Below are 72,089 nucleotides of genomic sequence, written 5' to 3' on the forward strand. Positions count from 1 at the left end.
GAAGAAAAATATTCTAGTGATCTTCTTTTCTATGCATTTGTTTTTCCTAACAATTAGTGTCAAGAGCCTTGGTTTGGTTGCGTGTAAATTTTTAGTATTTTTTGTGGTTACAGTTTTGTCTAATCTTGCACATCAGAAAAAAACTTGTATACTCGTGTTGGTTGGGAAACATTTTTGCTGCAGGAAAGGTTTTGGCTGCAATTTCATGTTTTTAAGGTGCAATGAAGATTAACTTAGAAAATTTCGATGGAAGAATCAATTTTGACTAGTTGAAAATTTAAGTCAGACATGTTTCGATACATTTAGGATTACAGAAGACGTTAAAAGGAAATATTTTCAACTTCAACAACGAAAAGTGGGAGGAATTAGATTTGAAAGCTTCGAGTACATTCCACATATCTTTTGCTAAGAATATTATTTGATATGATATGCAAATTGTATTTTATTTTGTATCATTTTGATTTTGACGTAATATATAGTTTTTGAATTTTAATGTATTTTTTGGGTTTGATGTATTTTCTGTTTGTTTATTATTAGAAATTAGGTAATTATTTATGTGGTCCTCTTATAATGTTTGTTTTGACTTTTTTATTAGAAATCAAGTAATTATTTATGTTACCTTGATATTGGCTAATCTTCAAAACAAGTCATTAAAGTGGCGAGCAAAAACTTATGTCACTATACCCTTTTGGATAGGAATACATTCTTAAAAACACTTGTGACGCGCAAGAATTTATGTCGGTGTTCCTTTTTTGATGGAAATACAATCTTAAAAACGCGTGTGATTATTTGGATTTTTTATGAAAGATCTATTGTTTTTAGTTTAGTACTAGAAAGTCATAGGTGTCTAAGACAAATGGTATGAATGTTTGACTTTACTCGCCCTCATAGAACTAATTGTATGTGAGGGAGTTCTTAATATAATTTGTTTCAAAACTATATCTCCGATTAATATCAAATTTTAGATCTTCTCAATAGACCCCTCCACGCCTATCACTATTTAAGGTTTGGTGCAAGAATATTAACAGTGGACATCTATGATTTGATTGACGGATTCTGATACCATATTAATATATATATATATATATATATATATATATATATATATATATATATATATATATATATATATATATATATATATATATATATATATATAGCCAAACTCTGCAAAACCTTCACAAAACCTTCGCCTCAATACTCTATTTAAACAATTTAAAATATTTTGGTGATACCGGACCGGTGCATGATCAATATTTAAGAAATTCATGATTTGGATCTCACAAATATTAGAGAAAGTATCATTAATGTAACAACCATATCTTCTCTATGCAAGAGAAACCTCTTGATAAAATCTTCATCTTAACTAATATCTCTTTCAAACAAATTCATTGTCAACATCAACCTCCTGTTGTTGGAAGGGAACTACCCCATTCAAATCTTAGTTCCATCAAAATTATATAACATAAAATGTGTCACCAGTTTCAAAATTAAAATTAATTGTGGTCCTTCATTGATGTCCATCACCTTTATCGCGCCTACCTTAAACCCCATCACCTTGTAACTATCATTCGCTACCCTCTGATTATTCCCTCAATTTGTTTCCTTTCCTTGCTGATGTCTTTAACAAGTTTCTGGAATCTTGGCAGATTTGCAAACAATTTCCTACCTTCAAGAACAATGCTATCGAGCTTGATAGCCAGTAGCTTCTCATCCACCACATTGGTAAAACGGGAAAAACCATATCTCCTCCCTCTTCTATCCCTTATGAGAGAATAACCATCTCGACAAACTCTCCAAACTCCTTCAACTCAAAGAACAGATCCTTCGCCTTCCAAATGTCGCCAAACTCAGTGATGAAGATAGAAGTAACATCCACGCTGATTGCTCTCTTCCTACCTCCGTCCGCTATATCTCAAACCCCCGCTACCCTCTTGTCTCCAAACTTCTTTGCAACCTTACTCCATCCATCAACCGTAATGTGAGAAGGAGGAGCTTCTCCCTCTAACATTTTGAAATTAGTACCGATATTGTTGGTGTTACGAAGTTAATGGTTTCACAGAGGAGACATAATAATAATAATAATAATAATAATAATAATAATAATAATAATAATAAATAATAATAATAATAATAATAATAATAATAATAATAAATAAATAATAATAATAATAATAATAATAATAATATAATTTCCTACAATTTTAATTTTATATAGAATTAAAAATCCAAATTATGCCATACAAAATTGGATTGCAGTATGTTTATTAAAATCCGTCATCCTAATCATATTAAACCACCTATAACTTTAAATCTATTTTGAATTTATTTTGATCTAAAAGTCCTTCTAAATTAGAGAACACCTTAGTTCCACGTTATTTGTTTATTTATTGCTGGTAGCAACCACAACTATTCTTTCAAGATCCCATGATTATACGTGTTAAGATTAAATAACTTGTGGTCCTCTTATAATTTTTGTTTTGACTTTTTTGTACTACAAATCAAGTAATTATTTATGTTACCTTTTTATTGGTTAATCTTAAAAATACGCCATTTAATTAGCGAGCAAGAATTTATGCCGCTATACCCTTTTGGAAAGGAATACCAATCTAAAATACAAGCTGTGTGTTTATTTGGACTCTATATGAAAGATCTATTGCCTTTGGTTTGGTGCTAGGAAGTCACACATGTGTCTAATGTAAATGGTATCAAAGTGTGTTAATTTAGAGTTTGATATTACTCATTCTTATAAAAGCACTAATGTGAGATTTTAAATCTTTTAAGATTCTATTTCCAATATCTACAAAACGAGTCAAGAACCAACATAACACAGGAAAATAACCTTAAAAAAAACATGTGCAAATCGAGTCAATTATATGGTGCGATTCAATGTGATCAATCTCGTGACTCAATCTTCGTAGACTTTTTAGACAAAGGCACATCGAGAAAAACCCTTACCTTTCCACCTTCCTCCCCTTCTGAGAAACCCTCCGCCGGAGATGAAAGAAAGTTCGTTCCCTCCTCCTCCCTGGAAGAACACACCGCATCTGGAACCTTCAAATTGGAGGGATCTTCTTTCACAAATAATCTGAAAGAAACACCGTCCACGAACACACATATAGCCTCATTAATCAAAACCTGTTGATTTGATTTAATAAGGATCCTCGCAGCATCCATCCGAACACGAGATAGGGTTTGTTCATCGCATTTAATGTACGAGCCATAAGAATCAGAGATAACCTTTAACAACTTGAAACCCCATGCGTGACATGGAATGCCCGAAATCAAAAGCCAAACATATTTTTCTGAATCGACATTGTTGGGTTCCCACGCTTTGATGCTATTGAACCATTGCTCCCACCAACTTCTACGTTCCTCAATGAAAATCTCCACCTCACCTAAAACGAGATCTTCAAGAATGCAAAGGTTAGGACCCAGCATTGTGACTCTGATGGTGAATATACCCTCCTCAAGGAAGAGTTTCTTTATCTCAGAAGCCATACCCGAATCTTTCAAAACACCTGTAAATGCCCTCCCATATTTGATAAGATCCTCATCATCCGAAGACATCTTGAAAGTTTTAGCCGTTGAGGATTCTCCTTTCTCAAAGGACATTATCTTCCTATTCGAAATAACCTCAGCGAAGGATCGGTTATCAAACCAACCTTTATCGCGCCTACCTTGAACCCCATCACCCTTGTAACTATCATTCGCTACCCTCCGATTATCCCCTCAGTTTGTTTCCTTGCTGATATCCTTAACAGGTCTCTGGAATCTTGGCAGATTTGCAAACAATTTCCTACCTTCAAGAACAATGCTATCGAGCTTGATAGCCAGGAGCTTCTCATCCACCACATTGGCAAAACGGGCAAAATCATATCTCCTCCCTCTTCTATCCCTTCTGGGGGAATAACCACCTCGACAAACTCCCCAAACTCCTTCGACTCGAAGAACAGATTCTTCGCCTTCTAAATGTTGCCAAACTCAGTGATGAAAAAAGAAGTAACATCCACGCCGATTGCTCTCTTACTATCTTCGTCCGCTATACCCCAAACCCCTGCAAGCCTCTTGCCTCCAAACTTCTTTGCAACCTTACTCCATCCATCAGTCGTAACGTGAGAAGGAGGAGCTTCTCTCTCTAACATTTTGAAATCAAAACTGATATTGTTGGTGTTACAAAGTTAATGGTTTCACAAAGGAGACATAATAATAATAATAATAATAATAATAATAATAATAATAATAATAATAATAATAATAATATAATTTCCTACAATTTTTAATTTTATATAGAATTAAAAATCCAAATTATGCAATACAATGGAGTATGTTTATTAAAATCAGTCATCATAATCATATTAAACCACCTATAACTTTAACTCTATTTTGAATTTATTTTGATCTAAAAGTCCTTCCAAATTAGAGAACACCTTAGTTCCACGTTATTTGTTTATTTATTGCAGGTAGCAACCACAACTATTCTTTCAAGATCCCATGATTATACTTGTAAAAATTAAATAACTTGTGGTCCTCTTATAATTTTTGTTTTGACTTTTTTGTACTACAAATCAAGTAATTATTTATGTTACCTTTTAATTGGTTAATCTTAAAAATACGCCATTTAATTAGCAAGCAAGAATTTAAGCCGCTATACCCTTTTGGAAAGGAATACCAATCTAAAATACACGCTGGGTGTGTTTATTGATCTATTGCCTTTGGTTTGGTGCTAGGAAGTCACACATGTGTCTAATGTAAATGGTATCAAAGTGTATTAATTTAGAGTTTGATATTACTCATTCTTATAAAATCCGCTAATGTAAGATTTTAAATCTTTTCAATACACTCATTACTTTTTAGACTTGGTTCATGGTTATTAAGAATAGGCGTTTATGATTTGATCGATAAGCTCTGATTTCATATTAAAATTTAACCTAAATCATTTTTACTAAACCTACTTATAATGTTAGGGGGTGCTCTTTTATATAAACTATTTCAAAGCTATTTTAAAATAATTTAGTGATACCCGTGCATGATCAAAATAATTATAAGAGAAGAACATTGATTCAAAAACCATAGCTTCTCAATGTAGGAGAAATTCTTTGATAAAATCTTCATCTCAACTAACTTTCCTTTCATTAAATTCATCCTCAAAATTAATTGTGGTCCTTCATTGATATTTTGTTGGACATTTTAAATTACTTAACTTGTCATATACTTCATCGATCCTTTTTTAGTTAAATGTTTTGACAATTTTGGCAGCAAATAACCTATATATACACCCTCCTTCTTGTTTTCTTATATCATAACTATTTGCATACCTAGTGAAATGGCATTTGAAACTAAATTCTGGTTTGTTTACCATCTTTGTCTCTTGATTGCATGCTTCATGCAACACTGTGTCAATGGAAATTCATCTCAAGTGCCTTGTCTTTTTATATTTGGAGACTCGTTCTCTGACAGTGGAAATAACAACTATATCCCAACAACTGCAAAAGCTGATTACAAGCCATATGGCATTGACTTTCCCAAAGGCCCAACTGGAAGATTTACCAATGGGAAAACACAAATTGACATAATTGGTAATAATTATTTGCATCATTAAGAACCTTTTGTTTTTAAGAGATATGAATTGTTGGCTTAATACTTCATGTGCAATTAATATTCCAGGTCAGGTTTAAAAAATATTTTCATTATTATATTTAAAATAGTTTAAATTTGTATTTCATCCCAACTGATATATTTCGTTTTTTTTTTTTGGTTTCAATCTCAATAATTTTACTTGTTTGATTTTGGTCCGTACTAGTATATATATTTTTTTTTCCTTTTTTTTTAAGTTCATACAAAGTAGTTTACTGTACATTTAAATGCACATTATGATTGATAAAATATTTAATTTGTATTTCTAAAATTAATGATATGAATATGTATACTGTAACTAAATCAATTTAATATTTTAAAATTTCAAACATAATATACCTGTAAATAATTGACAGTGAGGCCTATAAATATTGGAAGACTTATATGAATCTTTTAAACTCATCACAGATGCTAATAGTTAAATGTTGCAGGTGAACTACTTGGATTTGACAGTTTCATCCCACCGTTTGCAAATACTACTGGCTTTGATATAATGAAAGGTGTTAATTATGCATCAGCTTCTTCTGGAATTCGTAATGAAACTGGAAAACGTACAACGGTATTGCATCTATTTATCCATCTTTATTCCCTCAGCTCCATACAAATAATTAATGTCTTTAATTTATTTAAAGTTTGAATTATTAATAATATTAAACCTAACAAAATTAGTTTAACTTAATATGTGCAGGTTACTAATATTGACTTTGGACAGCAGATTGAAAATCACAAAACTATTGTTACTCAAATTGCTGTAAAGCTTGGAAGTAAAGAAAATGCCAAACAATATCTAAAAAAGTGCCTGTATTATATTTATATAGGCACCAATGATTATGCATTAAATTATTTTCAACCCGATCTCTATAATACAAGTCGCATGTACAACCCCGAAGAGTATGTCAAAGTTCTTATTGACCAATATTCTGTTTATGGAAAGGTACACACAAATATATAAATTAGTTTTAATAGCTAGTTATAAAATACTATATGAAGTGTTTTATATTAGATAGGAGTATTTTGAAGTTAAAATTTATTTTTCATAGAATATAAATTTGTTGTTTTTGGTTGACAGGCTTTGTATAATTATGGGGCAAAAAAATTTGTGGCAGTTGGGCTTGGAAAGATCGGTTGCACTCCAATGATCCTCGCTAATAGTTCTGTGAATGGATCATGTGTTGAAAAGTTAAATGATATTGAAGCAATATTTAGTCGCAAGCTTAGATCTCTAGTAAATCGACTCAATACCGAACATCCTGATTCCAAAACTATTTTTATAAATACTACTGCTATCAGAGTAGACCGTTCACATGGTAAATATTTCAGCTAAATTAAACTTATATTCTAAATTAATATTGTTTATGGTTCACGTTCTTAATTATCATCTGTTAATGCCATATGTTCTTCTGGATTTTAGGTTTTACCAATTTGAATACATCTTGTTGTCCAATGAATTCTGATGGTCTTTGTATTCGTGGCTCAACACCATGCCCGAATAGAACAGAGTACATTTATTATGATGGTATTCATCCAACAGAAGCTGCTAACAAGATCACTGCAACAGCTTCGTACGATAGTAATAATAATCCAAAGATAGCTTTTCCATTGGATATTAAACGTCTCACTCAACTCCAACTTTATAAATAGTACAAGATACAACAGAATCCTAAAATAAACTCAATTTGTTTGCGTTACCAAAATATAAGCTCACTTTATTAAGTGTAAGCAATAAGCAATCAAATATTGAGTATAATAAATTACGATTGATGTTCTGATCCTTCGTGTTGCCTTTGTGGCTTAGTTTGATCCATCTAAAAATTGGTTCTTGCTAAATGTTATAATTAATGTTAAATAATTTGAGCTATTCGTATTCTATTTAGTTTCTTTTATGCCTATAAACCAGAAGAAGGAGTGCCTAGCATAGACAAAAAAAAAAACAAAAGAACTTCAACCCCTCAAAACTAATAAACTCAAACAAGACCTTTAAAAGTTCTCCATTGCACAATTTTCTATATTTATTGCAATGTCTGTAGTGTAAAAATTAGTTCTTGCTAAATATTATAATGAATATTAAAAAGATTTGAGTTTATTCGTACTCCATTTATTTTCTTTTATTTTGTTAGAAAGGAAGAAATCATTAAAGCAGAATAGACATATCAGTCCGACAAAACCAAATAAGAGCCTATTAACAAGAACGACGTAGACAAAAAAAAGAAGTTAAACAGGAAAAAAAATGTACAAATAAAATTTATTAAACAATGTCAACAATTTGAACAAATAAAACTCCTAGAGAGATAAAACCATAAAAGCCAACTCCACTCTACAAAGAAAATTCCGGCTAGAGATCATAGGATCTAGAATTACCGTATCAAAGCCCTCCATTACAGTATCTAGAACTATTTTTTTATGTACTTATTGCAATATTTATTGTGCAAAAAGTAGGACGAGGTTGATTGGAAATATACATATAGAGAAAGTCTCACATCGCTTAATTAAATATTTATTTTAAAGAGTGTGGATGTATTGGAACTTTCGGATAATTGAAGGTGGTCTATACGTGGTATCAATTTTTATAGTTGTATTTTTAAGTTATCATTTGACAATAGTCGTGGTTTTTCTTCAAATTTTGGAATTTCAACTTTACATCGTTGTGTAGTTATTGTGTTCATCCACTACAACATTTATTGTTTTTGGCAATAAATTATTATATAACATGTGTAAATTGTTGCTTATGAAAAGATTAAGCAACCATTTTTGTGTGTTGTCAATACAAATTTCGCCACACCTCACAAATGTTCCATAAATTACTTGTGAGATCTATCTTTAGCGTTCATGTTATTTATCTTTAAGTGATTGATAAATGTCCCCTAAACACTTATGAGAATAATTTTATATTATTGCATCATTCCAAAAAAACCCTACATTTCTTAAATGCTGCATACAAATTTCATAAAAAAATATATTTAATTTACACAACACCTTATACTTTACCTTCAAACATCATAACATTTTATTTAACATTTCCTTCAAATATTATAAAATTTATTTAATTTAATAATAAAAATATATTCTCAATTTGGCCATTATAACATTCCCTTCAAATACATTATCAAATTTGGCTATTATTTACTTTAATGAAACTATTGAATACATTCTCAATTTTCACTTAGTATAGATTTGCTTTACAATCAAAGACAATTTATTTAGTTGTTCGATTTCCTTGGGATAAATTTGCATATAATTCTTCCCTGTTTGCCCAATGATGATTTCCCCTGCTAGACATGTTACTCTGAATATCATTCACAGCTTTTTCCATCCACATTGCCTTTCCTCCCACTGTCTTCACTTCTAACTATGCTAATGCTGCTTCTGTTGTTGTTGTCGTTTATGAAGGTTCTTGTTATATCTTATCAGCGTCATTTACATTATGTAGGTTGAATTAACAGCTGCGGAAGTAGAACCTGTTGCAACATTTCCTGCCTTACAATATATTACAAGTTATAATCAAATAGTAGTCAGCCTTGGTTGGGTTACCTTTCTTGGGGTTAAATATTTATCTCGATCAAATTTACAAAGACATTGAATATTGCAAAGCTAGGAATTTTTATTCTAGACATAACTTTGCTCTTTTTCTTTGACACAGGTTGGAAAATATTGATGAAATTTTATGGTCAGCTCGTCTATCTGGATATTTATTCATCTATTGTACTTACTGTCCAAACCTCCATTAGTTTACTTTGCATCTATCTGCAGCAGCCATGGTGAAGCACTACAGACCCGCCGTGAGTACTGAACATCTCTTATTCTCCCTTTCTAATAACTATGCTTTTGGAGAATGTTCTTACTGGTAACATCTTCTTGTGTTGTATTTTTGTATGACAGGGGAAGAAAAAGTAGGGAAATGCTGCCAAATTTCTCACTAGGACTCAGGCACTTAAGCAACTTCAAGTCAGTTTACCCCTTTTCAGGTCTTGTATAGTATTCTCACAATCACTTTGAATAGGTTAATTGTGAAAACTTTGTTTTTTTTCTTGGGTTTTTTAAATTTTAGGAAATTATGCATTTTGAAAGGTGTAACTCCTAGGGAACCTAAGAAAAAGTTCAAAGGAAATGATAAGACTTACTACCATTCTAAAGATATTAACTTTCTGCATCACGAGCCTTTGCTGGAAATTCATAGAGCAATAAGAGTACATGAAAGGAAAATCAAGAAAGCTGAGGCAAAGAAAAACATTGAACGTGCAAATCGGTTGCGGGAGAAAACACCAAAACCCAAAATTGATAGGATCATTCGACAGAGGTACCCGAGATTCGTGGATGCCCTTGGAGAGTTGGATGACTGCCTTACTATGGTACATCTTTTTTCAGCGTTACTTGCGACCGAGAGCAAAAAATTGATGTGGAGCGGGTCCATAAATGCCGAAGACATAAACATTGAACTATAATAGCTTTAGATTAATATGTTGTAATAATATTATCTTATTTATTTATTTTCTGCTCCTGTTATATAGATTGGCACATGAATGGCAAGCATTCGTATCCTGTACTCACAAATTGAGAAAAACATTTGTGTCTGTCTGTTAAAGGCATATACTACCAGGTACCAATTATGGCCATTTGTTATGTTAATTGATCGTAATTATATGTTTTATGTACTTATTATGTTATTTGTGCAGGTGGAAGTTGAGGGCCAGACAATTTCTTGGTTAACTCCTCATTCACTGCAGCAAGTTGTGTCTATTGATGTTGACATTCCTACTATGCTAAACTTTCTGCAAATATATGAGGTGAGTTTAATTTCATATTTTAAAAATGTATGTTCATTTTTTGCTTACTCATTGATATACTTTTCATTTGAAGTAATAGGGCTATAAATCTTATTCATGGAAACACATAATTTTAATAAGTTCAGTTGTGTTAGGATCATCATGTGATTCACGTGTAAACCAAATATAATTATACGATTCCAGATGACATCTATATACTTATTGTTATGAACAACTTCTAATTTCTTAAATCTATATAAAAATCGTTGCAGCCTCTTCTTGGTTTTAACAATTTCCACCTCTACCATTCCATAAAGTTGAAGTATCCTCCAATACTTGATCCTCGCTTGGAGGCTTTGGTAGCAGGTACTATTTTCTCAAAACTGTAGCAAACTATAGAAACTTGAATTAAACAGTCTTGTAGAGATTTAGTTTATGCGCTAATCAATTTTTTTACTTCAAGTTTTGAAGATCTATATGAACTGTCACGATATGCCAATGCCAACACCAGACCTGCCATACTGAATTTTGAAGCTTCTCAATCAGTTGAATCTGAACAACGGGAGTCCAATCCATTTAGGGCAGAGACCGATAATGAAAATTCTGAACTAAGACTTTCTCAACTTCAACATCAACTGCCTTCTAATGAACCTGGTGCACTAATGAACCTTGTTGAGAAAGCTGCTGGTGAAGATGAAGAGGAATATGATGAAGAGACACGACAATGCAAAAATCTCTTTCAAAATGTCAAAATCTTCCTGAGCAGGGAGGTATGACCTTATATAGCATTTGTTGAGTTAATGTTTGTGTTAGTTTTTTCAATATAAGGTTTACGATCTTGTAAAATGAATTCATGTATGGGTTTGTGATGTTAAGAACAGGCATCATCTCTTAAAGGATTATACTTAAAGTACTAACATTTATAAAAATAACCGGTTGATGAGATAGTTGAGTGGTTTACATATTTACTAGTTATTAATTAATGTGTTTGTGTTAGAACTTGAGGGCTACCATTTTTTAACTTAAGGGCTACACTTTTAGATTCTTGCAAGTGCTATTTGTTAATCGGTAATGAATCTCTTAAAGATGGTAATGAATCTCTTAAAGATGCCAATCAAGGTTGGGTCAAACACTTCAACTATTACAACAAAATATGGTCCAATACAAGGTCTTGTTTTTCATTTTTTTTATTTGTGTTGTTTCATTGGTAAGTTATATTGAAAAGGGAGAAGAATAGATGTTCAGTACTCAGGACGAGTATGTAGTGCTTCACCACGGCTGCTGCAGATGGCACATCTAAGAATGAATGAAACTTTCTATGTTGAAGTATTTGAATTTAATATAAAATGGGATAATTTTTTAATTTTAGTGATTTAACTTTGTCATGGTTCTTAATGTATTTTAAAATATTTATAATTAGTCATTTAATTTTAATATTAATAATATTTGTCATTGTAAAATTATAAATTTATTATATTTTCATATAATAAAAATTTTGTTTATTGAAGTTTCAGTGGCAGCAAAAACAAAATTTATATTTAAAAAAAATTAAAATTTATATATGTTTTAGTGACATCTAAAAAGTCGTAGGTATAAGTTTTACTAATTATAATACTAGAATAACCTGTCGTGACTGTCGTATAGCTTTGTCTGTAGCTAAAAGTTACAATGACATCCAGCGTCACACCACACCCCCTTAAAGTTGATTCCAAAGGAGGGTGTCACTAAAAGATTTGCAGACATTTAGCAACAGATTATTGACTTTTAGCGACAACTTTTGAGTGTAACAGAAAGTCAATTTTCTCGTAGTGTTATAGACACTGTTTGTAAAATAACAAAATTAACAACATTGTTTACAGGGTTAAGTATGTTTTTGATCCTTATAGATATTTCAAATTTTATTTTTAGTCCCTATTAACAAAATGACATATTTTAGTCCCTATAAAATTTTGAGGGTTAATAGTAGTTGACCCCCTGTAATGTGAGCGTGTTTTGGTTTACCCCCCACCGTTGCCAAAGGCAGGTTTTGGCAACGGTTTTTTTGAAAAAACCGTTGCCAAAAGGTAGGGAGGGGGAAAAGGAAAATTTGCTAACATTACAGGGGTGAATTACTATTAACCCAAATTTTCATGGACGCAATTTCAGTACCTACTATTTTTTTAAATTTTAAAAACTATTTAATTACATTTAAATTTTTAAGTATTTGAATAATTTTTTCATCAGTGTTTAGAATACTATAAACTATTTCTTTACGAAATTACAAGCATTTTTAAAATAAGAAGAATTAAATATCAATTTTTTAAATTTCAAAAGATGAGGATAAAAGTAATGCAAATCTCGACTTAGAAATTAAATTCTGAGTTCTTTTTTTTGAAGAACTTTTTATAACCTTCTAAACACCAAGTCTAAGTTCCAGTATTCATAACCGATTATGATTAATTATATACATTCTTTTTCTTGTATATTTTATTTCATGTACGTAAAAATTTTAAAAAGATTAAAAAACATTCATAAAAATAATTCAACAAGGCCAAGTCTAAGTTCCAGGATTCATAACTGGTTCCCACGTACAGTGAAAGACGAAAACAAATATGAACTAATGCAAAGGTAAAACAAAGGGAGGGAAAGAAACTATGCCCAACTTAATCACGAACGACAAAACTAATTCGCGAAGATATTGTCGCCGATCATGTTCTTGTGCACTGTGAACCATGTTGCAATGGTGGCATGGTTGTGTTACTACGATTTAGGCATGTCAACTTGTCCCCATTAGCGGAGATCCCCATGGGGATTCCCCGTTTGGGGCCCCAAAGACGGGAAATTTTCCCCCCACGGGAACGGGGATGGGGAAAAAAGTCTCCCCGAAGGCACTTCGAGGACGGGGGTGGCGTAAATATCCCCCGCCCCGCCTAAAATAACATAATGTCCTTAATTTATGCATAATGTTAAATTATTATGTATTTCCAAAGCCTTTTCATATTCTTTCATGAAAAACTGAACTGCACCCTTCCTGGTATAACCCTTGGTGAAGGTTGGATCAAGCTCAATGCACTTCTCTGCATCCTTTAAACCTTCAGGCATTGCCTCCAGTTTGGTGTGTAGCATGCAGCTCTATTACTATAAGCCTGAAAGAAATGAAGAATTCAACATATTAGGAACCACGTTAACACAACCACCAGGATCGCCAATTGTATTAAAAAAATATGAGTACCCTAGGATCTTTTGGGTTTCTTCTTAAAGACTTGGTGTAATGCTTAATAGCTTCAGGATACTTCTGCTGCTTAAAGAATTCATTCCCTGCAAGTCAATGATAACAAAGTCAACAAAACAGATAAAGTCAAAAGATATTAAGGGTTAGAGGTTTAGAAAAAGAATGTTTGCAGGAAATGAAGAACCTGGAAGATCACTATATGAATTACACATATGAAACTATTATAGAGTTGGAAGATATTGAAATGTGATTTGGACTTTTCAAGGAAGAATTTGAAGTATAAGTTAGAGTATCATTTACCATAAAGAGAACCATTATTATAAAGAAAAATGACAATGAGCAGGTCGAGATCCTTTCCTTGCAGAAGGTGTATATGAAGAAGTCCTTCAAAGTTCAAACAGACATTTTTACAAACACTTTCCATGCATCCATCTCTCACATTTGAAAGTTCAAATTTACCTATTAATTTTACATTTAGCATAAACAAATTGTTGAGAAATTACAAGAAAAAAGAATCATAAAATTTGGAGTTAAATATCTAAGAGGAACGGTGAGAACTTACTTGGGTGTGATACAAGCACACAAGAAAAATAAAACTTGATTAGTAATTAGATAGAATCTCAACCTCGTTTTGAGGGTGAGAATTAGGGTGGCTTTGGTTTTGGTTAAAGATGAGCAAAAATATCGTCAGAAAAGCGTCCTGAATCGTTATTGTAGATTGAATCAGATAAGGATGATCAATGACGTTGCTGCATTGAGCTCACCTGTGTTCTCGAATCGTTACAATTGTGTGTGTCAGTTTTCGTTTTCGCCGATGACGATGATGTGGTCTGTGAGGTGAAGCTCGCGTTGGTGTTTGCGATTGCGTTGAAGATTGGAGGAAATCTGTGCTGAAAGTTGATATTAAAGATGGAGGATCTGTAGGTTGTGCTTCTGTTGTTGATGCACCATGGTTGCTGTTGAATCTGCTTGAAGGATAAGGTTGTGTCGATGTGCTGCAGATGGATGATGGGTTGTGTGTTGCGTTGTTGCGATCTGAATAGTGAGGCAAGTGAAGTTGTATGTTGGAAACTCTTTTGCAGGTTTAGATGCGTCAATGAAACGAATGTTTGAAGATTGTGGATATGTTTATTTGCGGTGTCGAGTTGAAGTGTCGAGTTGAGTTATAAAATTAAATAATTTTTTTAAGCAATTTAAATTTACACCCGTTTTAAATTTAATGAGAGTAATTGAGATCTGATTATAATAATATTTTTAATTTACATCCGATTTTTAATAAATAGAGTATAATTTATCACATGTTAATCATTAAAATGAAACTTTATTTACAAAATTGCCATCACGTTTCTAATTTACACCCGTTTTTAGAATATCGGGTGTAAATTTTTAAATTATATTTTTCTTTTTGTACTAGTGATAATTTTATGTTCAAAGATGTGTTTATTGAAAGTTCACTGGTTCTAGCTTAATTTAAATTTCGTGCTTACTATCTAAGAATTTGTGGAAAGCCAATTGGTTGGGGCTAAATTGTTTGGTTTTAGCAGATTCTTTGTTAGCACATTTTGAATCATTTTGTCAGCTTCTTAAAGGAGATGTATCTATAAGTGTTAGTGGTCTTTTATGGGTTGCTGCTACATGGGCAATTTGGGTTAGCAGCAACAATGTTTTGTTTGTAGGTGATACATGTGATTAGAGGAAATTACTATTACGATGAGCTCGACAAACTAAAATGAGTTGGATGGTGTTGTTTTAGGCTTGGACTAAAGTGTCAAAAGTGCCTTGGTTTAGTTGGGTGTAAATTTTTAGTTTGCTTTGTGGTTGCAGTTTTGTCTGATCTTGCACATCAAAAAAAAATTATATACATTGTGTTGGTTGGAAAACTATTTTGTTGTAGGAAAGGTTTTGCCTACAATGTCATGTTTTTCAAGTGCAATAAAGATTAGTGGAAAATTCAAGTCAATCATGTTTTGATGCATTTTGGATTACAGAAGGCGTTTAAAGGAAACATTTCCAACTTCAACAACGAAAAGTGAGAGGAATTAGATTTGAAAGCTTCGAGTACATTCCACAAGTCTTTTGCTAACAAAATTATTTAATATGATATGCAAATGGCATGTTATTTTGTATCATTTTGATTTTAATGTAATATATAATTTTTGGATTTCAATGTATTTTTTGGTTTTGATGTATTTTCTTTTTGTTTATTATTAGAATTAAGGTAATTATTTATGTGGTCCTCTTATAATGTTTGTTTTGACTTTTTTGTATTTGAAATCAAGTAATTATTTATGTTACCTTTATATTGGTTAATCTTCAATGTATGTCATTAAAGTGGCGGGCAAAAATTTATGTCACTAAACCCTTTTGGATGGGAATACATTCTTAAAAACACATGTGACAAGCAAGAATTTATGTCGCTGTACCCTTTTGGATGGGAATGCAATCTTAAAAACATGTGTGATTATTTGGATTCTTTATGAAAGATGTGTTGTCTTTGGTTTAGTGCTAGCAAGTCATAAGTGTCTAACACGTGGTATGAATGTTTGTCAAATGTTATAAAACCGATTGTATGCGAGGGAGTTCTTCTATGTAAACTCTTTCAAAACTCTATCTCTAATTATTATGAAACTTTATATTTTTTCAATAGACCCCTCCAAGCCCACCACTCTTTTAAATTTAGTATAAAAATATTAAAAGTGGACATCTATGATCTGATTGACGGACTCTGATATTATATTAATATATAACCTAACTTATCTTTTCAAAATGTTGTCTCAACACTCCCTATAAACAATTTAAAAATATTTTAGTGATACCAATGCATGATCAATATTTAGGAAATTCATCATTTGGATCTCATAATTATTGGAGAAAGTATCATTAATGCAACTAATTTCCCTTTCAAACAAATTCATTTTCAACATTGACCTCTTATTGTTCGAAGGGAATTAACCCATTCAAATTTTAGTTCCATCAAAATTATATAACTTATAAAATCTGTCATCAGTTTCAAAATTAAAAGTAATTGTGGTCCTTCATTGATATTTTTTTGACAAATTTTTAATTACTTAACTTGTCATATACTTCACGATGCCTTTTTAATTAAATGTTTTTAAATGTTTTGAAAATTTTGGCAGCAAATAACCTATATAAACACCCTCCTTCTTGTTATATATGCATATCAAAAGCACTTGTTTCCTATATCATAATTATTTGCATACAAAAAAATGGCATTTGAAACTAAGTTCTGGTTTGTTTACCATCTTTGTCTCTTGGTTGCATGCTTCATGCAACACTGTGTCAATGGAAATTCATCTCAAGTGCCTTGTCTTTTTATATTTGGAGACTCATTCTCTGACAGTGGAAATAACAACTATATCCCAACAAATGCAAAAGCTGATTACAAGCCATATGGCATCGACTTTCCCGAAGGCCCAACTGGAAGAGTTACCAATGGAAAAACACAAATTGACATTATTGGTAATACCGTAATAGTTATTTGCATCATTAAGAACCTTTTGTTTTTAAGAGATATGAATTGTTGGCTTAATACCTCATGTGCAATTAATATTCCAGGTCATGTTTAAAAAATATGTTCATTATTATATTTAAAATAGTTTAAATTTGTATTTCATCCCTACTGATATATTTCTTTTTTTTTGTTCAATCTCAAATTTTTTTTTTGTTTGATTTTGGTCAGTACTGATATATATTATTTTTCTTTATTTCCTTTTTTTTTTTAGTTCATACAATAGTAGTTTACATTGAAATGGTCATTATGATTGATAAAATATTTAATTTGTATCTCTAAAGTTAATGATATGAATATGTATACACTAACAATATTCACAGTGAAGCCTTTAAATATGGGAAGACTTATATGAATTTTTTTACAAATCACATAAGCTAATATTTAAATGCTGTAGGTCAACTCCTTGGATTTGGGAAATTCATCCCACCATTTGCAAATACTACTGGATTTGATATATTAAAAGGTGTGAATTATGCATCAGCTTCTGCTGGAATTCGTAATGAAACTGGAAAACGTACAGCGGTATTGTATCTATTTATCCATATTTATTCCCTCACCTCCATGCAATTAATTAATGTCTTTAATTTATTTAAGTTTTGAAGTGTTAATAATATTAACTCTCACTAAATTAGATTAACTTAATATGTGCAGGGTACTAATATCGACTATGGACAACAGATTAACAATCACAAAATTATTGTTGCTCGAATTGCTACAAAGCTTGGAGGTTTTAGAAATGCCAGACAATATTTAAATAAGTGTTTGTATTACATTTATATAGGCACCAACGATTATGCATTAAATTATTTTCAACCCAATCTCTATAATACAAGTCGCATGTACAACCCCGAAGAATATGCCAAAGTTCTTATTGACCAATATTCGGTTTATGGAAAGGTACACACAAATATATATTAATTATTTTTATGGCTACTTATAAAATACTATATGAAGTGTTTTATGTTAGATAGGAGTATTTTGAAGTTAAAATTTATTTTTCATAAAGATATCTAAATTGTTGTTTTTGGTTGACAGACTTTGTATAATGATGGGGCAAGAAAATTTGTGGCAGTTGGGCTTGGTAAAATCGGTTGCACTCCAATGATCCTCGCTAATAGTTCTGTGAATGGATCATGTGTTGAAAAGCTAAATGATATTGAAGCAATATTTAGTCACAAGCTTAGATCTCTAGTAAATCAACTCAATATCGAACATCCTGATTCCAAAACTATTTTTATAAATACTACTGCTATCAGATTAGACGATTCACTTGGTAATTATTTCAGCCAAATTAAATTTATATTCTAAATTAATAACTAAATTGTTTATAATGTTAATGCCATATGTTCTTTTGGATTTCAGGTTTTACCAATTTTAATGCATCTTGTTGTCGAATGAAATCTGATGGATTTTGTATCCGTGGCTCGACACCTTGCCCAAATAGAAGAGAGTACATTTTTTACGATGGAATCCATCCTACAGAAGATGCAAACAATTACACTGCATCAGTTTCGTACGACAATAATAATAATCCAGATATAGCTTCTCCAATGGATATTAAACATCTCGCTCAACTCCAACTTTAAATATAGTACAGCATCCTAAAATAAACTCAATTTGTTTGCAATACCAAAATATAAGCTCACTTTATTAAGTGTAAACAATAAGCAATGACATATTGAGTAGAATAAATTACGATTGCCTTTGTGGCTTAGTTTGATCCATGTAAGAATTGGTTCTGTCTAAATTTAATAATTAATGTTAAATAATTTGAACAATTCGTATTCTATTTATTTTATTTTTTTTTAGGGTTAAATATGTTTTTGGTCCCTATAAATATTTTAATTTTGGCTTTTAGTCCCTATAAAAAATATATTGACTTTTAGTCCCTATAAAATTACTTTTGCACTCACTTTTGGTCCCTCTATAGGGACTAAAACTGATTGCAAAAATAATTTTATTGGGACTAAAAGTCAATATTTTTTTTGTAGGGACTAAAGGCCATTTTGAACAATTTTATAGGGATTAAAAACATATTTAACCATTTCTTTTATGCCTATAAACCAGATGAAGGAGTGCCTAGCATAGAAAAAAAAAGAACTTCAACAGCCAAAAAAAGTACAAAGAAAAAACTCATAGACCAAACCCCTCAAAACTAATAACTCGAACAAGAAGGAGATAAAACCATAAAAGTTCTCAATTGCACATTTTTCTATATTCATTGTAATGTCTGTAGTCTAAAAATTAGTTATTGCTAAATATAATAATTAATGTTAAATAGATTTGAATTTATTCGTACTTAATATATTTTCTTTTATTTTGTTAGAAAGAAAGAAATTATTAAAGTGAATAGACATATCAGTCAGACAAAACCAAACAAGAGCATAAAAATCGTTGCCTAATCATTTTACATTTGAAAGGTTTCGGCCCCCAATTTGCTCGATCCACCACTAACCAAACGGGGTAATGATCCGAAATATCTCTATCTCCTATGAATTTTCTCACCACTCCCCAATCTCTAATGATGTTCTCCGCCACCAAAAATCTATCAATCCTACTCTTAGTCTTCCCATCTCCACAAAACCAAGAGAAATTCTTTCCTTTTGAAGGAATAACGATTAACTCACTATCTTCAATGAACTTTAAAAACTTCCCCCACTCCAAATTATTGCTGAAGAAAGATCTCCCAATACGCTCTTCATAATTCTTCACCGCATTAAAGTCACCACCGATCAACCAACCTCCCGTCCAAGAACAAATATTTTAACTTCAATAAGATCCTCCATAACTCCCTCTTTAACACCAAGGAGCACGGCGAACAAACGTTGACAACATAATAAATAGAGTTATGCCATCTAACTTTTATTCTCAAATAACCCATACCTTGAAAACTACTAATCACCTCGATACCATAAGTATTCCAAATAATCACCAAACCTCCCGACATTCCTTCCGATCTAGAGAAAGAAAAGTCGATCTTTTCGGGCCTCCAAAAACTCCTCCCTGAAGCTTATAATACTGTGGTTAACTTTGTCTTTTAAATAAGAAAAATATCCTCCCTTCCCTTTTTAATGATATGACTAACCCTTCTCCTTTTGATTCTACTACCTCCCCCTCTAATGTTTAAATATCCAACAATCATCGACACAAATTTGATTGCACCTTCCCACCTTCCTTTCTCAACCTATCCATTTTCTCCATCTCAATGATTTTCTTTTTATAATCTTTTTTTTTTAGTCCTCCACTACCACTCCAAATTTTGTCTAAAAAACTAAAATCCAAATTGTCCTGTTTCCGTCTATTTCCCCTAACAATATATGATTCTTCTGATTAATTTCCATAACAGAAAATACCAACAGACCCACCTTCCATCATCGTTCCAGACTCTTCAGAAGATAAAACCATCACTTCCTTGTTTTTACCAGCTACTAGCTCCTGCCCAATTCCAGTTTTGCATATCTTTAACATAAACAACTTTTTTCTTTTTTCCCTTTACTCTGCACCATTTTGATTTGGGGGCCCCCACCAAGTCCAATAAATGTTTAAACTTTATTGACTTATTATTAACCCTTCTATTGACTTTTTTGGAAAAAAGTACTACACCAAAAGAACCACAGCTACACGGTACAATGGTTCCTTTTGATCCGGAAAAAGACGATATGGCTTCCTCACTACTCAATCTGCTACCCACCTGTCCCACCCTATCTCTATACCTACCTATAGCTTCATCAAAAGACCCAATATCTACTGACTTTTCTTTTGACACTTCACGAACGTCCACCTCTTTACCCAATAGGTTATTGTCATACCCCAAAATTTACCCTCATATATTTGCAAATGTCACTTTATTACGAATAAAATTGATGGCGCATTTGGTAAGAGTGTAAGACTTGCGGGTGTAAGTGTAAGGTCCCGGGTTCGAAACTCACCACCTTTATTATTTTGACATTTTGTTATTACTATTTTTTTTAGATTTCTATAGCTTTTAGTTTTAGTCTTATTATTATTAGTTTGTTTTTTAGATTTACAATTTAAATCATTTTTATTTAGTTTTGAATTTTATTTCATAGTATTTTTAAGCTTTAATTAGTTTTTCTAAAAAATCTTTTAAATCTCATTATTATTATTATTATTATAGGTCCTTTTCTTTTAGGTAGATTTTATTATTATTAATTGTTACTACAAAGAAAATATTCAAAAAAAAAAAAAGAGAAGCTGCAACAACAGGTTTCCCGTGAAAGTACCGGATTCGAAGCAAAACGAAAATAGCAAATTTCAATCAAATATCTTCTCCTCCAAATCAAATCTTTTTTATCCAATCTCTTTGATTCTTTCAAATTATGTTAACCTAACACATCACTCTATATAAATCCAATTGACCCAGCATAAAGGGGAGGTTTTTTGGTTGCAGCTTCATAGACTGTATTCAACAAAAACCGTGAGGTAAAGGGAGGTGGCAGGCAGAGTTAGAGACTGCTTCAAGTCCTTCTACGCATCAAGGGACCTTCCTCGGCATTCTCAGAAACAATCCCAATCCTCACCCACAGCCGCAGCGCCCTGTATCAGGTTCATATCATTCACGGTTTGTCTAATATTTCTTGAGACTCGATTTCGCCAAATTATGCATCAGACATGCTTTTCGATTATATGTTTAAGTTCATATGATTGTCTGGAAAATTTCTGGGCTGGTATTATTGAGTTTTGACGCAGGTTTAACCGGACACCATTGTTAGGGTTGTGGTTGCTCCAAAGAGGGATTGCGATTAGAGGCGATTTCGTGTAAAATTGACAAGGCCAATGAATTTGTGAGGGTCTTTATAGTTAGTTTGGCATATTTTTGTGTGTTTATTGAAGTTGATTTGCAGGTTGGGATGATGAGGACTTTTGGCCACGCAAGGAAACCGTGGGTAAAGTCTCATATTTTTCCAGAAACCCAAGGTTGAAGATGAAGGGCATGGGCGCGAAGATTTCTTTTTTTTTATATAATTTTCTTAAACTTGTTTTCCCTTATATTACCTTCGTCGCGTGTATATATCAGTGAGCAAGCTTTAGTTGAGTGGTAGAGGGAAGCAACGTAATCCCTTGCTCCAACTTATATTTTTATGAAATATTTGCTTCCTAATCCTGTATGCAGCATCCATGAAGCCTCACGATATAGCCTCAAATCCATACCTTGGGTTCATCATCTAATCTGATCGGACGCCCGGGATTTGCTGGTCCATCATGGTCCATCATGAAGCTGCCACACCAGATTACCAGCTAAGTTTTCTAATTTTTTTTATTTTTAATTACTTTGGCTATTTCTTTTTCTTTTTAGTTTATAATTCTTTTCTTTTTTTATTATTTATTTATTTTCAATTATTTAATAAATAAAATTTTCTTTATAATAATTTTACATTTATTTATTTTTAATCGAAAACTCGACTTTTCCACAAATTTGTCAATAATTATCTTTTAAATAATAAAAATTGTTATTTTTGTATATACTTCTAATTAATTATTTAATTGAAAATTAGTAATTAAGTTTTTGTTAAACTCGATTTATTTATAAACCTTATAATCTTCAGGTAGGTGTTATCCACTAACGCATTTTTTTAAGTTTCACAAACCTTTTGGGTCATAATAAGTTTTCTTAAAAAACCTTTAGGGTTTGTAAACTTTTAGGGTTTGTAATCAATTAGGGTTTAGATCAGTCAATACACTAACCTTTTTCTTTCTTTGTTCAAATTTTCAGGATTAATCAAGATTCTCCGACCGACCACGCGCCATGCTAATCAAAAAGCTAAGTTCCGATCCCTTTCTCATTTAAATTTAATTTTTACTTTTGCCTTATAGGTTTGGTTTACTTCATCTGTTAAGGAACTTTTCTTACACTCACCCCTATTATTGTTCTGTTAATTCTCAAGATCAAGATAATTAAATTAATTATTCATATTTTTATTTGCGTAGGACTTTTATCTTTCCGCTTTTAATTTCCGTATGATATTAACTGCGTGGTTAGTAATTTAGGGAGTGATAACCATGAATTAAACATAGATCACCTAACTTACAAGATAAATGTCATCGAAGTTAACCACATGATTGTTGCACCCACACACCTTTAGGGTAATCCCTCTTGTTGCCTAAATTGTTGCCTGTTGCCTCTAAGTGTACTAAATAGTCAAGCCCCTCGATTCCGAGGATACCTAAAGCAATGTTGCCTGTCGCCTTCAAAGTTATTGAAACTCCCTCGATGTTGCCTTATAAAATGATTGTCCCAAATTGCTAAGGTATCCTCGCATGATGCCTAAAAAGATTAATGACTATTATATCCTTCCCTTAGACTACCTGCCCTCTTTATGGTAGGGACAGTCTTATGGCGAACGATAAACCTCGATGACCCTTAACATCCAATTGAAAGACTTCCTGCCCTCTCATGGTATGGATAGACCCTTTCGCCCGAAAAGCTAAAAGAACATTTTTTCAAACTTAGGGTAGTTGCTACTAATTGCTTACTCCAAAATTCAAATTACTTTTTACACCTCTTTTCAAAATCAAAATTCAAAAAAGACTACGCTTATTTACAAGCTAAAGTTCTTCTTCGAAAATCTTTTCAAACAATTCAAACAAACAAGTGAGCTAAGCAATTAAGAGCCCATGGATAACCATGGATACAAAGGGTGGCTTAAACCTTCCCTTTGTATAACTTACCCCCCGATTCCAAAATCTTTTCAAAAGGTCTTTCCTGTTCTTTTAGCCTTTCCAATTGGATAAAATAAAAGTCGGTGGCGACTCTTGCTTACCGCGACATTTCTTTAAAGTCAGTTCACCGTATTACAGTTATTCTCCTTTGTGCAATCGTACATACTGATCGGTCACCATTTCTAGTAAGTTTCCGCACCTTTTTCCGACTAAAAGTCATAATCTTGGTAATACTATGTGGCATTGTTATAGGTTTTGTTAGTAAGTTTCTTGTTTGTCGATTGTGTGATGTTGTTGCATGATTAGTGTGTTCTGAGTATTATCCAAGTGCCGTTTTACGCGTTGGTTGTTAGTTTGTGTGTGGCCAGGTTAATGCACGGGAGAGGTCGAAGTTAATGGCGCGCACGAGCGAGAAAAAGAAACCAAAAGAGCCAAAACTGAGGTCAACACGGGCACCCGTGTGTGTGCACACGGGCCGTGTCAAAAGATGGCTGGAAAGTTGGTTTTTGGATAGAAAAACAGAGGTTTCACACGGGCACCCGTGTTCCTGCACACGGTCCGTGTGAAAAGCTGCGCAGAAAGTGAATTTGTGGTGCTGAAGCAGTTGACCAACACGGGCACCCGTGTTCCTGCACACGGTCCGTGTTGGTAGGCGCGGGCAGATTTCCAACTTTTGATATTTTGAAAGCCTTGAACTCATTAAGGGTATTTTGGACCTTTCGGAGGCGAGGGATGACTGCCAACACTACTAAAACCTAACAGGAAGAAGGAATCAGGATCGGGGATCATTGAGCATAGAGAATTACAGAGAAAGAAGAGTCAAGGGTTTTGGAAGAGATCTTCAAGAGCACTCGCGATTGGAGATCATATCAACCGATAATTTCTTGTAATTACTTCAATTACTCTTGTTATTTTCTTAAACACTATGAGTAGCTAAACTATTTTATGCTAGGGTGATGTCCCTAAATCTTTTCATGTAATGACTTTTTAAAACCGTTGTGATGAATTTGATGTTTTTATAATTTGAGTTTATGATTCAAAGATTTTCATGCTTCATCATATTGGAAAATATTTTGTTGATCTATGATTAGGGTTAGGCGTGACACACCACTCTAATGCGTTTTGAATCAAAACATTACCGGTAAATCGCTTAGGAATAAGGATTTCACCATAGTGATCATTCATTCTAGATTACGATGCATAATGCCTTAATACTAAAATCAATTATTGAGGAATTGAAATTGACTTTTAAGTATTAATAAGTTCTCCACTAAGGAATTAGGGAAAACTATTTTATGGAATTGATACTCAATTGTAGTCACATCTTTTCATGAACAACGGTGTTCTCAAGGAGTTACATAAGATTTATACATCAACCTTAGCATGCCTTCTCATTTGTGAACCAAATCATCATTTACTTATCGTTTTTAATTATAAACAGTTAGTAGTTTTATCAAGCAAATCAAAAACCAACAATAGCTTTTTGTTCAGTTGAAATTTAGTCCAGGCTTATATTTTATCCGCAGTCCTTATGATCGATACTTGGATTCAACTCCATTTTAATAACTACATCGGTAACAAAAGTAGTACACTTGCTATTTTCCGATCAAGTTTTTGGCGCCGTTGCCGGGGACTGCTAAACTATAAGCCGAACTTTAAGTCAATTGAAATTTTGTTGCTCTGCGACCAAAATTTTATTTTTATCTGTTAATTTTAATTTTGTTGCAGTCTTGTATCTGTTCTAACTGTTGTCTAACTGTTTATGCGAGGTCAGACCTCAGCTAAATTTTCCTTTGACACAGAACCAGAAAGAGCTCTGCACGAGAGACGCCGCAAGGCAAGAATTGAAAGACTGGCAGCACCAAGTGCAAGTCTTAGTGTTCCACATCAGGAAAGCGACGACGAAGTGTTTGTGCATTCGGAGCACAGTGACTCTGACTTTGACAGGGAGGTAGTTCAGGAACCAGTTAACATGGCTGGAAATCAACCTCCTGCAGAAAGATTGTTAGGGGACTATGGAGGGGCAAATGCTCACCCCAACCGGATGACTATTGTTAATCAACCTGTGAATGTGGCACATTTTCAATTGCATCCATCCACCATTCGCCAGTTAGAGAGCAAGCCGTTCTCCGGAAGAATAAACGAGGATGCAAATAAGCATCTTCAGAGATTTCTCACTACGACAACTTCGTTGAAGATCGAAGGTCATTCAGAGGAAGCCAAGAGACTTGTTATGTTCCCGTTTACACTTACTGATGACGCAGAGGAGTGGTTTTACTCACTTCCGGCTGCAAGTATCACAACATGGCAAGAGATGGAAACGGCATTCCTCAATGAATATTTTCCTGCGTCGGTGTTCATCCGAAAAAGATACGACATTGTAAATTTCAAACAAAAAGAGGGGGAATCATTGGGGGATGCATACAAGTGGTTCAAAAGGTGTTTGACTGCATGTCCCACTCATAACATGGACGCTACCGAGCAAATGCAGAATTTTGTGAATGGGTTGCGACTTAAGACAAAGCAGCTTATTGATACCGCTGCTGGTGGTTCAACAAATTTTGCTACAGCCACAGTTATGAAAAGGATCATAGAGGCAATAGCTGCTAATGAGCATCTTGAGTTGTGTGATCGTACCATGAGCCAACCGAAGGGCAAAATTGATTTGAAGTTGCCAGAACAGGTTGTAAAGATGGAGGATCAGATTGCTGCAGAGGTAGAGAGAAGGTTAAAAAAGATGAATATTGGAACTCAGACAGTAGCACAGGTGGAACCAGTTAAAGCGGTTCTTTGTGAAATATGTGGTGGACCGCACTTTGCTATGCATTGTGTAGCAACTCAAGAACAGGTTGAGCAGATTCATATGTTGAGGCAAAACAATCCTTATGCCAACACATATAATCCGGGGTGGAAAAATCATCCGAATTTCTCATGGAAAGACCAGCAAGGAAACGTCCAGAAGCCGGTTCAAGGACAACAACCATATCAGCCTCAGACTCAACAATACCAACCACAGGGACAACAATATCGTCCGCAACAACAACCATACCAGCAACCTCAACAACAATACCAACCACAGGGTCCAAGAAAGGCGGATTGGGAAATTGCCATTGAAAAGATGGCCGCTCAAAGCTCCCAATTCCAAGAAGAGACACGTAGCAATTTAAGGAACACCGGAGCCTCAATCAAGAACCTTGAAGTACAAATGAGTCAAATTGCTCAACACCTTGCAATTCCGCAAGCACCAGGAGCCCTCCCAAGCGCAACTGTTACTAATCCTAAAGACAATCAAAAAATCAATGCTGTCACTACACGGAGAGGGAAACCACGTGAAGTGGTGGAAAAGGATTCGGAGAGTGAGGATCAATTGCTTGAGGTGGAGCTGGACATAAGAGAGAATGAGCAAGTGGAAGAAGAAGTGGTAACACCAGCACCAGTTACGAAAGAAAAAGTATTAACACCAACACCAGAAGTCAAGCTGCCTTACCCTCAAAGAAACAAGAAAAAGGGGCAGCAAGAAAAGAATTTTGAGAAGTTCCTGGAATTATTCAAAAAGCTGGAGCTGAACATTCCGTTGTTGGAAGCACTTGAGCAAATGCCCACCTATGCCAAATTCATGAAGGACATCATCGCTAAAAAGCGAACCATTGCAGACCACCCCATTATTCTAACAGAAACTTGTAGTGCTATTTTGCAGGGCATGAAGATACCCGTGAAAAAGAAGGATAGAGGAGCAGTTACTATCCCTTGCACTATTGGAGATAGATCTTTCAAGAGAGCTTTAATTGATCTGGGGGCAAGTATCAGTCTCATGCCTCTATCCATCTACAAAAAGTTGGGAATTGGTGCAATCCAAGACACTCGGATGACTCTCCAATTTGCAGATCATTCGGTCAAGCGACCTTACGGAGTAGTCCAAGACGTCCTTGTGAAAGTGGATAAGTTTGTGATTCCGGTAGATTTTGTAATTCTTGAAATGCCAGAAGACGAAGAGATGCCGATAATCTTGGGACGACCATTCTTGGAAACGGGGAGAGTCATGATAGATATGGATGGGGGCACTCTGACTTTGAAGGTTTATGATGAAGAGTTAAAAATCAATGTTCATAATACCATGAAGCATAAAGAGGATATTGGCACTAGTAGCAATATACAAGTGCTCCAACAAGTGGTAGAAAGTGATCATGTGGAGAGTGTATTGCAATTACCTCTCGAAAGAGTTTTGAGCATGTCAATTTTTGGAGAAAATGAAGAAGCCAGTGATAATGACTTGGAGGTGGTATCAATGTTGGAAACTCAACCTATCTTTAAAGGTTCTCGAACACATAGGTGGGAAGATCTAAGGCAACCAATAGCATTGGGTTGCAATGAAGAAAAGCCAAAAAGTTCAGAATTGAAACAGCTTCCGGAGAATCTTAAATATGTTTTCCTTGATTCTGAAGAAAAATGTCCCGCCATCATTAGCTCGAGCTTGAAAAATATACAAGAGGACAAGTTAATTGAAGTTCTGAAAAAGTTCAAGGGAGCTATGGGTTGGAAAATTGAAGACCTCAAGGGAATAAGTCCTACGATGTGCATGCACAAAATTCTCATGGAAGAAGATCACAAACCGGTGGTGCAGCCTCAAAGGAGATTGAACCCAGTTATGAAGGAGGTAGTGAGAAAGGAAGTTGTGAAGCTGTTAGATGCAGGTCTTATTTACCCGATATCAGACAGTTCATGGGTGAGCCCTGTTCATGTGGTACCTAAAAAAGGGGGTACAACGGTGATAGCTAATGAAAAGAATGAGTTGATTCCTACCAGAACAGTCACTGGGTGGCGAGTGTGCATAGACTACAGAAGACTAAATCTGGCCACAATAAAAGATCACTTTCCATTGCCATTCATTGACCAAATGTTAGAAAGATTGGCTGGGCATGACTATTATTGTTTTCTGGATGGGTACTCTGGATACAACCAAATTGCGATTGCACCGGAGGATCAAGAGAAGACAGCCTTTACTTGCCCATACGGTATCTTCGCTTATAGAAGGATGCCGTTCGGGTTGTGTAATGCCCCAGCGACTTTCCAAAGATGCATGACTTCTATTTTTGCTGATATGCTTGAAAAGCATATGGAAGTTTTCATGGATGACTTCTCGGTTTTTGGTTCCTCCTTTGATAATTGTTTGGCTAACCTTTCACTTGTTTTGCAGCGATGTCAAGAAAGTAATCTGATCCTAAACTGGGAGAAGTGCCACTTCATGGTACGAGAAGGCATTGTTCTTGGTCACAAGATCTCCCACAGGGGAATCGAAGTTGATCAAGCTAAGGTGGAGGTTATCTCAAAATTACCACCACCTGTGAATGAGAAAGGTATTCGAAGTTTCCTTGGCCATGCGGGATTCTACCGCAGGTTCATAAGGGATTTTTCAAAGATAGCCAAACCGCTGACCACTTTGTTGGTTAAAGACAGGACTTTTGTATTCGATAAAGAGTGTGCCGATGCATTTGAGACACTGAAAAATAAACTAGTGTCTGCACCCATTGTGATTGCCCCTGATTGGTCTCTACCCTTTGAGATCATGTGCGATGCTAGCGACATTGCAGTGGGGGCTGTACTTGGACAGCGGAGAGAAGAATTGCTTCATGTTATTTATTATGCCAGTCACGTTTTGAACCCTGCACAGATCAATTATGCAACCACCGAGAAGGAGTTGCTAGCTGTTGTGTATGCCTTTGATAAATTCAGGCAATATCTGTTGGGTTCAAAAGTGATTGTTTACACTGACCATGCTGCTTTAAAATATCTCTTTGCCAAGCAGGATTCGAAACCCAGACTTCTGAGGTGGATTTTACTTCTCCAAGAGTTCGATGTAGAGATTCGCGACAAGAAAGGGTGTGAAAACACTGTTGCAGATCACCTTTCGCGAATGTCACCCATTGAGGAGACAGAAGAGCGGCGTCCAATAAAGGATGAGTTTGCCGATGAACACATCCTAGCTGTTATTGGAGTGCCTTGGTTTGCTGATTACGCAAACTACCTTGTTGGCGGTATAATACCTGACGATTTTGATTCTAACCGCAAGAAAAAGTTTGTTCATGATTGCAGGTTCTATCTATGGGATGACCCATACCTATACAAGAAAGGAGTAGATGGGCTGATAAGACGATGTGTGCCCGAGGAGGAGCAAAAGGATGTGTTGAGAGCATGTCATGACTCGGAATATGGAGGGCATTTTAGTGGGGACCGTACTGCCTCCAAAGTCTTGCAGTCAGGATTGTACTGGCCATCATTGTTTAAAGATTCCCAGGAAATGGTAAAAGAATGTGATAAGTGTCAGCGTACTGAGAACATTTCAAAAAGAAATCAAATGCCCCAGAATTTCATGTTAGAGGTGGAGCTATTCGATGTTTGGGGAATTGACTTCATGGGTCCGTTTCCACCATCATTCGGGAAGAATTACATCTTAGTTGCAGTGGACTATGTCTCAAAATGGGTGGAGGCGGTAGCTTTACCAACTAATGATGCAAAGGTGGTAGTCAAGTTCTTGAGAGAGAACATATTTGCTAGGTTTGGAGTACCGAGAGCACTTATTAGTGATGAAGGAACGCACTTCCTAAATCACCTCATGGAGAAACTCCTGGAGAAATACAATGTGAAGCATCGGATAGCCACCCCTTATCACCCTCAAACAAGTGGTCAGGTAGAGGTGTCTAATAGACAGCTCAAACAAATTCTCGAGAAGACAGTGAGTTCGTCGAGAAAGGATTGGGCAACAAAGCTAGATGATGCGTTATGGGCTTACCGAACGGCGTTCAAAACACCCATCGGGATGTCACCATACCAACTTGTTTATGGAAAAGCATGTCACTTGCCTTTAGAGCTTGAACACAAGGCATTTTGGGCAACTAAATTTTTGAACATGGACTTGTCTCTAGCAGGAAATTCTAGAATCTTACAGTTGCATGAATTAGAAGAGTTCCGGAATCGTGCGTACGAAAATGCCAAGGTTTACAAGGAACAAACCAAGAAGTGGCACGATAGGAGGATTCAGAAAAAAGAGTTTTGGGAAGGACAGCTGGTCCTTCTGTACAATTCCTGTTTGAAGCTTTTTCCGGGAAAATTGAGATCCAAATGGTCGGGACCATTTGTGGTTCATAAGGTGTTTCCTTACGGTGTAGTTGAAATAAAAAATCAAGCTAATGGAGACATCTTTAAAGTTAATGGGCAGAGATTAAAGCCATATTTCCAAGGTCAACCAGTTGGACAGGTTGATGTCATTCGTCTTGCTTAGTAGGACGATGGACCGTCGAGCCATGCGACGTTAAACGCAGCGCTCCGTGGGAGGCAACCCACGTTTGTTTCCGTTAACTTTCATTTTCTTTGTTTTATTGCGTTTCTTTTGTAGGTGGTAGAGTTTGGACCGGTAGACGCAACTAGAGTAAAAAGGCACGGAGAGTGTCCATTTTTGGTGCATTGAAAGCCATCAACACGGGCACCCGTGTGCAGTAACACGGCCCGTGTTGAAAACTGCCTGAAAAGAAGAAATAACAAATTTTAAAAAGTGGCTTCAGCACTTGCAACACGGGCGCCCGTGTGCAGCAACACGGCCCGTGTTGCCCTCAGCACGCCCCAAAATTTCAATCCAGCTTTTTCACACGGCCGCCCGTGTGCAGGGACACGGACCGTGTGAACAGTGCGGGGCAGAATTTTTCAAATTTTTTTAAAACCCCATGTGGGGCCCATCTCCATTATAACCAATCTTCTTCTTCTTTCCATTCATTCTCCCACTTTTCTTTCTCATCCTCCATTAAACCCTAGCCTCCACCTTCACTAAACTCATCATACCACCATCAACCACCCATCAAAACACCATAGTGCTTTCACAAAAGTTGTTCTACTCTCCATCCTCTTCACTTCTATCGGTTCAGATTTTTGATTTCGTGCACTTTTATTTTTCCGAATTTTTCCTTGTGTTATTTGTGTGTTTTTGTTAACTTTTTCTTGCAGAGCTATTACAATGCCTCCCCGAAAGACAACCACACGCCGTAATGTTCGGGATGATTTTGCCGAACCCTCCCAACCGAGGCAGCGGGTCCGTCGCGCTCCAAGTCGGGCAACCGTTCGTAGAGGGGACCAAGAAGAGAATGCCCATGGCATTACGTTTGCACTTCCTGAACACAAAGCTAGGTATGATATTTTAGTGCAACGTAAATTGCTACTGACTAGATATATTTGTGATGATACTCTTACCAAGTTAGGCCTCAAAGATGAAGTCTACCGGATGTTTCACAACATCGGTATGTTGCCTTTTATGCTGTTTGAGGCACCGACTTATGAGGGCCTAACTTTGGAATTCCTGAGCACTGTAGATTTCAAATTGAGACACAAATGGAATGGCTCCGAAATGGAGTACTTTGGTGATCTAGAGTTTTATATGTTTGGGCATAAGCATGTGTTGTCTGTGGAAGAGGTAGGGGAGGCACTGAAATTACCGTCCTCTGGACCAGGGGCTGCCCCTGAAACTTTTCCTGCTTGTGAATTCTGGGAAGCCATTACTGGTGCAGCTGGGTACAATCCAAGCAAGGCTAAGGCCTCGGGGATTCATAACCCTTGTTTCCGTTATGCTCAGAAAGGTTTGGCTTTTACCTTGTTTGGGAGGGGGGATAGTACAGGGGTCTGTGCGAAAAGAGAGCTATTTTTGTTGCATAACATGCTTGAGGTAAGCCGGGTGAATGTCGCTGCTTTTGCTGCTAACCACCTGAAGCAAGTTGGTAATGCTTCTTGTGGAGAGATTTCAGTTGGGGGAATGATCTCTCAATTGGCTGAGCACCTGGATTATGGCCACTTGTTGAATGATGAGCCTTCTTTACCGGGTAAGAAAATTGATTTGCAAACTCTTGTAAATCAGAGGATGATTATAGTGAAGCCTGGGTATTTCTCACTAACTGTCCATGGACAGCATGTTTTGGCATTGCCTGCACCTGATTCTGTTTCTATTGCAAATCGTGCTAACTGGCTATATGTAGCTACAGGTGAGTTTATGGGTGAAAGCCCTCCACATGACCATAATTTTGCAGGTGATGACATGGAAGATGACCTCCCCGCCCAGGATCGCCCTGTCCCGCCCCCTAGACAGTTCTTCCAGCACACTGTTGGATCATCTTCCATGACTCAGGATCAATGGGGGTGGGTGCAAACGGAGATTGGCGCTCTCCGCACCGAGCAAACACGACAGGGTGTTGAGTTGTTCAGACAAGGAGCAGTGGTGGATGATGTCCAGGATATGATGCGACGCCTCATGTTGCAATTTCCTCAGGACCCTCCTCCTCCACCGCCTTATCAGTGAGATTGGTAATCTCCGTCACACTGGAATTAAAACATTGAGACAATGTTTAGTTCAAGTGTGGGGGAGGATCTATTTTGCTTTGCTTTCTGTTTAGTTTGTTTAATTTGAATTTTCTCTTTTGTCTTTCTGTTTTCATGTTTATTTCGAGTTTGCAGTGCTGCCATTGTGTTACCAGGTTGGATACAAGTCGGAGGGGGGCGAATGATTAGATAGTGGTTGAACAACACATCTCACACTTGATCTCTACAGGCACCACGGAAGTTGACACAATCAAAGAAAAGAAGGTTGGACGCAATGAGGAAAACACTGAACCAAGAGAGAGTATGGTGAACTTTGGAGGAAAGGAAATGGCAGAACACCTAGAGCACTTTGAAGCATGCAAGCTTAACCTACCCGGTGAGATGTCAGAGCCAAATTTATAACATCCTTATGAGAGCTAAGTCAGGTATGGCACTATTCACTTTGATTTTGCGTATTTTCTCATAACACAAGCACACTATGAAAGCACACCACTACGCCAAATTTAATTTTTAACAGCACCCCTACTAAAGCGCTTCTAGTAAAAAGCGCTCTTATAGGTTGCACTAAAAACAAAATAAAAAAACACGCTAAAAAAGCGCTCTTAAAGGGGGGGGGGTATGAGAGCGCTTCTGAAAAGCGCTGTGGTAAGGGGGTGTATGAGAGCGCTTTTGAAAAGCGCTTTGGTAAGGGGGGGTATGAGAGCGCTTTTGAAAAGCGCTTTGGTAAGGGGGGGGGGGGTATGAGAGCGCTTTTCAAAGCGCTGCTATAGGGGGGTTTAATGAGAGCGCTTTTTGCTAAAAAGCGCTGGTATAGACCAGGCTATGAGAGCGCTTTTCAGAAGCGCTTTAGTAGCCTTTATTAGTAAAAATTAAAAACAAAACACGCTTTCACTTTCTCACTTTCTCTCTTTCGTTTTCTTTTTATTACTGTTTCTCACTTTCTCTGCAACCGAAAAACCCTCCGTCGTCGCCAGCCACAGCCACCACCGTTCGTCCCTCCGTCGCCAGCCACCACCGTTCGTCCCTCCGTCGCCAGCAACCACGTTCGTCCCTCCGTCGCCAGCCACCACCGTCGTTCTCTCCTCCGTCTGACTGTGCAAGGTAATATGATTTATGGGTTTAGTTTTAAGGGTTTCAACTAAGGGTTGCACTGCAATTTGAGAATGAAGCATATTACATGTTTGATTAAATGTCTTTAGAGTGTTTAATTTTCATTGAATATTTTCTTACTTTTATGATATTTTCTTACTTGAGATGGTGATTTGGTGAGACAATTTTTATAATCTTGTTTTATTGTCTCTTTGTATCTGCAGAATCTGAATCTCTAAAAGAAAATTGCTTAACCTTGTTCCCAATATATCACCACTCTTCTTTCTCCTTAGTTCAGGTTTGTGCTCTTAACTATACTTAAGTATACTTAAGTTAGGTTGTTATGCTTCAGGTTTTGTTGACTTATTGGAACAATGTTTCGTTAGGTTTTATATAAAAGTATAAGTTTTGAAGTTCTACTGTTATTTTGATTACATGAAAACTTTGGCATACTATTTCGTGAAGTATATTTATATATTTACTTATTTGTGGGATTGAGAATGAAAATGCTATCTTTATTCTAAAACATGATCGTTGTGCACTATGAGCATGTTTGAATGTAATACAAACATTTCAACTCTTCCTCTTGCTATTTTGTAAATTGAAAAAGGTGTCTTAGTTTGGTTTTGGATTTAATGTATGAGTTCATATTGATGTCTCTACTTTATTGCAACTTGGTTTATGGAATTCTACAAGTTTTGAAATGGATTGAACTATATTAAAACATGCTCATATATTAAATTGACTTTAAGAGATAAGAAGGAAATATCTATATTTATTTCTGAAATGAAATGAGATGGGAAACATTCACATTATTCTCTTTCAAATTTTACATTATTTCATCTTGAACTTGTTTGAAGTGAATTTTGAGAGCCAATTTATACGTATATCATGGCTGTCCGGGATGTTGGTTTAGGGATTTAGAACTTGTTTTGAACCCAATTTCTCATGGTACAATGTGACTTCTTGCATCTTGTTTCATTTTTGGTTTGAAAATTGTGTTTGTTTGTGAGTTTACTTGAATTTGAATGAATTTGACATAATGATACAATGCTGATTTTTTTAAGCTATGGATTATGACCTAATTTTTATATTCTTCAATTAAGTTTTTTATTTTATATTTTTTAGGAATATCTTTGCTAGCTAGATAGGGGTTACTTGTGAAGAGTGAAAGTTTGATCTCATTCAAGAAGTTGCTTTCTACTATACAGGTAATTAATTGCTTTCCATTGACACAATTTCTAGTGTTGTCAATGTTATAGATTTGTGACTTATTCTTTTTGTATTGATAGGGGTTACTTGTGAAGAGTGAAAGTTTGATCTCATTCAAGAATCTTACATTGTGTGGGTCTACAAGTTGCTTACTACTATACAGGTAATATATTGTTCTCTCTCGCCAAAGTAATATGTTGAGTTTTATTGCTTCTGATTCATTCCGTAATATGTTGCATTTTATTGCTTCTGATTCATTGCGTTTTATTGACAGAAACGCATTATACCGTTCTGTTCCTAAAATTGTAAGTAAATAGAAATGCGTTTTAATTAATTGTCTAAATGTGTTTTATTTGACGATTTTGCGATTTGTGTCAATGCATAGTTGGAGGAGTCTAAAAGTGAGGAAACCTCACTTCCTGTACATGTGTTGTGGAGGGAAGCTCGGGTGGGCAAGAATCAAGCCGTCGATCCCGAAGTTCAGAGAGTGTATACTGAATGTGTAAGTATAATACTGTGTCTTTATTTAAATCAAATGTTTTTTAATATATAAATGATTTTTTATCTCCACTAATAATTATTGAAATATAAATGAATTACAGGAGACCTTGTCGCAATCGGTGTCCACCGGTGAGGATCATGATGATAGGAGCGTACTTAGTAGAGCCCTACATGCTCCTGAGTATCCCGGTCGGGTGAGGGGTAAGGGTCATGGTGTGACTCCAACCTCTTATTACAAGAATCCTAGGAGAAGAAATCCTTCAAATGAAGAAGTGTTGCAAAAGTTGGCGGAATTGCAAGCACAAGTCTCTGCATTGCAAAAAGATAAAGATTTGTATATGAGAGAAAAGTGCAATACTGCATCGGTGAGAGAAACTAGTGATAAAGCTAGTTTCAACGGTCAAAGAAAATTTCCCGAGGTATTTCTTACAAATTGTTCTATTTCCTTACAAATTGTTCTATTTTGTTAACGATAATGACTTTATATTTACTATTGGTTTAGGGCATTTCTTCTTGCCAACTATTCTTATCGGCACCGTGTTATCGCCTAGTTGGCAAGGGAAAAGTGCACAACACTGTGGGAGATTTACTTCACCATAGACCGCTCCCGGATGGACACCTGAAAGTATCGGTGGATGTTGTAGTAGATCATGATGCGATGCTACCGGTACCTGACTTGGTCTCAGAGACGACATTGCTGCGAGATGCAATAGGATCATTTGTTGCATGGCCCTCGGAGCTCATTGTCATTAGTGATGAGGTATATTGAAAACGATTAAGAAATCATTTAGTTTTCGAATGTCAATTCTAAACCGTTTATTAACTATTTTTTACATTTTAATTTTAGATTGCTCCTATAAAACCCGCAAATAAGGGTAAAGGGATTTTACAGGAGGAGGAGTCTGTTGCATCACTAAAAGAGGTACATTTAAAGTGTTAATAATTAATCTGAATCTAAATCTGCATGATTTTATATTTTACCTAACTTATATGATTTTTAGGCATCCGCTCGGGAGTCACAACAAGTGACGCAGCATGTTCGTACCGTACCACCCACTGGTCCTCTGAAGCCAGCGGGAAAAAAAGGCGGTGCTTTTGTGCCTCGGTACCGGTCGACGCTCGCAACAATGGTTGATATGTCCGATTTGAAGGACGGTGCTTTACGTGAAATCGTTATGGATGAGAGTGTCTTCGGTATTGAATTCAAGTCACTTATTGAACTTGATGACTTGGAGGAGATTTTTAAGCATGATCAACTAGGCGTCAATAACATGCACTCATACATCCGGTAATATTCCCTCATCCGATATATTATTTAATTAGTCTCACAATATAATTTATTTACACATTTCAATGAAAATAATCTAATGTTTGTTATGTTTTTATTTAAGGTTGTTGTATGACAGAGTGTTGCGCGGGACTCCGTTGTCTAACAGATTCCGTTTCGTGTCTTCCGCCCACTGCAGCGGAATGGCAATTGCTTCGGAACGGGAATCAGTTAGACAGCGATTAGTCGATAGATTCATGTCCACCGGCAACACAGAATGTCTGCATCTTTGGGCGTATAATACCCGACCAGTAGGGTTAGTTTCTCATTCTTTGTTCATCTAATCTCTGTTTCTTTTGTGTATAGCAAAATTTTCATATAACCTATTGTTTTTATTTATAGAGCACACTGCTTGCTGCTTGCTATCAACCCTATAAGGGAAGTCGTGTATTATCTGAATTCGGTAAACGGTGAATGGACCAATTATCAGGCCATGAGGACATCGTTGATTTGTAAGTGGGATCGTTCTAAATATATATTCGTGTATATTTATATATATATTTACTTATTTGTGGGATTGATCTAAACATATGCTTTTATATATTTGTTAATTAGATCAATACAAGTGTTCCGAAGTCAACGGGACGCACAGGTATCCCGAACTAAATCTAGCAACATTACTTGGATCCAAGTGCAGGTACATTATTTTTCACAATGTTGCTTATAATATATTTATGCTACTTGATAAAACAATGCACAACTATAGAATCTTATTTGTTTTTCTATGTAGTGTCCGCAACAGCGAAACAGTTACGATTGCGGATACTTTGTATTGAGGTATATAAAAGAAATCCTTCAGGCAAATCAATTAGAGATTCCGCTCACGGTATGAATTTATAACTTAAGATAATTTCATATAACTTATTACATTTAACTAAATGTATCATTCATATTTTTTTTTGTTTTGTAGTACCTTGACGAATTCCGTGCCGCTACATACCCGAAACTTAAGTTGGAAGAAATAAAAGAGGATTTGAGTCATTTTTATATTAAGCACTTTTTCATGTAGGATTTGTGTCGATTTACTTACAATTTTATATAACATTATTGATGTTGTAATATATGATGTATATATATAATTTTGGATATTATTTTGGTATATATATTGTCTTACTGATGGCTGAAATAATATCGTCGAAAATAAATTACAGGTCGAAAATAAATTACAGGTCGAAAATATTACAGGTCGAACATATTACAGGTCGACTGGGAGGATTAAATTACAGGCTGCACATTAAAAAACCTCACAAACCTACTAAAGCGCTTCTTAGTAAAAGCGCTGCCAAAGATTAATAAAAAAGAATTAAAAAAAAAAAACGCAACATACGAAAGCGCTTCTGTAAAAGCGCTCTTATAGGGTGGGCTTTAAGAGCGCTTTTTCCTAAAAAAGCGCTCTTAAAGGCCACCCTATAAGAGCGCTTTTCCAAAAGCGCTTTCGTATGTTGCTTTTTTTTTTTTTTTTAACTCTCACAGGGGGGGCTATAAGAGCGCTTTTCTGGAAAAAGCGCTCTTAAAGGGGGGCCTACGAGAGCGCTTTTTCCAGGAAAACGCTCTTATAGGGGGACCTACGAGAGCGCTTTTTCCAGAAAAGCGCTCTTATAGGGGGGGCCTACCAGAGCGCTTTTAGAAGCGCTTTTGTAGGCTACGCCAGCGCAGCCTTTAACAGCGCTTTTAAGCGCTCTTAAAGCCCAAAAAAAGCGCTCTTGTAGGGCTTCCTTGTTGTAGTGCACACTGAGGCAAGTTTCTTCTCCGTAACCCCGAGCCTTTCTAACCATCCCGTATGCATGTTATCCATCGTTAACCCCCTTTGAGCCATAATAGTTGTTTTGTTCATTGTGTTAGTCTGTTTATCACCCGTTATCTCATTGTTCATGTCATCGCTCGGCATTCATGATTAATCACTTGTAAGACACTAAAAGGATCTAAGTGTGGGGTTGTGAACCATTGAAAAGGGGGGCAAGAAAAAAAAAAAGAATATCAAGAAAAAAAAAAGAGAGAAAAAGATGAATATGATCTTGTGAAAACCAACAAAAAGAGGTTTAAATTTCAAAGCGGAATAAGATATTTGCCCCGGTTCACTTTTAATCTGAAAAAGGTTCAAACCCCATTCTTATGATTCAGATCAAAATGAGTAGAGAAGTGAATCCTATGTAATGCCGAGCACCTAAACCATTTGTTACCTCGTTCCTTGTTTACCCACCAAACCAAAGCCACGTTACATCCCTAAGACCTCATAAAGTGTGTGTAATCTCTGTGTGTAGTGATTTGAGAATTTATTCAAAGTTGAAAGTAATATGCATGCCTTGATTCTATGAGTGTAGACACTTTAACCCGGAGAGATGTTGTGAGAATGTGAAAAGCTTGCAGGTGAAAAGCGTGTTCGAAAGTGGGAATGCCATTGATAGTCTGAAGAAGGAAACTTTACACTCGATTGCTAAGTGTAGGAATTTTGCGAAAAACCTGGTTGTGTTGTGGAGAAAAGAGTCTCGTCGGTGACCTTTGTTTTGACTCGATACATCACTTGAGGACAAGCAATGAGATAAGTGTGGGGTTGTGATCGGTCACCATTTCTAGTAAGTTTCCGCACCTTTTTCCGACTAAAAGTCATAATCTTGGTAATACTATGTGGCATTGTTATAGGTTTTGTTAGTAAGTTTCTTGTTTGTCGATTGTGTGATGTTGTTGCATGATTAGTGTGTTCTGAGTATTATCCAAGTGCCGTTTTACGCGTTGGATGTTAGTTTGTGTGTGGCCAGGTTAATGCACGGGAGAGGTCGAAGTTAATGGCGCGCACGAGCGAGAAAAAGAAACCAAAAGAGCCAAAACTGAGGTCAACACGGGCACCCGTGTGTGTGCACACGGGCCGTGTCAAAAGATGGCTGGAAAGTTGGTTTTTGGATAGAAAAACAGAGGTTTCACACGGGCACCCGTGTTCCTGCACACGGTCCGTGTGAAAAGCTGCGCAGAAAGTGAATTTGTGGTGCTGAAGCAGTTGACCAACACGGGCACCCGTGTTCCTGCACATGGTCCGTGTTGGTAGGCGCGGGCAGATTTCCAACTTTTGATATTTTGAAAGCCTTGAACTCATTAAGGGTATTTTGGACCTTTCGGAGGCGAGGGATGACTGCCAACACTACTAAAACCTAACAGGAAGAAGGAATCAGGATCGGGGATCATTGAGCATAGAGAATTACAGAGAAAGAAGAGTCAAGGGTTTTGGAAGAGATCTTCAAGAGCACTCGCGATTGGAGATCATATCAACCGATAATTTCTTGTAATGACTTCAATTACTCTTGTTATTTTCTTAAACACTATGAGTAGCTAAACTATTTTATGCTAGGGTGATTTCCCTAAATCTTTTCATGTAATGACTTTTTAAAACCGTTGTGATGAATTTGATGTTTTTATAATTTGAGTTTATGATTCAAAGATTTTCATGCTTCATCATATTGGAAAATATTTTGTTGATCTATGATTAGGGTTAGGCGTGACACACCACTCTAATGCGTTTTGAATCAAAACATTACCGGTAAATCGCTTAGGAATAAGGATTTCACCATAGTGATCATTCATTCTAGATTACGATGCATAATGCCTTAATACTAAAATCAATTATTGAGGAATTGAAATTGACTTTTAAGTATTAATAAGTTCTCCACTAAGGAATTAGGGAAAACTATTTTATGGAATTGATACTCAATTGTAGTCACATCTTTTCATGAACAACGGTGTTCTCAAGGAGTTACATAAGATTTATACATCAACCTTAGCATGCCTTCTCATTTGTGAACCAAATCATCATTTACTTATCGTTTTTAATTATAAACAGTTAGTAGTTTTATCAAGCAAATCAAAAACCAACAATAGCTTTTTGTTCAGTTGAAATTTAGTCCAGGCTTATATTTTATCCGCAGTCCTTGTGATCGATACTTGGATTCAACTCCATTTTAATAACTACATCGGTAACAAAAGTAGTACACTTGCTATTTTCCGATCACATACCTCTATTATCATTTTCCTCCGGTTCATCTTCCTTCAATGCACAACCGTCTTCATCCTCTAAAGCTCCTCCTTCCCCATTGATGTTATTACCTATCCATTCGTCTTCCGAACTCGACGGAGAAGAATCTCTGTCAGCTTGTTTCGATTTAACACCTCTGTTCCCAAATTGACCCGGCATTTCTTCCGTAAAATACAAAGAAACTCGACTTCCGTCTATAAGAACCTCAATCTGGTTCGCAAGACTGAAAAAAATCGGAACTCTACCCATGATTCGCACTGCATCTAAACGGTTGTCATAACCCTCGTCAGCGTAAATAAAGTGACCAAAGGTTTTGGAAAGCTGCTCATAAAACTCGAAACACATAGCTTGACACGGGATTCCTATGATACGGATCCACACCACTCTTTCCTTATCAAAATCATCTTCCTACCATGGACTAATGTTTTTAAACAATTGTCTCCACCAAGATACCCCTTCATTGATTAAATATTGTATATCCCTTTCCTCAACTTTTTCAAGTAGACATAGATTTGGCCTCAATGGTGATACCTTCACTTGAAAATAAACCTCCATTTCAAAGTTTGTCTGCATATTAAAAGAGGAACCAGGAGTATGGACTTCACCTATAGAAGCTTTCTTCATTCTATGAATCTTTTCCTCCTTCGCTGTGAATATCAGTTTGCAATACTCCCCCTACCCCCAGAGACATCACCCACTCGTCCACTGAAAAAACACTTCTGCATTGACTTCTGAATACCCTTAGGACTGGAAGACCCCTCAAAACAACCGCTCCTCACAAACCTAGACGGGTTTGTGTAAATCTTCTTGCCCTCTGAACATTATCTAACCTAACAACTAGCATCTTCAGATCTTCTACCTCCGCAAATCTAGCAAACCCAAATATTTTTCCATGCTTATTCCTTCTCGGAGGAATTCCACATCAATCACCTTACCAATACAACCAAACAAGACATAGACATCCTCCGCTTTAATTTGGTTTTATGAGGAAATTCCGAAAAGTAAATTGAAGAAAGATTTTTTCCGTCGATGCCCTTCCCTCTATGAAACGCCGGAAAAACAACCCATCTCACCGCCAAATTACGAAAGCTTCTCCTGTTTTTTCGCTTTCCACTCCATTGCCAGCCCCAAAAAGACCCTAGAAAACCCAGAAAAGGTAGAAACGAAGAAGAAACAAGTTAGGAGAGAGAACAAAACATTTTTTCTCTCATTTTTATTGAAGTTTGCAATTTCCAGTTTTGATTTTTAACTAATTGATAAATGTCCCCTTAAATACTTATGAGAATAATTTTATATTATTGCACCATTCCTAACAAAAGCCTATGTTTTTAAAATGTTGCATAAGATTAAAAAATTAAAATTTTAGACAACAATTTTCCCTCCAAACATCATAACATTTTATTTAACATTTCCTTTAAATATATAAAATTTATTTGAATTTATAATAAAAATATATATTTTATAAAATTTAATTAAGAGTCCTTTTAACATGCCAAAATATTTCGTATTAAATTTTAATTGTGAAAAAATATTAGACTAAATTTTTAATATAGGCACTTTTTGTTTTGTTTTTTTGGTAAATAAGATATTATATATAAGGGAGAACTAAAGGTTATCCAATTTATTTACAAAGATAAAGAAAATAGTCCGATAAAAAGAAATTACTAACTAATTACACTTACGACAAATAAAGCAAAGACTCTTTGCTAAACTAGTAAAATATAGGAATTTTTTGTAAAACAACAAAATTAAAAGCATTGATTATATTATACATACAGTGATTATAATATACATTATTTTTCTTGTATATTTCATTTTGTTTGAGTAAAAATTAGAAAAGATAAAAAAAAATCTTAAAAATAATTTAACTGTGCAAAGTTTAAGTTCCAGTATTCACAACTGGTTCACACAGACAGTGAAAGACGAAACAAATATGAACTAAGGAAGATATTTATATGGACACAACCATAACACATGGAATTATACACAATCAATTATTTTTTTTTATTAATTAAAAAATTGATATAAAATTGTCTCTCTTCTCCATTAAACCAACCACTCCCATAATGGCAATTAAAAACGAAATTTAATTTTAAATAATTTTCAATTTTCTCACTTTTTATTAGTTGTTTCTAAAAGTATGGATTTAAGTTCGTATCCATGTAAAATTACTAGCAGAGCACAATTTACCATGAAATAAGTAGTCATTAGTAACAGAACATCCCCAAAGGCAACAACCAGCCCATTTTATAACATGAAAGGTAATATATATAACAAAACAAGTCACTCATTAACAGTAATATTAAGTAAGATTCAATTATTCCTCACTAACAGAACAACATTGTAGTGGTTATTGCTAACAACACAGACAAACTCTTGCAATGAAATTCGAAGTCAAACCCGATTATTTCTAACAAAAAATTATGAATGCCTACTGTTAGGTTAGGGAGTCAGTATTTAATTAATAGTAACTACTGTTACTTTATCTAATTAGCATGTGGGTTACCTATGTAGCTATGAAGGGTATTAAGTGTTTAGTAACAATAGTTTTATGAGTAACATTAACTAATTGGTATCCAATGGTTAAGAAAGTTTGTATCCCATAGTTGTAAATGTATTTAGTAAAAATAGTTTCATTATGCAATTTTATTAGTAACATTCAATTTAATTAATTTGCAAAATATCATATAAGTTTAATTAATTAATAAAATTACAAAAAAAGTGCAATTTATATGTGGTTGCAATTTCATGAGGTATGGGAAATCCATAAGATCCGAGTATTCAGTTTTATTAGAAAAAAAGGTATTCAATTTTACATGACGTATTTATATTATTGAATGCATTATGGAAATGATGCATAATTAACACCATTTTTTTTCCATTTTTTATGAGCAGATGTAAATTTTTAACACAATTATGCACGCGGTTACTGAATAAAATGTTGGTGTGTTTTTCTTATATGGTTACGGAGGTACTGGCAAAACTTTCATGTGGAACACACTTTCAGCAGCTTTGCGTTCCAATCGCGACATTGTTTTAAGTGTTGCATCAAGTGGAATAGCAAGTTTACTGCTACCAGGAGGGAGAACTGCACATTCTAGGTTCAAAATTCCTGTTCCATGTCTTGATTCATCTATTTGTGACATTCCAAAAAATTCAGATTTTGCAGGGTTGTTGCAAATAACTAAGTTGATTATATGGGATGAGGCGCCCATGGCTAACAAATGTTGTTTTGAATCCCTTGACAAGTCATTGAAAGATATTATGGGTACTGTTGAAAATCCATGTAAAAAGATCTTTGGAGGTAAGGTTGTCATTTTTTGTGGTGATTTCAGACAAATTCTACAAGTAGTACCAAGAGGTACTAGGTATAATATTGTTCATTCAACAATAAATGCTTCTTATATTTTGGAACATTGCAAGGTTCTAACGCTTACAAAAAATATGCGTTTGGTATATGGTTCTAACTCTAACAATCCTGAAGAGATTGAAAGTTTCTCTAAATGAATCTACTATCATACAATTACTAATAAATTGACCAAGCTTACCAATTTGTCCCTTGCACAATTTACATTTACAAAAGAAAAAGGACATTTTACTAATCAACTAAATACAACACAAAGTTTTCACCTTTTTCAACAAGTGTTACATTTCCATTGGTCCAATTTGATTTAGTCTACTTTCCCTCTAGAGCACTTTCACGTTTTCCCAATACGTTTCAGATCTGTAGATCTGTTTTGTGAACCCTAAAGTACTCTCTCTATCTATTTCTCTACTCATCTTCATCCCTTTGCGGATCCGTAGCAACCCCCGCCGGCGACTTTAGATCGGTGCACCACCCTTTCTCTGTGTCGTCCTTATTTCGTCGAGCGCGAGGTTGTTTGCTTCAGTTGTTTACACAAATGTGTTTGCTTCTGTTGTTGTTTATATTATGAAAACACCCATTTTTTACCTTTTCGGTTTTGTAGTTCATATTTCATGTTAAGAAAACTATTTGTATTTCGTTTTTTTGTTTGCCTTTTTAACCCTTTTGATTTACATTTTTGGTTATGTGTTTGCTTCTGTTGTTGTTTATATTGTGAAACAACACAGGGAAAGCTTTGTTACTTTTCGGTTTCGTAGTTCATTGTTCATGTTCTGAAAATGATTAGCATTTTGTTCATGTCTTCTGCTAACTATTTCATGATTTCAGCTTGAAGTTATGTCAGGACATCCCTATTCTAATCAGATAGTTGAAGCTTGAACAAAACATTTGGAAAATTGCTACTAGCGTTTTCGATATATGGATTTGTTAAGGAAGGCAATGGACAGTAACATCTCAAAGCTATTATTTAAGATGCCAAGGTTTTTTATTATTCTCATGCTCTTTGTCTATTGTTTTCATGTTTATACATATAGTAATTACTATTTCTATCAACAGGGTAACCAAATCCAAGTCGTTATGCGTAACCGAGAGCTTGATGTATGGAAGCAAACTTTACCAGAGCAGCAACACATTATCAATTCTAGCACTGCTATCACTCCCATGGACATACCAAAAATTCCACATCACAACTCCAATCGCTTATATGGTAATTTTAATTGCCCCTTTTACACCGACAACCCGTGTTAATTTAAAACATAATCTCACATTGCAATATTTGAATACACATATGTGATTGGCGTTCTCCACAAAGTTGTGACGACCCAAGTTGTTAGAAGAAAGTGATAGATGGATATAAAATATCCAACTTAGTTCAAAATATATTAAGTCAAACGTCTTCTCTTTTTAGTAAATGATTTCATTTATATAATGTTTTCTCTTTCTTAAGTATAATTTTGATGGTAATAACAGGTCATTGACATATAGGGGCATCATAGTATTTCAAGATATTACAATATATGCTTGATAATGATGTGCAAACTAATTCCATAGTAGCAGGTTTTCATTTTTACATGATTGCTTAGACGACCTATGCAAATATAATATGCCCTATTGGGTTGAAGATGGCTCTAATATGTGCACAATTGCTGATTATAGAACCATTTCTGAGCAGCTTGACATTATGTAATTAGGGAGAATAGTTCGTTAGCAAATGATATGATATTTAACTTCCATCTTCATATGCATCTTTATATTGGTTTAATCTTTGAGTAATTATAAAGATGTTTCTTCTGCAAATGATCTACTCATTTTAGATGTTTCTTCCGCTGAAAAATATTTTTCCAACTACTTATGCCAAGTTAAAACCACCTCTTGGAAAACATCGTTTAAAGGTTAACAGATTAATTGGGATTTTCTACAATTGACTATTTAATTTTGTTGACAATTGGTTGTTGAGTTTTGAATATTTTTTGTCATAATAGTTATAATTTACTTTCAAATATATTTTTCATGATTTCTATAGATGTTGAAAAGTTATATTGCAACACTTCTGTTGTATTTATTGAATATTTGTTATTTCAGATTGTAGAGTTTATATCATTCTTATTAACCGCCAGTAGCGAAGCTTGAAGGATACCTAACAAACTCATCCAGATAGGAATCATAGGTCACTTGATCCGGATACCTAACAAACTCATCCAGTTAGGGAATAATAATAGTGTGATTCAGGTTAGAATTGTTGCCATTTGTTTTAATATTTTATAAGAAAATTCATGTTAGAAGTTAATTGTGTAGTCATGAAGCTCATTTCAAACTTTTCAAATCTTCATGGAATTAGTATGTGACTGTTGTATTACATTGTCCAGGTTTTTCATTTTTGGGGAAACTTCATTGTGATTTGTTATTGGGTATCTTTTGAGTTGGTCACATTTGAAAATTTATTGAAGTTTGCTTAATATGTAATTTTTTGTTGGCTGCTTCGAAGGGAATGTATATAGATTGGTGTTTGGAGAGGCTCGTGAGATATTTTACTGCTCCTACACATGTCATTGATATTTTGAAAAATGAAATGGAGTTGACAGTGCTACATGCATTTGTGGATAAGTTGATAGAGTTTGATATAAGTTTGTTAAGCCCTGTCATAGTATTTTTCAAATATTGTTATAAAATTTGTTATATATATATATCATGTTGCTGATATTTTTTTAAAGCGCCACAATTTAACAGCATTGTCATGATTTAGGACTTGTATCCATAAAATATTTGTCATTTCAATTCTGATTGTATAGTGCTTTTTGCAGAATGTGTGTTGAGAAATATCCGAATAATCCTATGCTTAGTAACAAAGAGAATGTGGATGGGAAGGTAAAACCTCACATACTGTTTAAGTCTTTTGTTTTATGGAATTTCTCTTGCATTTCTTGACCACTCATGGCTTTTTCATATTAAATGGTAGAATGTCCTATTATGTTGTTATTTTGCAGATGCATTTGGTGAGAGTGAACCTTGAGAGTAAGATCTATTCTTATCAATTATGGTAACAAAATGCATCTACTTTGGCCAAGGCTGTAAAAACAATGAAGAAGAACATTAGTTAATGTTTTTAGAAGTGATTGTGCTTGATTCAGTAAGATTAACATTAGTTGTACAGGTGGTACCAGCAAGTCTGGTACATGAATTCAGTAAGATTAACATTACATAATGCATTTTGTTTAAAATTTTAATTCGTTTAGATGCATATGAGAGAGATCTAGACTGACCACTATATTGGCAAAGGAGATTTGCATAAATCTAGACACTGCTGCAAAACCAGTTGACAACATTGGTTATATCGTGGTTAAGATGAGATTCAACTTTGCTTAGTAGTTATTGTTGACTATGATTAGGGATGGCAACGGATTACCACCTGAACCCGAACCCAAACCCAAAAGCTATTCGGGTGACAAAATAACACCCACGCCCAAACCCGTTGTGTTCGGGTTTTTTCACCCAAACCCAAACCCGCAACAAAATACATAAAATATATTTTTCCTACAATTTTCTTAGAACTTTCCATAATATATATATATATATATATATATATATATATATATATATATATTCGGGTGTGATTTCGGGTTTCGGGCGCGGGTTTCACACTACCCAAACCCACACCCGAAATATCGGGTGGCACCCGAACCCGAACCCAAACCCAGTCAACTCGGGTTTTCACCCGTTGATTCGGGTTCGGGTGCGGGTGGGCCCCGCGGGTTTGGGTCTGTTTGCCATCCCTAACTATGATAATGATGCGGTTCAGATTCAACTTTGTACAGGTTCCTTTCAGTTTGGGTTTTGGCTTTTGTTTGGGTGAACTGAACTAATGTGGTTTTTTCTGTTAGAATAGTTCTGGCTTCTTTTGCAATGTAATGTGAATGAGATGGTTAGTATGTTGTTTTTGCAGTTAGAGAAGTAGTGAGTCACTTATGGTAGTTTAGGGAAAATTAGTTGCTTTGAAGCAATTAGTTAGTTTTTTTTTGATGTTTTGTATGAACATTTGTATGGGGATTGATTTTATGTATGTATGAGTTTTGGTGTGGGTAAAATTTATTTAGTAGTGTAACTGATATTGTCCCATTATATTGTGATATTATGCACCACATAGCCGTTTTTTAATACTACTAAATCAAAATAATATCTCTTCTTCATAAATACTACCTCCGTTCCTTTTTATAAGAGAAAATTCACTTTTTAGATTCATTGAATAATCAATGTATCTAGTCTATAAAGAAACCAAATACATTAGTTATTCAATGAACTTAAAAAATGATTTGTATCTTATAAAAAGGAACGGAGGTAGTAGTTTAATACATATTGTGTGATATTTTTCTATTTAATTTCTGGGACAATATATGCACCAGATATATGTTTTTTTAACTATATTGTTATAAAATTTTTACCCGTTCTGATTTTAAATGCACCAAATATTGTTCTATTTCAGTTTTTTAACATATTGGTATGGTTTCTTTTAATGAAATTTGAATGCTAGAAAATAATTTTAGTTTTGGACAAATCATATCTAGCCTTTGACAATTAGGCGTATACATCTTCCAACTTGTGCTTTAGTGTCCAAACTTATGCTCACAATATTAATCAAAATTGTAAACCAATATAATTATGGGCGACTATATTGATAATATAATTATTGTATATTTTTTTTTATTTTTCCTTTAAATGATTTATTTTATTTATATTGAATATTGTACAAAGATCTCTTTAATAAATAAATCAATTAATACACAATCAAATTATAATGATGCATATTAATTATAATTATAATAAATATATTGTCTTTCTTTTTGAATAAAAAAATATATTTTATTATTGTAATTGTTCTACCATATATAAAAAGACAATTAAATGTATGGCTAAAGTGATGGTCAATGGCAGATAAAAAAATTATGACAGGATGATCATAGTTTTCTTTACAAGAGAATATATTTAAGAAAAAAATAGAGTTATTTTATTTTTGAAAACATAGGTATAAAAAATCTATTTGATCAAGATGTACAATATTATAAATTCTGCTCTCGGTGCAAGTGCTGTACAAATATTTACATCAAAATAATTTATTTATCTTACGGGTCACTATCAACACAATATTTATTTTAATTTAATTAAAAGTTAAATTTATTTTTGGTCCCTATAAAATTACCAAATTTTGTTTTTTTTCTCCCTATTAAAAAAAATGACATGTTCTGGTCCCCACAAAATTATTATGCATGAAGTTTTAGTCCTTACGGTTAAACCAATCGGTATTTTTGAATGATTATTTTACAAACATGTTTAGAACGTTATAAAAAGTTCTTCAAAAAAAATGAACTCAATTTTATTTAGTCTTTAACCTATAGGAACCCATATCCCTTTCTTTTAATTGTTGTTGGGCCGTCAATTATTTAATTCAATACTAGACCCTATTTTGTTATTGTGTTCTTGACTTATCTTAAACATTTTTTATGGATCTTATTTTAATTTAGAACCTAATTTTAATACTACTAAAATCTTATAAGTGGAACTTTTTTAAATTGTTAATTTCAATTTTACATATGCAATTTGATTAGACTTCTTTACGTCACATTTTTCTTATCGTTCAAAAAATACTACACTACAAATAATGCACCCGGACGACAGCACGGGTCTCTGACTAGTTTTAATTATAACATTAATGACTACATCCAATGCATATTTTAATTATAACTACTATACTTTTATCTTTTCAGTTTACTTCAAGACTGAGGTATCATTTACTCATTAAAGAAAACTTCTACCTATGTGTCATACCCCAAAATTTGCCCTCTCATTTCTAAGACAAAAATCTTCAAATTCGAAAATAATTGAAGAGGACATTCTAAGCTTTCCAACATGTTCAAAATTATTCCTAAATAATGAAAACTGAGAAAATTATGGCTAGTAAAAATTGGAAAATTTTGAGCCAGTGCATAAAGCCCAAATTGAACAAATTCATTATTGGGCCACAGTTTTAATTCAAGCGGGCATTACATTCATACACCTTTTAAATTATTTTATTTCAATTGTTTGGATATATTTCATTTAAATAATTCAAAATAAAAAAAATTAAGCTCTTAGTAAGGTCTAAGCCCATTTTACTTTTAACCTAATGTTTTTTTTGATTAATATTCACTAACAATCAACCCTCTGGGGAAGCCGATTCTCTCCACTCTCACGTACACTTTCTACCAAACTCTTAGTCACATGCTAACCCTCTTTGACATTTTTTTCTTTTGCTGTAAGATAATATACACGTAAAACCTTGTGCATACCATTAACAAACCTTTTTTTACAAAATCTATTATCTTCATATTTTGCTATTGAAAGTAATATCATTTACTCTTCAAACTATAACCCTCTAAGCCACAATTACCATTAACAAAGCTTATCATCAACCATTGAACAAAACCTTGCACCTGTAAATAGATCTTAAGCAATACAATAGTAGTATTAGTAATATTTGTATAGAATTTGGTTTGTTTTTTTTTTCAAGAAAAAAAGAACAAAAGTAGAGGGACACGAGGACGGGTTCCACAGACCAACACTAACAGCCAACACAAACCGATTCATTTTTTTTTGCAGGAAATAAACAAAGCAGTACGGACGAAATCAAAGACGATAGCCGCTCACGATCGACCGCACCGTCACTACCGAATCCGACCGGCCAAGCTGCGATTCTAGCACCACAGGCCATGTCGATCTCCTCCAAATCGTGTCGGGCAGCAACTCCGCCATCCCTTGTCGACCAACATCGTCGGACGCCCCCCCCCCCCCATGACCGGATCTTTTCCGCACCGGTCATCATCATCCGCCAGATCCGTAGTAGCACAGGTCTTCTCTGACGCTGCTACTACTACCACCACTGCCAAACAACCACGACGCACACACTATTGTCAGCACCTCCGCGAATCCCAGTCACCATCTTGGTCATGGAGGTTAGAGTTCGTTTTGTCCTTTTTCATATATTTTCAAATCGATGCAGGTTATTGGAGTGTTGGGTGTGTCATACCTTAAAATTTGCCCTCTTATATTCAATCAAAGGTTCCTCAATTTCCCAAGAGCACTCAGGGTTCTATCAAGCAAAGCTCCTCCTAATCCAGGATCTCCAAAACTAGGGTTTACATTTTATAAAAGGAGTTTGAATCTCTAAGGCCTCAAATGGACCCCAAGGTATCTCATATGTCTCAGAGCATCTCCAGGAAAATTTTCAAGCTTTGGATCACAAGATTGTTCAGTCAATGGTTTAGATGATCACTAATTAACTATGTTGACCTAAATGTCAACCATAGTCAAAATACAGTCAAACTTCAAGACTTTTGGTCAACATAAAGTATTTGAGGTTATATCCATCATTTGATCAAAGGTTGATCATGATTCATTAATAAAAACTCAGAAATGAACAAAGTCAAAAGTTCAAATTAGGGTTTTTTAACTAAAAAGTCAACCAAACTTTGACTGGGCATAACATTCACATGGAGTATAAAAAATTTCCCAAGCAAAGCTATTTTGAAGGATATTGAATTTTCTAAAACTTTGTCTCTCACAAGCCAAGGCCAGAAATGCTTCATTTTAGAGATATCGTACAAAAGATTATAGGTCTTTTTCAAAAGTTAACCAAAAGCAGCTTTTTCTCAAAGGCCATATCATCAAGATAAAATCTCCATATGAAAAATATGTTTCAAAGTGGCTTGTAGAGGACATCTTGAGGTTTCCAAAAACTCCTAGAACTCTTCCATGTCTTAAAAATTGAGGGAGATATGCCTTGTCAAAGTTGGTGAATTTTGGGTGAAATATGAGAAGGAAATAAGGTTCAAAATGGATATCTTTACAAATTGGCCTGACTTTTTATGATCCAAACTTGCTTATGAGGTCACTAAGAATGCCCAAGACCAATCCCACGATTATTTGATTTTTATCCTATTTTTTATTGAATTTTTATTCATTAAAAATACTATTTAAATCAAATATTTGAAAGATATGAGAAATATGTTATTTGGGTTTGTTTTACAATCAATGTGAATCATCCAAATATCCTATCTTTGATTCAATTTAGTGCTAATAGAGATTGGTAAGAGAAGATTGAATTTTAGCCAATTTTGGAAACTTTAAAAAGCAAATTTCAATCAAGATTCAATTTTGGATTCAAGGGAGACTTGATGCATTTTCTTTACCCTAAATTATTCTACTATAAGTACCTAAGTAGTATAGATTATAAGGGGTATTTTTGGCCGCGAAAGAGCCATATTCCCGATCTCCAAAATCATGGATTCAGTGGCCACGGCAGAAGAAGTTTGAAAGAGATTCAAGCCTCTTTTGGAGTCTAAAATGCATCCTCAGCCTTCTCTGAAGCGAACCCGATCCTTACGAACATCTAAAGCATCGTGTATCATGTCCAGTGCACCTACGGTTTGCCTTATGTATCTCGAGTTCGATTACGTTAATATAGGAATCTTAAACAAGTTTTGAATATATATTTGTGTTTAGATTGATGTTGTAAAGCTTTCTGGACAATTAATTGGATTTTGGTTGTAGTTTGAGGGATCCAACATGTTTAGGGTTCTTGAGTTTTCAAATTGGGAACATTAAGTTAGAGGCAAAATTGTCCCAAATTGATGATACCATTGCATTCAGAAGGCGTTATCTAGTTAAACCGTGTATTGATTTGGAGTTTATATTGTGTATTTTGTGAGTTGATTAATTGCAGGGGCTTTGGCTAGGACATAACCGTAGCGAATTGCTAGCCAGTTCGTAGCTAAAACCCAGAAAAAGAAAAAAGCCTCACGAAGAAGATGAAGCTGGGCGCGGGAAAGTTGTTTTAAAATTTTGATTCGATTGAATTTTATATATATTTAGCCTGGTGCGTATATTAAACAGAAGGGTTAGTTGGCTGGATTGGCAAACAAAGCGCTGGGTGAGTGAGGGGATGCAGGTTCGATCCCCATTCTCAACATTAATTTTTTTTAATGAAACACAAGTCATAGATCCGGTGCCATGCATCCCCGCCTGACATGATGCACCCTCATCATCATAGCCATCAGATGTCAACCGGAGGTAATCCAACGCCCTAGAAGCGCAAGTGCACCATGGATATTCAAAGGCCAGCAACACAGGACATGCCCAGGTTTTTCTATATATTTTATTATTTAATTATTTAGATTAAAATTATGTTTAATTTAATTGATTTGTTTAATTAGGATTAGAATATAAATTAGGATTAGGGCTATAATTATTTAGACCTGTTTTCCCAATTATTTCGATTATTCGATTTAATTAATTTAATCAACTTTAATGGTAAAGATAAAAAAAACCCTAGAGAAGATTATTAAGGTATTAGGGTTTGCCTAATCCCACTGGCCAATTGGCCAAAATATTAGGGTTTATTTATTATTCGTTTTGACCGAATTAATCGGTCGCGATGGTTAATAATTAATTATTTAATTAATTAAATCCAAATAAGGATTATTTTGCTAAAGGGTTTTAACCAATTCTATTGGTTACGATGATTAACATGTTTTTATCAAATTCATTATTATTTTTAATCAAATCTATTGATTATGAGGGGTAAAGATAAAATTAATAATTTAATTCTTAAAACACATCAATTTGCTAACGGTGATAATCGAATCTATCGATTAGAATTGTTAGCAATCCTTCATTAATCTGTTAATTATGGTGATCAAACCTATTGATCATTGCAATTAATAAAACATACTATAATCAGGGTTGTACGCCATTCAAAACACATCTCTTTCACAAAACCACGGATTTTCAAAACTGCGATAAGGTAATTCAAAATACCTTGCAAACTGCGAATTTCAAAACTACGATAAGGTAATTCAAAATACCTTCAAATACATTCATATCAAATCTAAGGCGTACAACCCTGCCCTGAACTACGTAGACTCTGATCCTCCATAAGGAGGTACGTAGGCACTTGGATAACCAAGGCGAGTCCCCTTCCCCAAAACCTCAATTCATTCAAATCTTACTTTTCACCCTATTCATTTTCTTAGCTATAAACCTTAACACTTTTAGCCATAAACCTTCGCCTTAAACTCAAAACCTTAGGAAAGGGTTAAGGGTGCCTAACACCTTCCCTTGACCCGAATATAATAACTTACCCCGAATCTCTTAACTGCGTAGGGTTTCCTGTTCGCCCTGGTAGAATAGGTTGCGACTCTAAATTTAATTTTTTAGGGCAGGTTGCTACAGCTGGCGACTCTGCGGGGGACAACTCATTAACGGTGAATTATTATGCTCCTAGGTTTTGGCAGGGTTTAGGTTTTTGGCTAATGGTTAATTATCAGGGTTTGGCCAAAATTTTCAGGGTTAGGGTTTAAGTTTTTTTTATTAAATATTTGATTTAATTTTCTTTCATTTATTTATTCATTTACATTTATTTATTTATTTAGAGTAATTTTTTTTTACAGTAATTTAAATAAACATTGGTTTAATTGCATATTTATTTTTATTATTTTTTATATTTCTGGGATATATAATTTGTGGTTAAAACATAAGTGTGGGAATTATCCTTAAGACCAGGGGGGACTTGCATCGCCTACGAGTATTATTGATAATTCCACTCAGAGTGGGTTGAATATCCGGATATGTCCAAAACGAGGCTTGACTTTGTTGAGGGCAGGACTTGGTATTTGGCTGATCTCTCTGAGAACCTTCCCCTAAAACTCGAACCTCATGGGCAAATAAGTTGTTCTAAAATCCAAAGAGACAAATAGTCTCGGAGGCTACGAACGACCCCATGAAACCCTTCTAGAACATACCAATGGGAAGGGTAGACTCCCTAAACCGTCTTGCCGAACCTATGAACTTAGGGCTTTTATGCTTGGGTGATTATTATATGTTTGCAATTTATATACTGCTATTATTTGCGACTTAATTTTGCAGGTTTTTCTACGCGTTCCCTAGCCTGTAGGGATCCTATCTCCAAGATCATGTCCTTCCCGCGAAGGACATCTCCATTTACGCACGTCAATTGGCCTCTCTATGTCCATGAGACCTAGTGGCTGTCTTGAACAGTCACCTTGGGCCTACGTCTACACACTCCCTAGCTGGTAGGGATTCTACTCTTAGGATCGCATTCTTCGCACGAGGGGCAACTTAGTTAGTATACGTCGATTGGCCTCTCGATGGCCATGAGATCTAGTGACTGTCTTGAACGGTCACCCCATGCTTGCTCTCGCGCACCCCGTAACTTGTAGGGTTTGGATTTCCATCCATACATCTTTCATCCCTAGCCTGTAGGGATCCCACTTCTCCTGATATCTTCCTTAGATAGGTTGTGTTCCGCATAGAGAACCTTCCCACGAAGGACAACTTCATTGGTACAAGTCGAACGGCCTCTCGATGGCCATGAGATTTGGTGACTGTCTTGAACGGTCACCAGTTGCTACTTTCTGCATACTTCCTAATCTCAGGGATTTCCATTGGCGCGTCATAGCATCTAGCTTAAAAGGATTTCCCTAGGGTCTAACGTCACCTCTAAATTCGTGGAGTTATATCTGTCGCACGTTTGCATTGCATTACATGTAAGGAGTCACAAAAAGGAGTCTTTTGCATACGCATGGATTTGCATTTTCATGCATTCATACATTTACATTTGCATCTTCGCCCGCATCCTTACTTGCCTTGCTAGCCGATTTCCCGAGACTCGCGAAGGGAAATCAAAAGGATCATAAACTATGGAGAGAGGAGGATAAATTATTGGGAATGAGTTTGGTCTTACAAAGGAAAAAAAGGATGCCTTTCGCCATGCCAGCTACATGTCCATGCCTTTTCGTAACAGGATTGTGAATGCAATAAAGGATATCATCGAGCAATGATTGGGTCAACAAAGAAGTTCCCCCATAGATACACTCAAGATGTATCTAGTCATAAAGGGGTTCATCTTAGAACTTAACAAGGCTTACAAGGACGCTCTATGATAATTTGGGGGCAAGGGTCAGTCCAACTGGGGCAATACCCTGAACGAAGATGCATATTTACGATGGAGGGAAGGCGACATATGTTAACTCCCCACCAAGGAGCAAAATGGTCGTAGGTTTTCTATATCAATTTACAAACTCTGAAGGTTGCGAACGGTGTGATACCACCCTTAGAAAAAGCAAAAGAGGTTCAGTCAAAGGAAACTCATGAAGTTTCGAAACGACGAAAACCCACCGCTAACAATTTACTCCCGACAGGTTTGACGTGCCCAAGGAGAATTTGAGGTTACCCTTTACTTCTACAAGTCTAAGAACTAAGGAGTAAAACAAGGTCAACGGATTTACAAAGGAGATTTTCCCTAGGATCAATAGGTTTTGTCATGCTCAGAATTTAAACCCTACGATCACTAAGTGTTACTCAGGATAAAAGTTGTACCTTCGGATTAACAATTCTAATGGGATAACCATGCAGGTTTTGGAGTCAATTCATTCGCTCACTACTACGACTTTCCAATCGCACACTTCTATTCTATTTTCAATTTCCAATTTAGGATTACTAACAAACATAAAGGAGAATGACGAATACAAATAACTAAATCTCGCTAAACGTATGCTTTCAAGGTAAGACCGAGCCGACGATGTACATGCATTGTTTCAATCCCTAATCAGTGGAGATATAAGGATGTTAATCCTTCGTCACCCCCTCGAGCCGGGAGTTGGAGTTTGTTTCTACTTTTCAAATAAACCTTGATTTCAACCAGGGGCAGGGTAGATTTCGATTAATTCAATGGTGTATTTTTGTTGTCAAGAGAATCAGTCAATCCAAGCAAGGATTCAAGCAAAGGGTCAAGCAAAGGTTGAAGCAAAGGTTCAAGCATAAGGGTCAAGCAAAGGTTGAAGCAAAGGTTCAAGCATAAGGATCAAGCAAAGATTTAAACACCTCTTCTTCCTCGCATTCATCGGAAAAATGAGGAAGCAATAAAAACAATACTCACAACTTCTTCCTCAATACATCATCGAGGGCGTATCAAAGTTGAAGCTTACAAATCAAGGTCAACATGGCAGTCACAACATTCAATATCCAAGGATCAATATTTCAAAAGGAACATTCAAAAAAAAAGGAGGAAAGCGCCTGCTAAGTCAAAATGAAAATTCCATGAAAGAAAATCAAATGACTTAGGCAAAAATTAGGGCATCCCGGTGGATCAAATTCAAAGGAATTGGCTCATGCAAAAATAAGGGATAAAAAAAAGGGCGGAATACAAAGGATAATCTTGTGACTGCTAAATCATCAAAGCTTCCCATCAATGCTTGGATCTCTACAACATTTTTCATCGGTGCTTGGATCTCTACTAAGGCTTCTGCTCAACATCAAAACTGAAACGATTCTCTTACATACAAAGCACATTCATTGGATTAGGCGAATTTTTAGGATTGGGAGAACATCAAGGAGAAAGGGGTGGGGTAAATAAAATTTCGAGCCTTATATCCGTTGTTTCTTGAACCATGAACCAAGCCAAGTTACAACATTCAAAAGTCCTAATTGAGGCAAGGTTAACTACGAAAGCATATTAAGCAGGATTTTGTTATACCGACTCCTAGGGTTGTTAAAATTGTTCCTAACCATGGCGCTTCTTCAAAAATTCATTTCTAAGCATCCAGTCGTAATTCATAACGGACTTCGATTTCAAAACTTGCACACACATGGCATTGGAGTTACTTCTCAAAGGGTACAACGTCATCTACGAATATACACTTAGCACCGAGGAGACCTCAAAATTGGTTTAATCAGGGGCGATCATTTCTAATAAAGACTTTTGAATGGGGGAACCACGTCTAGAGGTTTCTCCTAAACAGGGGCAAAATTTCAAGGATCACAGGGGCATACGATAAAAAATCCTATTAACTAGGGGCATTCATCTTAAAGTTCAATCGACCTGGGTCACATTTTGAAGCAATAACAATCAGGGGCATGTCAAACATGAGAGGAATTTAAACCAAAAGGATGGAACACTATGGACAACCCTCCATATCCTGGAGATCAAAGGCATACCCTCCATCTAAACGTTGAAGCATATGTATCACATTTGTATGACAAGGTTATTTCTTGGAGCACTTCCTTCATGGCTTGGAGATCAGGGGCATCTTTTTCCACGAAAATATTGGGGCAGTGGATATCAAATCCATGGGGCGAACAATTCGAAAGGCTAAAGCCGTGGAGAACCTCAAGACGATTAAAGGTGTGAATAACCTTAAAAGGTTAAAGGTGTGGAGATCAATTCAAAAGGCTAAAGGTGTGGAGAATTTCAAAAGCGTAAAGGCGGAGAATTTCAAAAGGGTAAAGGCGGAGAATTTCAAAAGGTTAAAGATGTGGAGAACCTCAAAAGGATTAAAGGTGTGGGGAACCTTAAAAGGATTAAGATGTGGAGAACCTTAAAAGGATTAAAGGTGTGGAGAACCTCAAAAGGATTAAAGGTGTGGAGAACCTTAAAAGGCTAAAGGTGTGGAGAACCTCAAAAGGTTAAAGGTGTGGCGAACCTCAAAAGGTTAAAGGTGTGGAGAACAATTCAAAAGGTTAGAAGGATGAAGAACTTTAAAAGGCTAAAAGTGGAGAATTTCAAAAAAGGCTAAAGGTGGAGAATTTTCAAAAAGGTTAAAGGTGTGGAGAATTTCAAGAGGTTAAGGTGCGAAGAATTTCAAAAGGTTAAAGATGTGAAAGAATTTCCAAAGGATAAAGGTGTGGAGAATTTCAAGAGGTTAAAGGTGCGAATTGCAAAAGGTCAAAGGCATGGAGAACTTCGAAAAATCAAAAGGCGTGAAGTATTTCAAAAATCCAAACCGGGGCAAGGCGCACAGCAAAATGAAAAGGCATCCTCACACTTTACAACCTCGAACAAATCTTTCTCCTAACCACGATCTTCAAAATTCAAAAGCAGGTATTGGGAAGTCGCGCTAGCATCCAACAACCTTACAACATTAGCGAGCTATATACGCTTTGGTTATCAACGACCTATCATTGAAGCACCATACATAAGTCGTACATTGGGTGATATATTACATCGAAACACCTAAATAATTCAAACGGGCAAAGGGTACCAAGGGATTGGTTCAGGACCTAATGGTCTAGAAGGAGACTGAAACCTGAAGTTCCGCTTCTACGTATGTTGTCAAAAGAACATTTTCTGGCGGTGCCATGACTCTTGCAACCATGGATGGTGATGAGCTCCTGCATCCTGTGAATGCTGATGCAGTCAAGAAATACTTTGTCTAAAAAAAAGGGACAAAAGAACAGCTCGGTAAGTCGAAAACCCACAAAGGGCGACTTAGGCAAAAATGAGCGTCTCGGTGGATTGAAAACCCGAAAGGGCAGTCCAGGCAAAAATTAGAGACAATAAACAGAAAAATTCATCCTGGTAGATTGAAACCGTGAAAGGGCAATCTAGGCAAAAATTAAGGATTTATGACAAAGTAGCTACATCAATACGTACTTCGTCACCTGAAGAGTCTTTTTCATCAAAGGATCTTCAATCAAATCATCGCCAACCTGAAGCGACAAGCACAGTTGGAACTCAAAGTTGTTAGGGAGAATAGTGGTTATTGCTTTCAGTGTAGCCTTTTCCGCATATTTACCATTTCCAACTTTTGTAAATACTATATGGAATCATGCCTTTAGCTGATTACCATCCTATTAAATAAATTTTAGCCTGGTGCCCAATTGTTTGCAATCTCTAATTTCTTTTAGCTTGCAAAATGACGCTTTAGTTGTGTTATTCACTTTTGAAAGAAAAAGAAAAAATAAGTTTTAAATGAATTTACTTTTCCTTTCTTTTCAAAATAAAAGCGAAACTTTCCTTTGAGTTGTGAACAACAGAAGGAACATCAACAGCTGTCTCCATAGGATGAACAAAGGATTCTCCCTAAGATTTGTTCCCTTCCTTGAAAGAGATCATGAGACAACGGTATTCTTATCCCAAAAAAGAATTCCTGAACCAATTACCCCTCGTGGTAGAAAAATTTCTTTATCCCCAGTAAAGAAGATCTTTCATCTCCAATGAAGAAGTTCTTCCATCTCAATAAGAAAAGATGCTTATCTTCCCCAGAGAAGTTTAAAGCATGCAACACCATTCATCATCCGTGTTATCTACCCCATGTTGAAGAACATTTGCCAAGTATCTGGTTGAATTGCGACGTCGGTCCTTCTCCAGTACATACTTCTTTGTCTGTCAGTTTCGTCAGCATGCATGCTACATTCATAACATTCATCATTCATACATATTTGTATCATTTATGCATTCTTGCATTTTTCAATGTCTGCTTCGAAATCACTTGTTTAGGATGTATCTATCTCCAAAAGAAACAGGTATGGGCGTGTCATCCCTCCAAGTAGGTTGTCACCCATAAGCAGAAAGAACATCTTCTTTCTCCAGTTCCCCACTGAGATCATTCCTCGTGGAAGATGGTTGCTTTAGTTTCTCCTCTCAAAACGAAGGAGAAAATCCCATTTTGAGTTCATTCCTCATTGGGTACAAAGTCTTGTTTGACCGTTTCTTTCCAATTCATTCTTGGTTAGAACCTTGTCTTTACCAGAGATTCAAATTCCGATTCCCCGAATAGAGTCGAGAAAAGTTGAACCATAAACAATAGCCTCATCATCTGAGCAGTTTATGTTTCTTTCAAAAGATTTTTCCTCTCAAGGAAATCAATCATGAAGACCATGTGACAATCAGGGCCTTATTACTGTTCACAAGGCTGAATAACCAGTAATTTCCCTAGCAAAGTCTCCAGAATCATTTTATCACTCGGCTGATAATTGATCATGTCTTCAGAACCACTATCACGAGGCTGGTAGTCGGTAACCTTTTGTTCTGGTTATATTATTTAACAAGTCTATCACCATGCCGATAGTCGGTAATATTAACCGAACCTTTGAAACTCTTTTACCATGTCAAGTCTATCACCATGCTGATAGTCGGTAATGCAGTTTCATACCCTTCACCGTCGCATTATTTAACAAGTCTATCACTATGCTGATAGTCGGTAATGTCGATAGGTAAGCTTTTCTTACAAAGCTATCATTCCCCGGTGAAGCATACACTTGCTTTCCCGAAAAGAAAAACGGATTCTCTTTCTAAAATAAATTGAGACATCCTTCCCAATCTCTTGTCCCTAGTGGAGTCAGTTCTTGATATCGCCTCGGTAAAGATATCCTTGCATCATTCGCAATTTTGGTATCTTAGGTCCAAAATTTGCGTCTTCTGATATTTAAGTCTCTTCCACCCTATCAAAACGAAGATTTTCAATCTTCATATCTCAGGTTGAAGAAACTTAAATAGGGGCATCTGTCATACCCCAATTTTTGACCTAAGACACCACCTCATATCATATGCATATGCATCATTTGCATCTCTAACAAATTGCATAGCTTGTGTTTGCTACTTGTGACTTAGCAGGATTTAAACAAGAAATCACTCATCAGTACCAGTAACAATTAGGGTTTTGTTCTCCCTTCATCTCATATGAACTATCTTCATCAACAGTCAACATTTGATCCTCAAAGGTTTATTTCAACAAGCTCAAAAGCTCTGAATCAACCAGATTAGGGTTTTGACTGAAGACGGCATACTCTTGACTTTTGCTCAGGATTTGACCTAATGACTTGGGACATGACCTCAAGACCCCAAGTACATAATTTTGACCTAATCTGTTGGATCAAGACATCTCCTACACAAGGATTGATCAATAGTGAAATTTCAAATCATCAGATTAGGGTTTTGAACTATCAGGGACTAAAATCAGGGATCACATTTGGGAAACCCTAAAAAGCTCCAGGGAATCAATCAAAGGTTTCAATCATCTTTAAATAATCCCTATGACAATATCCAATGGAAATTGTATCTCAATTCAAGATCCACAGTCATCAATTTCATCAGGTCGACAATTAGGGTTTTTGACCTTATTAACCTGAACAACTGACTTTTTAATCAGAACATGGTGCCACAACTTAAACCATGGCTCAAGGTCCTCCAATAACTTAATGTGATCCATTCATACCATTCATTTGGTGAGGATAGCCTGGTTCATTTGAAATCTCCAAAAACACGATTCGTCTGAAAAAGTCAACTGTACAAGATCATCATTGACTTTTTGGAAATTTTGGTCAACCATGACTTTTGAAGTTTTAAATCATCAATATATGATATATTAAGTCATTTGATCATGGAAAATCAAGAAAATCAATCAAGAATCAAAAAGTCAAAAGTTTGACTTTCCATACTTAGAAATATTCTAAGTGTTTTTCAATGGTTTTTTCCAAACTTTGGAAGGGAATAACTCAAAATTTCACCTACAAACTGAAAAAAACTTCCAACATGAAAGTTGTAGATTTTGATCCAATGAACAACTTTGTCACATAAAATGATTTTCCAAAAGATCAACCATTTAAGAGATATGGAGCTTCAAAGTTGGTATCTTTTGAAAATTTCACTTAAAGTCTCACTTTCTTCAAAGTTCATGGCTCTTTTTCACCCATTTCCTTAAAGGTCTTGAAGAAACTTTCAACAAGGGTTTTGAAGCACATAACATGAGCTTTCCAAAATGTCCAAGATCATGAAAAAATATGGAGCATAGCTATGGCTTTGAATTATGCATTTAGTGATCATTTTCACTTGAAATTTCATAACATTTTCACTAAGTTTCATTACTACATGACCTATAATGCAAGTAATGATGCATCAATGCAATAATTGAGAGATATTTTCTGATTTGAAGATCAGAATGGAAGAGGATAAGAAGCTTGGAAGATTAACCATGGTTAAGTCACTTTTAACCATTTGCATTTAATGTAAAGATTCCATTTTATCTCCAAATGCCAAATCACCATTCTTTGATCAACTTGCAAAGCTCTGCATTCAGAATCCTTGGCCTATAAATAGAGGTCCAAACTTCATTCAAAATCACACCAAAACCTCACAAATTATAGGTTTTCTCTTCATTTCTTAGAATGCAAGTTTCATAGTTTTTCAAAGAAGGAGAAATTCCAACCTCAAAACCTTTGAAGTTCTGAGCAAAGTTATGTTTCCCACAACTCATAAACATCATATGGGATGTGTTTGATCCACTCACACACCCCAAAAACACCTAAATCTCAGAATCACTACCTCACTTCCCAAATATGCATAACACTAGCCTTATCATGCCAATTTTCATTCTAGCTCATTTCTGTCCAAGTTAATCATCCAAACACATCCCATATACCATATATGAACTATCCCAATCATCATCCCTGACCTGTAACTCCAAAATCATCAAGCTTGATCCTCACTTGAGCCATACTGTAGATCGGGTACCATGACCATGCTCAGATGAATTCAGGTTGTTCCAAGCATCCAGACACCTTCCATAATCATCATTGAAGCTATCCAGATCATTACAAAGCATCTGTAACACCTCCAGCTCAAAAGTCAATTTCCAGTTTGGCCGTTTTTGAAGGTAAGTGCTATGAACTTCAAACTCTATCATACATGCATCATAAATGAAATATTGCTTTGCCATCTTGTTCCTGCATGTGTATGGATCATTAACCCTCAATCAATTGCTAATTACCTTGCACATACACGATTCCATGATCAATCTCAGAATTAGGGTTCTTCGTGTTCATCAGAAAATCAATGGCCTTAGAGTGAAAATAAATGAAATTAAAGATCACCATTATGTTCCTTATGAAAAACCGAGTGAGATAGACTATCTACTCGATCAAAACAACTCAGTTTTCAGAAATTTCAAAATCAAGTTGGGGATGTGTTCTTGGCGCCATTTTTGTTCAGAAAATTCAAATGATTTGTTTTAAAATATAATTAATTAGAAGCGTGTTATTTACAAGCTGCGCGCGCAGCTCAGTTGGCAAGTGTTTTGGTTGGTAAGAGAGAGGGCGTGGGTTCAAACTTTGGAAGGGAATAACTCAAACTTTCACCTACAAACTGAAAAAAACTTCCAGCATGAAAGTTGTAGATTTTGATCCAATGAACAAATTTGTCACATATAATTTTTTTCCATAAGATCAACCATTTAAGAGATGTGGAGGTTCAAAGTTGGTATCTTTTGAAAAATGCACTTAAAATCTCATTTTCTTCAAAGTTCATGGATCTTTTTCACCCATTTCCTTAAAGGTCTTGAAGAAACTTTCAACTAGGGTTTTGAAGTACATATCATGAGCTTTCCAAAATGTCCAAGAGCATGAAAAAATATGGAGCATAGCTATGGTTTTGAATTTTGCCATTAGTGATCATTTCACTTGAAATTTCAAGTCATTTTGCTAAAGTTTTGAACCATTCTACCAAATGATGCAAGTAATGATACACCAATACAATAATTGAGAGATATTTTCTGATTTGAGATCAGATTGGAAAGAGATAAGAAGCTTGGAAGATTAACCATGGTTAAGTCATTTTAACCATTTGCATTTAATGTGAAAGATTCCATTTTATCTCCAAATGCCAAATCACCATTCTTTGATCAACTTGCAAGGCTTTGTATTCAGAAAACTTAGCCTATAAATAGAGGTCATTTCCACTCTCAAAACCACACCAAAACCTCACAAATCATAGGTTTTCTCTCTTCTTTCTTAAGTTGCAAGTTTCACGAGTTTCAAAGAGGAAGAATTGCAATTTCCACCTCTTGCAATTTCTGAGCAAAGTGTTGCTTCTAACACTTCCTAAACATCATATGGAAGTTGTTTGATCCACTCACACACCCCAAAACACTTCAAATCTCAGACTCACTACCTCACCTCCATATGAACATAAAGTGAGCCTTAACATGCCAATTTTCATACCAAGCCATATCTGTCCAAACTAACCTTCTAAACATCATCCATATACTTCATATGAACTGTTCCAACCATCATCCATGATCTGAAACATCAAAATCATCAAGCTTGATCCTCACTTGAGCCATACTGCAGATCGGGTACCATGGCCACACTCAGGTGAATTCAATTCATTCCAGGCATTCAAACACCTTCCATAATCATCATTGAAGCTATCCAGATCATTACAAAGCATCTGTAACACCTCCAGCTCGAAATTCAACTCTCAGTTTGGCCGTTTTTGAAGGTAAGTGCTATGAACTTCAAACTCTATCATACATGCATCATAAATGGAAAACTGATTTACCATCTTGTTTCTGCACATATGAGGATCATTAACCCTCAATCAATTGCATCATAACTTGCACATACATCATTTCACGATTAAATTCAGTTTTAGGGTTCTTCATGTTCATGCGAAAATTGATCACCTTAGAGCTAAAATAAATGAATTATGAGGGTACCATCATGATCCTTGTGAAAAACCGAGTGAGATAGACCCTTTACTTAATCCAAAATAATCCAGTTTCAAAGATTTTCAAAAATCAGTTAGGGTTGTGTTCTTGGCGCCAGATTTGGTTTGGGAAATTCAAATTCTTGACTTAAAATATAATTAATGGAACGCGTGTGTATTACAAGCCACAAGCGTGGCTCAGTTGGCAAGTGTTTTGGTTGGTGAGAGAGAGGGCGTGGGTTTAAGCCCTTGTGAAGACATAACCATTTTTTTTAAACACCAATTTTCTTCATTTTTCTTTACAACTTCATCAATTATTTTAACCAATCAAAACTCATCATTTTTACTTCATTTTTTGTACACTCTTTATTTAATATATATATTTTATGAATATTAAAAAAAAATCACAAAAATATATATATTTTGGTACATTTTTAATAGGTTTAAAATGACTTGTTTTTAAGTGGTTTTAATACTTTAAATATTGTTTTTCATTTGATTTTTTCAAACTAAATCACTTGTAAATTTTTTTTGTGATCAAACCCTAATCATTTAGGTCTTAGTTAAACATAAGATTTGTCTTTGTTTAAATTAAGTTGATTTCTTTCAAATTTCAAACCATTTTAAAACAAACGATCACGGTTTTTCAAAATAAATGAACCTTTTCTTTTTGGTTTTCTTTTCAAATCTTTTTGGATTGATCAATTGATTTTCAAAACAATTGGGCCTCTCGAATATTAGAGAGTATAAGTCCCATTCCTTTTTTCTTTGTACAGTTTTTCTTTAAACAGAAAACGTTTTTCAAAACTAAACTTTCAAAGCTTTTCAAACGATGAAACCTCGCGTTTTTAACAAAACAATCAACCATGTTTTATAAAATAAAACATGGGCCTCCACATAGGTATAAGTCCCATTCCCTTACATGAAATTAGGTATTTCATTGTACATACACCTTTTTGTACATACCTCGATCAATTTGATTTTTAACCTCGAATAACAAATCAAAAATGAAGGTTTTCTTTAAATCTTCCCAAAAATACCATGAGCCTCCATGTAGGTATAAGTCCCAACCTCCCTTGTAAATACTTGTTTACATAACTTCTGAATAAACTCAATGGGCCTCTCCCCGAGTATAAATCCCGAGCCCCGTGTATACAAACGGATCATCCTTACAGGAATCACTAGTAGAAAAAACACTTGTTAAGTCGGTTAAAAATGACTTTTTAAGACGGTTCTGCGCCTGACCTAAGATTTGCCGACATAAGAAGTTTTGACTTCTTAAGTCAGGTGATTTGGACCCGACTTAAGAAGTTATTTCTTAAATCGGATATATTTAACCGACCTAACAAGTTGGTTTTTCAAGCATATTTTTAAATAAAATTCTTTCAGGTGATTGACTATTACAAAGAAAAAATTCTTTGTTGAAATGAGAAGCAATTTAACATTCTTTATTATCATACTGAACACAGCCATGTTATTTACATTATAAATGAGATTAAATAAATGATTAAATAAGAAATTTACAAATAACATATACTTACATGAATTATAAAACAAAATTAACAAAATGCAAAAAAAAATTATGTTGTCACTTATTATTCTCCATATAAACCATGATTACTCCACTGGAATCTTCAATGTATCAGAATTTGCCACCAATACCTACAAAGTAGTAAGCATATACATGTACACAGAGCTTGTTAAAAATCAAATTTCAATCTTCCTTTTCAACACCTGACTACTATTAAATTGAAACAATAGTATTAGATTAGCTCACCAAGATGGTTTTTTAGACTAATATCAGTGTCTGACTCAAGCAAGCAAGTGATACACTATACATAAACACACAAAACAACATATGTTGCAACGAATTGCAAAAAACCTGATACAAGAAAATGAATAGCTTTGAATTTTAAGTATGTACCTCACGGTGACCATGAGATGCAGAGTAATACAGAGGAGAATTTAAATTCCAAATGTTGAATTGCTAGATGAGGCCATGAGGGTTATGCTCCAACAAGGCCTCTTAGTCTCTTGAACATGACCATCTCTTGCTGTAGAAACTAGTCAACTAGTCTCTCACCAGATGCAGAATTTAAGAAAACAACTTTAAACATGGCTTTTAGAAATTTCATGTCCCTCAAAAGTTATTAATCAACACAATTATTATACTATAATTGAAAATTGGAAACAGAGGCAAGTACCTTCACAAACTATAAAAAGAGTTCTCAATCATTCATTCATTCAATTCACCAAACTAACAACAATCCAATTAAGGTTTCTTAAAAATCCAAAGAAATTTGTATCAATTGTCCAAGAGATCCCTCAAAGAGCTTTAACAAAAAAACTACTAAATACAACAAAAAAAACTACTAAATACAACAAAAAACCACATGAAAATGTAAGTTTCATTGCTAGATAATGCATTGAAGAAAACTTACCAGCCTTGCCAATCAAATCATCCATCATTACTGCAACTTTTCCTTTTACATTCAGGAGAATTGTAAATATGGATACATGAAGACATTGCTTAATTATTCATCCTCCAATGTTTCACCTATTTTAAAAATATGTACCCATTAACTCAAATTGTTTCAACCAAGTCTAACAATGAAAGAACAAAAAATGAATGTTAACTTATAATGTTTGCACAATTTCGTAGCTCTGCGGACTTTTCTCTGAAGGCAGTGTACCAAGGTTACAAAAGTTTATTCGAATTATTAACAAACTAAGATTGGTTAAGTTTTGATTTGATTGATGCTTGTCCCAAGCTACTTTAAACTTCTAGTCCTTGCTTCTAGTTACACAAGAAATACATTGAATAAGGAATGCATAACATTATTTGTTGAAATTATTCCTGAAATAAAAATTGCACTATGTAACATTTTAACTCACCTTGTAACATAAGGTGAGTTCCTAATCTATTTCACTCTTAAAAATATATAAGTAGACTTCAGAACCTGCATAATAATAGTATATGAGAGTTAATCAATTACTATTTTGCATCAAAATATTAAAAGAGCAAAATTGAATATATATATATATATATATATATATATATATATATATATATATATATATATATATATATATATATATATATATATATATATATATATATATTCATCATTGTACCCATTCTGAACTCCATGACTTGCAGCAGGAACAACGCCATGATTAAGAGCATCACTTGTTCCAAGACTCCCCAACACCTAACACCGTATTTATTCAGAGACTCGCATTTCTTCTTCACAAGCTCCTGCTCCAACCAAAAACCCACACTCAGTAATGAAGCAGAAAACTATTATAAAAGAAGAAGAAAACACACGGTGTACCTGGTCAACACCAAATTCTGGCGGTTGCGTGGATCTTGCGTCGGTAGCGACATGTCTTCCATCTTAATCTCGCCCATCAGAAAATAAAACAAAATGAAATATCTTAATAAATGGAAACAGGAAAAGAAAAGCTACACCATCATCATTTGAACTAACTAAAACATAACTCGAAAATAAGCATCATGATTTCCATACGAAACTACCAAACAGCCTGACCTCAGTTCATCTGAGTATTTCCCCAAAAACACGACAAAGTCTTAAAAATATTATTCCAAATTTGTTTTCCTTTCTAGAACTTAACACTAGTTCATACCAATATCAAACAATGCCACATAGGAAACCCTAATTTGAAATCCCCAGTATTCTAAAAACTTACCCCCAGCCACATGGTTAACAGAGAATATACAAAAATTCGGAACAATCTAAGTTCATACCCTCTTCTTCATTCTCATCATCCTTGACGATATCTCCACCTCCCTGTTCCAATTCTTCTTCATCCTCTCTCTCATCCATATCAAGCTCAACTTCATCTATACCCATTGAATACCGAAAAAGTTAGGGTTCCGATTAGAACCAACAGAAACACTTAGAAGAGGAATACATTATGCTGAGAATGAAATAGGGGATTAGGGTTCACCTTCGTCAGATATTATGCCTTGGTGAGTGACTGCTACAAAAGTGGGTGAAGGAATGTGAAATCGAACAAGTTTCGGAGCAGAGACAGAGAACAAGAAATCAAAGCTTTGGAGTAGAGAATGAGAATCGGTAAAAAAGAAGCTGAAACTGTCGAGGAGAAGGGTTGAAAGGGGGATAAGGAAAGGTGATTTGAGAGATTCGGAAATTGGAGTTTTTTTCTCACCGATGAGGAATAATAGGCTATTTTGGATTTCACTTTCCGCGTGCGGTCTGACTCTTTACAACAAGTGTTCACGTGAAAATAGAAAAGTTTTTCACCCTAATTATTTAATTTATTTATTTATCATATAAATAAAACTTCTTAAGTCAGGTGGAAACGCCTGACTTAATAAATAGACTTCTTAAGTCAGTTAGTAACTACAGGCGACTTAACAAATTAAATCTAAATTATATATTTTTATTTAATCTTTGTTAAGTCGGTTTTAAATGCACCCGACCTAACTAAATTATAAATATTTACGAAATTGCCACCGCATCACTTCTTAAGTCAGGTGGCATGTGAACTGACTTAACAACCTCTGCTAAAAAGGTATTTTTGTACTAGTGTATATTTCCTTCATAAACTCCATTGTATACACACACCTTGTCATATATAACTGTTCATACTTGCTCATATTTGTTCATGTACTTGTTCATATTTGTTCGTACTTGTTCATATTTGTGATCGTGTTATATATACTTGTTCAACTTAGTACAACACTAGGTTCCCCATAGCCTCCTATTGGGCTTCGTGCAAAGAATCTCCTTAGTTTAGGTTAGGACATAGAGTATGGTTTCCCGGTGAAATCGCTCTAAGAGCTCAAACCAACTATACCACGCCTCCTCTTGGGCTTCGTACAAACGACTTGTCCCTCCCATAGCCTCCTCTTGGGCTTACAATGCAAGGACCCTCGATTGTCCCTCCCATAGCCTCCTCTTGGGCTTACAATGCAAGGTCCCTCGGATAGCCTCCTCTTGGGCTTCGTAGAAGGACCCACGGGCTTCTTATAAGCATCCCCAATATCCAAAACAAATACCCTAGGAGATTAGACATTTATCATCTCTATGATAGGAGTATCTCATCTATATCATCACAAACAATCAATCAATCAAATAACTCTTTTTGCCACAAGGCTGGCTAATCAATCAAACTTTTTGCCACCAGGCTGGCTGATTAATCAAAGTTTTTGCCACAAGGCTGGCTTCGTCGAAACTTTTGCCACAAGGCTGGCTGATTAATCAAAACTTTTTGTCACAAGGCTGACTTCATTGAAAGTTTTTGCCACAAGGCTGGCTAATCAACTTGTTTTTGCCACAAGGCTGGCTAAACAAAAAAATCATCTTTATCATTCTAAGCGCCATAAGTGGCACAACCCAGGGCTTATAATGAAAAGATTTCAAACAAAAATCAAACAGATGTATGTGATGATATAGATTAGATACATCGAACATTTAGATGACATTTGTCTCTTATCCTTTGCTTCCACTAGCACAAGTGGGAACTACGATTGCTCTGACTTTCTCAACATCCCTTTGAGAATACGTAGGCACAAGGTCGTATCCTTGGCGAGCAAAACTTCTCCCTCAAACCACTCAAACCTTAGCACCCGTAGACCTCGAGCTACAAATGCTCTGATTCCCTCTAAGGGATATGTATGCAGAGGATCGCGATGATCTTTGCGAGCATAATCAAACAAACACCTTAGGTCCCACCTATCTCACAAAAACCTCCACCATAACATAGAAGGAAACAAACATAACAAAGAAGCCTATAGAGTACTATAGATACGTTGGGTGCTAATACCTTCCCTTCGTATAACCAACCCTCTTACCCAAGATCTCTCCCCCACTTTTGCATTGCTTTTAATTTTGTGTTATTTGCTTTGCATCTCTTTTAAGGTTATTGCAACTTTTTTCCTTTTCCTACTTTGGAAATAATAAAAGTTTGGTCGTGACAAAAACAAAGAAAAATCTTTTTCTTGAGCACTCGAGCCCAAAGAAGGCATTCAGGTGTCTCATCCCGATTTTTCACGCGACAGTCCCCTTCCCCAAAACCTCAATTCATTCAAATCTTAATTTTCACCCTATT

General features: G+C 35.2%; 2 protein-coding genes, 1 long non-coding RNA gene and 1 pseudogene across 3 annotated transcripts; all 4 read left to right on the plus strand.

Annotated features, from left to right (window-relative positions):
* The first annotated feature begins 5,137 nt into the window (after positions 1-5,137).
* LOC131640940 (GDSL esterase/lipase At1g29670-like) lies at positions 5,138-7,510 on the plus strand. Its single transcript, XM_058911291.1, has 5 exons — positions 5,138-5,579; positions 6,069-6,196; positions 6,326-6,571; positions 6,707-6,944; positions 7,049-7,510. The coding sequence occupies exons 1-5, from the start codon at positions 5,327-5,329 to the stop codon at positions 7,276-7,278; spliced, it is 1,095 nt and encodes a 364-aa protein (XP_058767274.1). The 5' UTR covers positions 5,138-5,326; the 3' UTR covers positions 7,279-7,510.
* Positions 7,511-9,389: 1,879 nt separating this feature from the next.
* Positions 9,390-11,327, plus strand: LOC131640942 (pescadillo homolog; annotated as a pseudogene).
* A 5,472-nt stretch (positions 11,328-16,799) lies between these two features.
* Positions 16,800-18,918, plus strand: LOC131640938 (GDSL esterase/lipase At1g29670-like). Its single transcript, XM_058911290.1, has 5 exons — positions 16,800-17,088; positions 17,535-17,662; positions 17,792-18,037; positions 18,176-18,413; positions 18,503-18,918. Exons 1-5 carry the CDS (start codon positions 16,836-16,838, stop codon positions 18,724-18,726), a joined length of 1,089 nt encoding a protein of 362 aa, XP_058767273.1. The 5' UTR covers positions 16,800-16,835; the 3' UTR covers positions 18,727-18,918.
* An 18,938-nt stretch (positions 18,919-37,856) lies between these two features.
* Positions 37,857-38,310, plus strand: LOC131640939 (uncharacterized). The gene is made up of 3 exons (XR_009295386.1): positions 37,857-37,938; positions 38,032-38,127; positions 38,212-38,310. It is a non-coding gene; the product is annotated as an uncharacterized LOC131640939 (long non-coding RNA).
* The last annotated feature ends 33,779 nt before the right edge of the window (positions 38,311-72,089 follow it).

This window comes from Vicia villosa, unplaced genomic scaffold, assembly GCF_029867415.1.
Source record: "Vicia villosa cultivar HV-30 ecotype Madison, WI unplaced genomic scaffold, Vvil1.0 ctg.003412F_1_1, whole genome shotgun sequence".
NCBI lineage: Eukaryota > Viridiplantae > Streptophyta > Magnoliopsida > Fabales > Fabaceae > Vicia > Vicia villosa.

Bases quoted from the DNA above. Each gene is read 5' to 3' on its own strand.
- LOC131640938 (XM_058911290.1), top strand. From the start codon at position 16,836: ATGGCATTTGAAACTAAGTTCTGGTTTGTTTACCATCTTTGTCTCTTG. The intron at 18,038-18,175 runs GTACACACAAAT...TTTGGTTGACAG, and splicing joins AATATTCGGTTTATGGAAAG to ACTTTGTATAATGATGGGGC. The intron at 18,414-18,502 runs GTAATTATTTCA...TTTGGATTTCAG, and splicing joins CAGATTAGACGATTCACTTG to GTTTTACCAATTTTAATGCA.
- LOC131640940 (XM_058911291.1), top strand. From the start codon at position 5,327: ATGGCATTTGAAACTAAATTCTGGTTTGTTTACCATCTTTGTCTCTTG. The intron at 5,580-6,068 runs GTAATAATTATT...TAAATGTTGCAG, and splicing joins AACACAAATTGACATAATTG to GTGAACTACTTGGATTTGAC. The intron at 6,197-6,325 runs GTATTGCATCTA...TAATATGTGCAG, and splicing joins AAACTGGAAAACGTACAACG to GTTACTAATATTGACTTTGG.